Genomic DNA, 72,089 nt, shown 5'->3' with positions numbered 1-72,089 from the left:
ATTGTTTGAGTCGACGCACTCAATTAACTGTCTCGATATCCCCTTCTCCTAGATCGAAAGATTGGAAAAGGAGTAGTTCTGCAGTGTTTCATTAGGATTTATGCTAGCTAGGGCGTAAGCTAAACTAGTATTGCCTAGGGCGAACTAAGGACCGAAAGGTGACGTTTATTACCCACAGTTTGAATTTAGGGCATTTATGATTTGGTCCGGACTTTAGAAGCCATGGTGAACCGACAATCCTAGTACTTTTCTTTCTTGTTCATCTCTATTTTATTTCTCTCTCGTTCCTTTTATTCTCTCCTTTTCTCGTAGTTTTTAGAAAACAAACAAACAAACCCCCCATTTTGGCTACTTCCGACAGACCTAGTTGACTATAGGATTCCCATCTCCCTGTGGATTCGATACCCGACTGCCTCTGCTACATTCAGTTGAGATCCGTTGGTTTTATCTTTGACAGGGTTGCGACAGCCGTGTCAAATTTTGGCGCCGTTGCCGGGGAGACGGTGCAATTTTATAGTCCCTTTGTTTGTCTTTTGTCTCAGGGAATTTATTACTTGAGACAGTTCTCATTCTTGGCCCGGACGTTTTTGTGCCTACAGGTTATAGTTCAGCTATGGAGGCAATATGTGGAAGATGTGGCGAATGGGGACACAATCCCATTTCATGTATGGCTACATCCGAGAGAGTTCTAGCCTATCGGAAGTTTAGGCAAGGAGGCTCTTCCTTCGAGCTTTATGCTGACAATATTCAAGTCGAGTACAATCTTAAGGCCGCCATTCACACGCAACATCTTGAGCAGCAATCTGGTGCGGATGCCCTCCGTAAACTGCTCGAAAAGTGTGAGTCGATGTGTTTAAAGGAAGACCCGGTAAATACAATAAGTTTGAGGAGTGGTCTCACTTATGACGAACCAGAACCTACTCCAGGAAGTCCAAATGCCGAGGCAAGGATTACCGTCCAGCAAAATGACGAAGAACTGCTGAAAGGCGGTCGGTCGAGTGAACTTACCTCTCGATCGACCAGTGTTGAGGAAGAAATCCCTCGATCGAGAGCCGACACCTCTCGATCGAGTGAGCTACACAATGAAACCTCTCGATCGAGAGAGGTTAGTAAGAAAAGCTCTCGATCGAGCACTTCTGAGCCTCGATCGAGAGATACTGAGCGTACGGACACGCATTCCAATGCTGACCGTAGTGGGGTACCCTCCTGTGCTGCGAGGGTGTCAAGAACTGATAAAGGTAAAGAGAAAGAAGAGGACCCACTTCCTATGGTCAAGGTCCCTTATCCGAGTCGATTATGCGACACGAAGACGGAGAGACAATTCAGCAAATTCGCAGATATGGTAAGAAATATTCAGGTAACCATTCCTTTTGCTGAGTTAATTACCCAAATACCTCCTTACGCAAAATTTATGAAAGATATTATTACGCGTAAGAGGGAATTTGGAGAAACAGCTACTGTCGCTTTCATGGAAGAGTCTAGTAGTTTAATTTCGGGAAAGTCTCCCCCTAAATTGAAAGACCCGGGTAGTTTCTCTATTTCTTGTGTTATAGGAGATATGGTGATAAATAGGGCGCTGTGTGACCTTGGAGCTAATGTCAGTGTCATGCCCTATTCTATCTTTTCTAAGCTTAAATTGGGTCACCTAAAAATGACCAATATCACCCTACAGATGGCCGACAGATCTGTTAGACGGCCCTTAGGTATCTTAGAGGATGTGCCTGTCAAGGTGGGCAAATTCTTTATCCCAGTGGACTTTATTGTATTAGACATTGCTGAGGATACCCGTACCCAGATTATTTTGGGTAGACCGTTTTTGTGTACAGCTGGAGCTATTATTGATGTCAAACTCGGGCGTTTGACTCTAGAGGTAGGGGATGATGTGATTATATTTAGTCTGCCTGAGACCTTGTCTAGACCGATGATAGAAGATACTTGTTATTCTGTTGATATTATTGATGAGTCTGCTTACGAGTTTTGGTCGGATTCCTTAGTTAAGGATCCGCAGGAGTCTTTGATGTTTCTAGATGAGTGTGCAGATTTTTCAGATGACGAGGACGATGTCGAGGAGTTGCTTGGAATTACTACAGATGAGATAGAGCGTCGACGTTGGTGGAACAGGTAGAAAACTTGGCACACACTTTGTGCTCAGTCGAGGTAAAGGTCCCCGAGCGTAAAGCTCTTCCCTCTCACCTTAAGTATGCCTTTCTTGATGATACTGAGCAGTTCCCAGTGATTGTGAGCGCTAAGCTCAACGACGGACAGTTAACTGCTTTATTGACTGTTCTTAAGAGAAATAGGAAGGCGATGGGATATTCGTTGGATGACCTTAAGGGCATCAGCCCTGATGTCTGCATGCACATGATTGAGCTAGGGGATGATCACAAACCTTGCAGGCAGGGTCAGCGAAAGCTGAATCCGAAGATGGAGGAGGTTGTGACGGCTGAGGTTATGAAACTACTCGACGCAGGTATTGTTTATTCAGTTGGGAATTCTAAATGGGTAAGTCCCGTTCAGGTGGTACCTAAGAAAGGAGGTACTACAGTTGTCCGAAATGAAAATAATGAGCTAATACCTACTAGACTAGTGACCGGGTGGCGGATGTGTATAGATTATCGGCAATTAAATGCCGCCACTAAGAAAGATCATTTCCCCCTCCCTTTCATTGATCAGATGATAGAGAGATTGGCAATCTCATGAGTTTTTGTGTTATCTGGATGGGTACTCAGGGTTCTTTCAGATCCCTATTCATCCAGATGATCAAGAAAAGACTACTTTTACTTGTCCGAAGGGTGTTTTCGCTTATCGCAGGATGCCTTTTGGTTTGTGTAATGCCCCTGCTACCTTTCAGAGGTGTATGATGGGGATCTTTTCTGAGTATATAGAGTCTATCATGGAAGTCTTTATGGACGATTTCAGTGTCTATGGGAATGACTTTGATAATTGTTTAGCTAACCTTGATAAAGTTTTGCAGCGATGTATTGAGGTTAATCTGGTGCTAAACTGGGAGAAGTGCCATTTTATGGTAAATGAGGGCGTTGTCCTTGGGCACTTAGTCTCCAACAGGGGTATTGAGGTAGACAGAGCAAAGGTGCAAGTAATCGAGCAATTACCCCCTCCAGTTAATGTTAAGGGGGTGAGAAGTTTCCTTGGTCACGCTGTGTAGACACCTCGTTTCTGCACCCCTCGCAAACCACCCGGTGATGATTGGGCCGCATGTTTGATTCGCGGAACGATTTGTGACAGTTCGTAAGATTATCGTCAAGTGATTGCTCAAATATTAATGTCAACCTCTTAAATGTCATCTACGTGCCGACACGGTCATTTTGGCAGTAATTAGAGTACATTCGGAGTCCGGTCAAAAACCGTCTCCATTTTTCGATAATGTTAAATCCCGAGTCGAGAATGTTTGGAATGTTCCGGATATTTCTATTCCATATTTCTCAAATTTTATCTTTTGGCAAATAATATCTCGTAATATTCAAAAGATAATCGAATTATTTCCGTCCTACCATAACTTAAACGCGGAAATCTTTCTTAGCGGGAGGAAACCTCACGGGAATAGACGCAGCAGTGTCTTTGCGCCTCTTCCAAGAGACGCAGTGGCTGCGCCTCTTCCCAGGCCCTTCTTTGCATGGTTTACGTATCTTTTTCATATCTTTCCGAGATTCACTTCCAAAGAGTCTCCGAAACCCTATTTCTTCACGTGATTAGTATAAATAGGAGCTTTCGTTCCTCATATTTCTCACGCGAGTGTCCGCCCTTCTCTTCTCCCTTTGCATTCTAGACTTCGTTCTTACTAATTGGCGCCTACGTGCTTGGGCTTCCGACCACGTAAGCTCGGATCTTTCCGGTACCCGACCTCTCCGTTGCATGACCGACCAATTTGACCACTACACTCAATCAATCTAATTAATCAATCTGTTTAAATCGTTTTCCTCTTTCGAGGGCACTCTTTCCTTGCATTCGCGTCGAGCATCACTAATCGATCTTCTTAGTTCTTCTCGTTCCGTCAACATGTAAGTCTGAGGGTGTATAATTTCCTTTTATTTATTGTATTTTATTTATTGTACAACAATTGTAAGGTTTATGTCGAATACACCGTTAAAACCGATTTCTAAAAACCGTCTTTAAAACCTTTTTGCGGATTTCCAGTAGACAGACGTCGAGAAAAGACGCAGCAACCGCTGCGCCTCTTCGAAGGAGCGCAGCACCTGCTGCGCCTCTTCGTGAGGGCCGCAGATTCGCTTCTTTTCTTCTTCCTCCGTCCTCTGTAATTCGTATCAAATTTATTTCTTTTGTTTTGTTCGTCTGTTAATTCTCTCACATGATAGTTTAATAATTCATATGTATATTAACCATCATCGTTAACATGTTTAAATCGTCATAAATCCGACTCTAATCCCACATAATCAATATTTGCGGGTTTCCGTCATTAATATTCAATTCGGGTTTTAGAGATTCAATTCGTTCATGTTGAGTTTCTGGGATTCATTGTTGATATATTTTCACCTGTTTTGTTCATTAATTCGTCGTCGTTCATCATGTTTAGTTTAATTCGTTCAGTTAGTTTAATTAATCATTCATTAACATCGACCCTTCACATAATTAATCCGTTTATTTCCGTCTCATCCATGTTTTACTGTTTTTATGACCTCAATCATATGTAAATAATTCATTAATCACTTTCATCCGAGTAAATATTATCAATCAATCCATTAATTTACCAATTAACCTTAACGATTTGCGATTCCGCTTACGGCCCAGAACTCACCCTTGAACAGACGCAAAGAATCGCGCGCCTCTTCCAAAGGGCGCTTGCGCTGTTCTGTGGTGAATTCTGTCCCCGAACCCTTTTTTCGCCTTGACCTAGTTTAATTAGCTACGTATTAATCAACTAATAATTGTATTATCACCTTCGATCGTCGTGTTTTATTTTCTTTTATTTCTTTTTCTCAAGTCATCCGTTTTAGCGGTATTTTCGACATAAATCGCCTATTCCCATGTAATTATTGTAGTTTATATTTCATATTATTGTTATTTTGTACCATTTGTATGTTCTCACATGTAAATGAACATTAATTCCAACTTCGACCCAATTGTTTGCTAATTAATTGTCAACCGACTTAGTCTAATTCTCACATGCTAGGATTAATCTATGGATGTTGCATTGCATGCATTACAACCGACGATATATCGAGTACGAATAACTTCCCTAATCATTAGTAGAGGCCGCTATCGAGGCGGGCGGGATTAGGTGTTCGATCAAAAGAGCTTTCTAATACGTACCCTCACCCCTTACTCCAGATCTCCGTGAGCACCCGTGTTCATTGGCATCCACGAGAGTCATTCTAGACATAGAATGCTAAGGGTAACGATTGCTTAGTGTTCATGTCACTACTTTGTGTCTTGACATGACACGAGGTATTCGAACGGTTCCAATTTCCCATAAAAATTGGTGGCGACTCCATACAAAATGCAAACGTTTGTTTTCGCTCCTCACCAAGCGCCCCCGTGGGCGGCCCGTCGTCCGCACAGTTTGGCGACTCTGGGATATACACTTACGTGTAGCTAAGGGTGAAACTTGAACAAGGTTAGGGAATAAGTTTGTACAAGACAATTGTCGGTTTTCATAACTCGGTCTTGCTTCCTAGACCGTTTAAATCGGCCTTCCTAGGCCCAACCCAACCCATTCGACCAATCGTCCCGTCTAAACGGTCCTAATTCTTATTTGGGCCTAAAGATGGATAGCGATTGACGTCATCCATACCATGATGCTTACTCTTGTTTGTATCAAGGGCCTTCACTACTTGAGGAAATGGACTAGAATCGGCCTTACTCTTGTTTGGCACGAGCCTCTCCATGACTTCGGGTTTGATGGTTCGGTATGGCAACCCACCCTTTAAACCAAAACCCTTCTAAATGCACTCAGCATCCTGTTATAATGCTTGTATAAATGTGTAAACCTTATGTGATCACCATTTCTAAACAAAACCATGACGAATTTTCAAAAAAAAATCAAAACCCGTTTTCAATCAAGAATTTCGAAATAGGGCCTTTAATTAGCACAAAATCCGGTCAAAACTCTGTCCGTTTGTCATGTCAAAATTCGGGCCACAAGCCCATTTCAAACCTCACTTCGAGTCCACTCCTACAACTACACTACAGTTGGCTAGGACACACATTTTCAAAGACCTTGTCTTTCTTCAAAACTCACTCAACACAAGTGGCACACACCCACTTCACGAGTCAAGTCTTTTCCTCTTTTAGCAAGTGTGATGGAATGGTCGATCGTGTTTTGATTCGTCGCCGATCTCTTATCCAGTTTCCAAGATGCCTGGGTCAAGTGATGAAACGAACCTCCAGCAAATTCAAGAGAGTAATGATCGAATCCTAGCCGCGATAGCCCAAATGCAAATCACTCAAGAACAACCTATGACCACCTTGAGCTTATCGAAGGCCGTATCTTTGATGTAGAGGGAAAGCTACCTCCCCCTAAAGGTGGAGTGCTACAATTTTCCGATGACGAGTCTAAAGATGAGAATCCTGTCCTAGGAACAACCGCAGCCGAGAAAAGACTCCAATACCTAGAGGAGCAATTGATGTACCTTAAGGGGGATGACATTTACAGGGAGAACAATCGTAAGTATGAAGCCGTCAATTCCAAATTGCCCACTAACTTTAGCATGACGGATATCCCTAAGTTTAAAGGACATGAGAACCCTTTGAACCACATCCGAGCTTTCAAGGACTACATGTCTATCAAAGGCATCAAACCCGAGATGTTCTTAAGGATCTTTCCTTCATCTCTTGACACCATCCCAAAGCAATGGTTCTACACTTTAGATCACAAAAAGGTCGCTACTTGGGAGGACGCCGCCATCGAGTTCTCGAAACAATACGCGGATAATGCCGAGATCCAAGTCAACATGCGTACTCTAGAGGTTCTTACCCAAAACGACAAGGAAGGATTCACCGACTTTCTAAGTAGGTGGAGGAAGACTAGTACTCAACTAGTTGAACGCCCGGATGAGGCCACTCTTGTGGAGAAATTCGTGGACAATCTCAAGCCCATATATGCCAACCATTTGAGATATCAAAACATCAAGACCTTCAAAGACTTAACCGTGTTAGGGACACGAATTGAAGACGACATCCGTAAAGGACTCTTGTCCAAAACGGTAGGTCGAGGATATCAAGGGTCCACGAGTCGTTCATACGGCTCTACTAGCAAGACCGACGAAGTTAGCCTTCTCGAGCCTTCCAAGAAAACTAGCCCACCAAGGAAGTTCACAAACCTTGGAGATACGTACTCCAACGCTCTAAAAAGACTAATGAAGCAAGGTAAACTCCAACCCATTGGGCCTACTCCCGAACCTGAAAGGAAATCCAAATTCCGGGATGAAAATTCCTCTGTGAATACCATAGGGGCAAGGGGCATGACACGAGAAAAATGCTACAAATTGAAACATGTGCTACAAGATATGATTGAGGATGGCCGACTTCCAATCCCGCCAGGAGGTAAGCCCAACAACACTCAGAATCCTCTTGGAGTTCTAGTGATTACAAGTGACGAATCTACCTTAGATTGCTCACACCTCATTTCTCCCACCGAAAGTGAAATTCATGCAATTGAGAAAGAAAGACTCTACTCTACCATCTCCCCTACCATTTCCGACTTCATCGCATGGGCAAGGAGCGTAGATAGACAAGTGTGGGAACTAGAAAACATGGTAATGATCTTGCGCAATCCCAATGCAACACCTAAGGAGCGCACGCCATTGACCTTCTCTCAAAATGCCACTATGCAAGAAGTAGTCGCCGTGGTCGACAAGCTAGTCGATCAAATCATACAACTAGAAAGTGACATCATGAGAATGAGGGAACTAGCCGCAATTAATGGGGTTTGGGCCGATAATGATGAAGACGAATATCTCATTGAAAACTCCTTAGTCAAAGAAATAGTCCAAAATGGTGAAGACCAAGATGTGGATCACCTAACTCGCTCGGGTCGTCCATACCAAAGCACTACTCAAAACGGTCCAACCAACGTCATCACACCAAATGACAACGAAGATGACCCCACTGATCATTTGCTCAAGCAATTACAAAGAACCAAGGCTGATCTTTCGGTCTGGCAACTAGTGGCAAGCTCCTTTCCACACCGCCAAGCTTTACTGCAAGCTTTGGCCAAATTAAATGTAGCACATAACTCTACTCCGGAAGATGTAGTCAACTTGGTCTTCCAAGAATCACCCAAGCTAAGTAATCCTATTACTTTCTCGGACGAAGATTTGCCACCTTTTGGCGCCAGTCACAACCTTGCTCTATACATCATCGTCATCCTGTCTAAAGAAAAATGTGCCAATGACCTTGGTAGATGATGGCTCCGCGGTCAACGTCATACCCCTCAAAACGGCATACAAACTAGGCATGAAAGAGTCGGACTGGACCCCTACAAATCAAGGTGTACGTGCATATGACGGTACACACATTTAAAAGTGGTAGGACTTGCTAACCTAACCATAGCAACGGGACCAATCGAACGAAAGGTTAACTTCCAAATAGTGGACATCGAAGCTTCATTCAATATACTTCTGGGAAGGCCTTGGATTCATGCTTCCAAAGCGGTAACATCCACCCTTCATCAAAAGATCAAGATCCCACTAAATGGCAAAGTTGTGACGATCACTTCGTCACCCATCAAGGCCATAATCGAGAAGCAATCAAATAATCAAGTCCTTGCGGATCCCGTCTACGAACTTGGGGGCTTCCAAAGTGTAAATGTCATAGAAAGTGAGTTGGCACCCTTGTACTATAATCCCTATTCCAACTTGGTGGTCAACCACATGCTCAAAAATCAGGGATACTTCCCTGGAATGCCTTTGAACCCGATTCGGAAGAACGCCTTCGCACCATACAAGAAAGGCAACTCATCGAGAATACCACTTGGACTAGGGTACAAGCCCACAACAGAAGAAGTTCTCAAAATGCTTGCCCAAGTCCAAAATCGCAAGTATGTAGGAATCCAAATGAGGCCATATCTCCCCACCTTAAATGGATACTTCGTTCAAGAAGGAAGTTCGGAACTCTTTCACGGATTTCCCGAACCTTGGCATTACCTCGAGAGGAAGTTAGCCGGAATCGAGATCTTTCACGATTGCTACTTCATCCCTCCAGAAACGGTTCCTACCGTCAAAACCCGTCAAGCACCTTGCTTAGACGAGCAAGCTGTGAGCCTCCTGTTTGGAGAGGACCGATTTGTTAAGGCCGCGCAGGATGAGATCATTACTACGATACTTCAAGACGATCGCTTCAACCCCACCGCATTGATCACAGAAATCGACACAAAGCAGCAGAAAGGATGGAGAAAATCAATCAAATGGACCAACAATCAAGGAAGACTCTTCAAGCTCACCACTGGAGAAGGAGAGATGTTCAAAGAAGAACCAGAAGACGACGAGTTCGAATCGAATCGAGTCGGAGTGAGTCGAGTCAAAGTCTAGAGAAGTCATTAGAGAGTCTACTCCTGTCGTCATCCCCACTCCCTTCGTTTCTCCTAGCTTATTTTCAAGTAGCCACAGTAGTTCGGGAAATGCCCCAATTATCGTCCTTTACCGCCACCGACCATGGATCGGTTGGCTTCTTTGTTTCAACTTTACTCGAATCTTAATATGAATAAATCAGGTTCTGCTTACTCTTTGCGTTATCTTGAGTGCAATTCTGTTTATGATGATACTGAGGATGACCAAGACCCAGACTTGACCGAAATACCTCCCTACGTAGCCAAAGAAATACTACAGGAAGGGGAAGGGGGACCTGTAATTGAGGACACCGAACCCATCAATGTAGGAACCGAACTAGAACCCAAAGAACTTAGGATAGGGACTACCTTGAGCTCTACCGAACGGGCCGACCTCATAGACCTCCTAAATGAATTCAAAGACGTCTTCGCTTGGTCCTACAAAGACATGCCAGGGATCGACAGGGATATCGCCGAACATAGGATTCCGATTAAGCCAGGTTTCAAACCCGTGAAATGAAGCTTCGACGAATGAGAACAGAGTGGGCTCTAAAGATTAAGGAAGAAGTTGACAAACAATTCAAAGCCGGGTTCATCAAAGTTTCCGAGTATTCGATGGGTAGCTAACATAGTACCCGTACCCAAAAAGGATGGGAGAATCCGAGTTTGTGTTGACTTTAGGGATTTGAACAAAGCAAGCCCAAAAGATGACTTCCCTCTACCTCACATCGACATATTAGTGGACAACATTTGCGGACCACGCATTACTATCCTTCATGGATGGATATGCGAGTTATAACCAAATCAAGATGGCCATGGAAGATATGCACAAGACCGCGTTCGTCACCCGGTGGGGAACCTATTGCTATACAAGAATGCCGTTCGGATTGATCAACGCCGGAGCTACATACCAACGCACCGCGACTACACTCCTACATGACATGATGCATAAAGAAGTCGAGGTATATGTAGATGACATGATCATCAAATCCAAGGAAAGAGAGGGACATATTGCGAACCTTCGCAAGTTCTTCGCAAGGCTACTAAAGTACAACATGAGACTCAACCCTCGTAAATGCACATTTGGGGTGACCTCGGCAAACTCCTAGGATACGTCGTTAGCCAACGAGGCATAGAAATAGATCCTTCCAAAATCAAAGCTCTGATCGAAATGCCACAACCTCAAAGAAAAGGAAGTCGGGGATTTCCTGGGAAAAGTGCAATACATAAGTCGATTCATATCGAAACTTACGATGATTTGCGAGCCTATCTTCAAGAAACTCAAGAAAACAGACCACACCATGTGGGACGATGATTGTCAAAAGGCGTTCGACAGAATCAAGGAGATATTGGCTAAACCACCAAAGCTGCTCATGCCACCACAACAAGATCAACCTCTTGGTTTATATCTCACGGAATCGAAACCGCCATGGGTGCCATGCTAGCTCAAACCGTAGGAAGTGAAGAAAGAGCTATTTACTACCTAAGTAAGAAGTTCTTGGAATACGAGTGCAAATACTCGCAACTCGAAAAGACATGCCTCGCTCTTGTGTGGGCAACAAAGAAGCTACGTCACTACATGCTTAGCTACTCCGTCAAGATATTCTCCAAAATGGATCCAGTCAAATACCTCTTCGAGAAACCCGTCCTCAACGGACGCCTGGCAAGATGGACCATGATGCTCTCAGAATTTGACCTCAAATATGTGCCATCGAAAGTAATGAAGGGTCGCGCCGTCCGAATTCTTCGCAGAAAATCCCATCAACGACGCACAAACCATAGATACTTGGTCATTTCCCGACGAGGATATACTTCAAAAGAGATATAGACTCTCGGGATCTATACTTCGATGGAGCATCAAACCTAAGAGGATTTGGGATAGGAGTGTTGCTCATTTCTCCTGAAGGGGAGCATACACCGATCGCTGTCAAACTCGACTTCGAGGTGACAAATAACGCCGCAGAGTATGAGGCTTGTCTAATTGGACTACAGGCGGCAGTAAGCTTAGGCATCAAAAACCTCCGAGTGCATGGAGATTCATCACTGATCATCAACCAAGTTACAGGATCCGGAAAATCCAAGTGAAAGCCTAGCACCCTATCAGGCTAGGATAGACCAAGTCGCTCAATTCTTTGATCACGTAACTTAAATACACCTACCTCGAGAAGAAAATCAATTTGCAGACGCTCTTGCGAAACTTGCATCTTTGATAAACATGCCAGATTACATGATGGAAATGCCTTTGTGTATCGAACGACGGTCGGAGCCGGCTTATGTCCATCAAATTACCGATGAAGAAGAAATCGCACAGGAACCCTGGTTCCAAGCAATCCTGAACTTCAAGCTTAATGGTACCTATCCACCAGATATGGACAAGAGGGGACAACGAGCCATACGCCTATTGTCTTCACAATACGTTCTCATGCAAGGAGAATTATACAAAAGAACACCTCTTGGTGTAGTCCTACGTTGCCTTGATCATTCACAGGCACGAAAGGTGATGGAAGAAGTCCACGACGGTGAATGCGGTCCTCACATGAGTGGACCTATGATGGCAAAGAAAATCACACGTCTAGGGTACTATTGGACCACAATGGAATCCGATTGCATCAAATATGTGAGACATTGCCACAATCACAAATCTTCGGGAACGTACAACATGTCCCTCCTTCGTTGCTCTATACGATGACATCTCCTTGGCCATTCTCCGCATGGGGAATTGACATAATTGGGAAAATAACCCCAGCCGGAACAGGAGGTCACTGTTTCATCCTAGTGGCAATTGACTACTTCACCAAGTGGGTAGAAGCGGCTTCCTACACCGCTCTTACGGCCAAAAACGTAGCCAAATTCATACAGAACAACATCATCTGCCGATATGGTTGCCCACATGAGATCATCAGCGATAATGGGTCCCACTTCCAAGCCGAAACCGAACAATTGCTAGCCAAGTACAAGATCAAGCATCATCACTCATCGCCCTATAGACCACAGACTAACGGCGCGGTAGAAGCGGCTAACAAAAATGTCGTCACAATCCTCAAGAAAATGACTGACAATTACAGAGATTGGCCAAGCAAAATACCCTTCGCTTTGTGGGGGTATCGTACATCAGTTAGGACGCCCACTGGGGCTACTCCTTTCTATTTGACTTACGGCATGGAAGCCGTACAACCAGTCGAGCTAGAAATACCATCCCTGCGTATTCTGCTAGAAAGTCAAATCCCGGAGGCCGATTGGAAAAGGGATAGATACGAAGAACTCATCCTCCTGGATGAACGTAGGCTACGTGCCTTACATAATGTCCAAACATATCAAGCACGTATCAAATGAGCTTTCAACAAAAGGGTTAGGCCAAGAAACATCAAAGAAGGAGACTTAGTACTCAAATCGGTTAGAGCTCTTTTACCTGTCGACCCAAGGGGAAAATTCAAACCTAATTGGGCCGGACCATATCTAGTCAAATCCATACTCCCAGGGGGTGCGGTTAGAATCACAGACCTAGATGGGAATGAGTTTTCAAACCCCACAAATCTCGACCAACTGAAACGATACTATGCCTAGAATAGGATAAAAACGCGCCTCGCGTAAACCTAAGTGTCGCTCTTGTGGCACTAAATAAACGGCCCCTGGCCCATTTGAATGTCACTATGCTCTTGCATCTTGGCAAACTTGTCATCCTCATATCGTCAAACAAACTAAATTCGCACCTCCCGAGTAAGCAAAAGCTCATGCTTATTTTCTATGTTCATTACAAGCTCTTGCTTCGAACAATTATTCTTTTACATTTACTCGAACTACGCGCAAGGGTTTGATTTCGCTTTCTCTAAGTGAATACGTAGGCAATCCTTCACGGGATTCAACCCACCATTATATTTAAAATGTAAATAGAAGGACATTTGCATTGCATATGAAATTCGACAAGAATAATTAAAGAAAATCAGAACGGTTTCATAACCATTTAACCTTTTTATTTCATTCAATTTCTAATAATAAATAGTACGACAAATAATAGATTAGGCTAGGATTCTAAAAATCCCTCCTTTCATATTACAACAATAAATAATAATAATCAAATAATAAACAAGACTTGGGCTATTCCTCCATCTTTCCCTTGCCCTTGTCGTTCTTGTCATATTTCTTGTCACGACCTCGAGCCGGGCGCTCTTGCACCACTTCAGACCTAATCACCAACGGTCTTTCTCGAGGCCTGACTCTTCCATTCTTGCCAACCACCATCTCTCGCCAGAGTAGTCTTCGATTTCTTCGAAGGATGAATGACTTGGAACCCGGCTTCTTCTTCTCCTTCGCCGATGCTTCTCTTTCTCTTTCTCTCCCTCGCGCACCTTGTAGTCAACGGGCTCGCGCTTCCTCAGTTTTTCGCGCTCACCGAAGTTGCGGCCTTCCTCCACCTCGAGATAAGAGTCCGACACCCACAAGGCATTGGAGGAGAAACTCAAGAACCACATGTTTCTTTGGGCCCACTTCATAGCCCACTCTTCGGCTCTCGTAGTAAGCGCCATAGCAGTTTGCGGAACGGTGTCAAGCCTAGGAATCATCTGCTTCAACCCAACTTGCCTCATCAATCTCTCGGGGAAGATGCATACCATAAACTCCAATCCAGGAATGCGCACGGACCTAGTAGGATCCAAAGAAGACACTCCAAAGTGATGACTTGAGGTGCCACCACGGAACGACCCACCCGATCGCCGGCCATCATCATTCTTGACTTGTTCTTCCAATAGTCGCAGATCCGGCGAAGTCCACCATGTACACCGTGTCCTCATCGAAATCATACGGGCATGATAGGAAAGTGCATGAACCGGGGGCTCGAGCAATCGGAGCCGTTCCATAAGCCAAACCTACCAAAAAAAAAGGTATTAGACACCCGCAAAAAAAAAAAAAAAAAAAAAAAAAAAAAAAAAAAGAAAGAAGGGTGTCTTTACCTGTAGGATAACGGGACTTCCCAAGAACGGCAGATCACGGTTGGATTTCCTATTATCCAAGCCCAAAATGATCTCCCCTAGGCATAGACAAGCTGGGCTCCTGCGCAGCTCCATTTGCTCAATAAGACCCAATAGACGGGGATCACTCGCAGCTTCTTCGTCAACATGTCCCCGAAAGACATACACATGCAAAAAAACAAGCCAAATGCTCTCCTCCTAGCAACATAAGAAACAGTAGGGTCGGCCCTGTTGATGAATCGGTCTATAAAATCTAGCATCCTCACGCCCTTCGGAGTAACGAGACGATCCACCTCAAGTCTAGTAAGTCCAAGCAAATCTCTAAACTTACTCTTATACCCTTGAGCAGTAGAAGGGATGGCAGGTAAATGTTCAGGGTCCCACCCGCCAATAGCAGCAATTTCCTCCGGAAAAGGACAAATATCACCTCCTGGGAACGCAAAAACATGATAATTTGGGTCCCAATAATCAAGGCAAGCATCCAAGAACGGTTTTACAACCTTAATGAGTTTCAAACTCAACAAAGACCCAAGGTTATAAGCACCCATATCGTGTTTCTCAATGTTCGAAAACTCATTAGTCCATTCCTTCAAGCGAATCTCCAAAGTATTCATGATGATAATTTTCTCTTGGAAATTTATTGGGAGTTTTTATGTATGAATCGACGAAGAAGAGACGGAAGAATTATATGATTTAAAGCTTCGTCGACGCTCCTATTTATACTAATTGCTGTTTCCAAAAATCCGTCAGAACCGACCTGCTTGGGAACAAAGGCGCGGCGCACTGCGCCTCTTCAAAGGGACGCACTCATGTCGCGCCTCTTCCCCACCTCACTTCGTGATTTCCGTGTTTGGATCTTTCCTAATTCTATAAACAAATAATTTCCTATTCCTACGGGATTTTATTTTGGTAAATCCGAGAAATTTACCATGCTTCAGGTTTCCTTAATCCGCGGACACGCATTTCGAGGCGACATCGACATTTTCCGCCATTTTTCTCACACTTTTATATTTAGTTTTCATTTTAATTCTTTTTTATTTCAACATTTTACTTAGTCATTTCATTTTCTTAATTTTTTCCATTTTCTAACTTATAGATCTCTCTTTTTCTTTTTTTTCTTTTCGGGGGTAACCCTCCCTACCGTCCGGTCATGTCCGGCAAAATTTTTGCATTTTCACGTCCTTTTGAGTCTCATTTTGCACTAATTAAAGGCCCTATGTGTATATAAAAATGTATGTGTCGCGTGATTTTCTATGTAAATTTCGCAAAGATGACGGCATAAACCGTTGTCTACCAAACTCGTTCAAAAGCTAACTGCGCAGTACAAACAACACCACCAAAGCAAAGAAAAGGCACTCAGGCCGTCGTATATACAACAAAAAAGCAAATATACAAGCAAACTGGGGGCTTCGCCCCAAACAAGTCCAAATCCAAGTAAACTGGGGGCTTGCGCCCCAAAACAAGTCCAAAAATGTTTCAAAAACAGATGTCCAAATGTACACAAAAGCTACTGCTGGACACCCTCCAGCTCGGCAACCCTAGCCGCAAGAGCGGCAATCTCGGCGTCCCGAAACTCGAGCTCCCTCGACAAACGAGCCGTCTCCTCCCGAGACTGGGTCAACTCTCGCTCCAGCTCACGATCGGCCTATGGACAACAATAAATTGACTCATGTCAATCAATTCAAACAAAACTAAAAAAAAAAAAAAACCAAAGATCAAAAGAAGTCAAGTGAGGTTCATACCTGACGACCCCGACCACCGATGAGTGCCTCGATGGCGGTAGCTCGCAGCCGGTTGGCCACCCTCCATAATGCCACGAACCGAGATGGCGCGACCTGCATTTCAAAAAAAAATTTTTCAGCAAAATTGAACAAATTCAATCAAATGTGTTCTTACACGAAAACTATGCAAAACGGGAACTCACCCTCCGAATCAGATGCTGCCAGTCATCTAGGCCAGCATCCGTCACAGCCACGTCAAAGTTACGCAGCTCGGAGATCGTCGTCCTCCCAGTAGCGTCAGTGTACTCAAGGGCCTCGGGGTACTCTGGGGGCTCGATGCCCGCCGCCTCAACCTCCTGAAAAGACAAATGGCTCTCGTTAATCGATGATCTTTCGTCGCAATTCTAGAAAATCAAAATCCAACAAGAAAACAAAAGATACTCACCACTACCGGCCAATACGCCAACCTCCCGTAAAGGAACGCCGAGTAATCCTCGTCAGGGAGAAGAAGGTCGTCGCCACTAGCACCGCCCAAGTCCGCTCCCTCTCGGCCTCGAAGGCTCCTAAACATCGTCCTAGGAGGATCGACGGAACCGTCAACGCGCCCGAAGCACCGACGAGCTAACCGCCGCCCGGATACCACACAGACCCATCGACGTCCACAACAACAGCCGACTCGAGCTCCTAGGTCGAAGGACCTCAGCGACAAAAGGAGGCGCTCCAGCGTACTCCGCCCAAGGTCTGGGCACCCACTGCGACAATATAAAGGCAAAGGTCATTCCTATGATCAATTTAAAACAAAGTATAAGAAGGTGTGAATGAATACAAATGGGATACTCACGCTCGCCACCAAGAGCGTTCACATCCCGCCGGTAGACATTGTGAGAAGAACGCTTGCTCTTCGTCCGGCACATGACCCAATCCCTCACCACGGGATAGGCCCTCTCCAACGGCTCCGTCCTCTTGGGCGCGAGGCCCGGAAAGTAAGAGTACACCCACGCCTGCAAAACAGAATAGTCAATGACGATCTTTCGATCTTTGATAAAAGAAAGGAATTTACTTTGGTCTAAAGGAAGGTTCATACTCCAACAAGAGTCCTGTCCGACGGCGCCGGGGAGAAGTCCCCTTCTCCATCAACTCCGGACGAACCATGGCCCTCATGAAGCGGATGAGGACCGCAAAACCAGCAGTGACCCAGTCCCAACGCCCTAGGGAACTCAGGTCAGAAAGAAAGGGGAGAAGCTTCGTCGACAGCCTCTCACCCTTGTCTCCGAGGTAAATCGAAGACAAGAACCACCAAAGCCACAGACGAGCCCTCTGCTCAGCTGTACAAGGAGGAGGAGCCGTCTCCCTCCCATCGATCACCACCGATGCCGGGTCTTCCCGCAAAGTAATCTCGAACGTAGGTACGGGTACCAAACCCGGCACCGCAACAGCCTTCGGCGATGTGTTCCCGGCCGATCAACCTCCTCGCCTCGGCCGAATCCGCCCTCATGCCGGTCTCCGGCCACACCATCTCCTCGATCCCGCACGGGCACTGTAAATCATGCCGTAGTCCTCCAAAGTGACTCCCACCTCACCAAAAGGCAGGTGAAACGTGGAAGTCGTATCCCAAAATCGATCCAAGAAAGCGCGGACCAGGCTAAGGTTGGCCCGCAACTTCCTCTTCACGATATCCCTCCAGACCTGAACCAGAGGACCGAACGCTCCACGCTCGATCATGGCCCTCTCCTCCTCCGACAGCCGCTCGTAATGCTCCATCGCTGTCGTGTACCCCGAGAACGACCGGATGTTCCCGGCCTCCTATTATGATTTGGAACAAAGCTATCTTTAGTTTTGAGTGAATTTGAAAGAAATTTGAACAAAAATAGAAAAGGATAGGTAATGAGTTAGGGAATTCCTATTTACCAAGCTCTTCACCGTCCTGTAGGACAAGTGACCCCTCGCAGCCCACACAAGGTGCCTACTCTCCCTGTGTCTCGGCCCACGCGGAGCTCCTCTCACCGACAACCCCTCGTCCGAGGTGGGCCCGTCTCGAATCTCCTCCTCCTCAGCCTCCTCCTCGGGAACCTCGTCCGCAGCAGCCCATCACCGCAGCGGTGAAGGCCTCGCTCTAGCGCCTCCTCAACAACAGCGGCGTCTATGTCCATGGGATCTCTCCCAGAAGTAGAAGCATCGTCACCTACATACATTAAAGCAAATTCAGGCCGCGTCCCATGACGACAAGCCTTTGTTAAGAAATTTTCGAGCCTTCAAGGCCCGGGAGTTCCCCATTTCTGGCCATCCTTGGCCATGTTCCCACCAATTCAATCACTCATGTGATGAGTTGAGTCAAGTCAAGTCAAAGTCAAGGCCTAGTCTCGGGTTCGAGTCGAAAATTCGGCAGCATTTCGCTATGATGGCGGTTATGCCCTAGAAAAGTGTCCTGAAAAAGTTGTCACAAACCAAAATTCCAAGATGGTAGAAAGTTTACCCATCACCCAAGGATCCCAAATATCAAGTTTCATCACAAATGGGCAATCCTAAGGCCATTTTCGAAGCAATTTACGATCTAGCTGTGAAACCGTCTCAAAATTCGCTCAAGGGCTCAAAACTCGATGAAAATTCAAAGTAAATACATGGTTATGTTCCTAACATTACCTATTATCCATTTCTAGCATCAATTTGGCAAGACAAATCCATTTGGGGGAAAAGCCCCAAATTTTCGATCAAAAGGGTCGAAAACCCTAATGTTCGCGGCTCAAAATTCGACAAATATGGAAGATTAATGCAAGATTAAAGCACATACCTCGATTAGTCATATTTAAAGCAAGCTTTTGAATCAAACCTTGGCGGAAATGGTGAAGATTTGAGAGAGAATAGAGTGATTTGTGTTTCGAAATAATAAAATGAATCTCTTCTGATTTCGCGTTTTTACGCAGAATTGCTGAATTGGGGAAAAGACGCAGCAGGTGCTGCGCCTCTTCCAAGAGACGCAGCTCTTGCTGCGCCTCTTCCTTTTGTTCCCTCCTTGTGGATTTTCAAAAATCCGTTATGAGTTCGTTATTCGTGGGCCCGTCTTTGGTGCGCCTCTTCCTCGACGACATTTTGTCATTTTGGTCCGTTTCGACGATTTTCTTTCATTCCGGCCCACGTTTTATCCAGTAGCGACAAAGATTTCGCAAGTATTGTCCAAGATCATTTTATCCCGCGTTGATATTTCGTGAGATTGCTCAATTTTTATCCAGTAGCAGAGTATTTTGCAAGATCGCTCACTCAAGACTTTCTTTCTACGACGATCAAGATGTTCCTGGTCGTCTATCCCCAGCGCAGTAGTATTTTGCAGTACTGCTCACTCAAGGTTTCCCCTACGACGATCAAGATGTTCCTAGTCGTCGACATGTTCCCCAACCCGAGTTCGCTTGAGACCGACGCAAGCGGATCCCCCCAGCCTTCTACCGACGTCCCGCTTTGTTCTCAATATCTCTTGTTCCCCGCGAAGTTCGATTAAATCTCAGGTATGATCTCTTCTTATGGCTGGCGAGCCTCCTTACGTAGTCTAATGGACTTTAAACGACCCTCCCGATAGTCGACGGACTCTAAAATGTTCCCGACGACAGTCCTTGGTTCGACCCCTTGAGCCGCCTCGCGTCGCCATAGTCGTCAGGTTGTAATCTTCGATTGACCTGATGGCTATACTTTGACTTTCGCCTTGTCCAAGCCTCGGTCAAAGTGGGGGCTGTGTAGACACCTCGTTTCGCACCCTCGCAAACCACCCGGTGATGATTGGGCCGCATGTTTGATTCGCGGAACGATTTGTGACAGTTCGTAAGATTATCGTCAAGTGATTGCTCAAATAATAATGTCAACCTCTTAAATGTCATCTACGTGCCGACACGGTCATTTTGGCAGTAATTAGAGTACATTCGAGTCCGGTCAAAAACCGTCTCCATTTTTCGATAATCGTTAAATCCCGAGTCGAATGTTCGGAATGTTCCGGATATTTCTATTCCATATTTCTCAAATTTTATCTTTTGGCAAATAATATCTCGTAATATTCAAAAGATAATCGAATTATTTCCGTCCTACCATAACTTAAACGCGGAAATCTTTCTTAAGCAGGAGGAAACCTCCTGGGAATAGACGCAGCAGGTGCTGCGCCTCTTCCAAGAGACGCGATGGCTCGCGCGCCTCTTCCCGTGCCCTTCTTTGCATGGTTTACGTATCTTTTTCATATCTTTCCGAGATTCACTTCCAAAGAGTCTCCGAAACCCTATTTCTTCACGTGATTAGTATAAATAGGAGCTTTCGTTCCTCATATTTCTCACGCGAGTGTCCGCCCTTCTCTTCTCCCTTTGCATTCTAGACTTCGTTCTTACTAATTGGCGCCTACGTGCTTGGACTTCCGACCACGTAAGCTCGGATCTTTCCGGGTACCAGCCTCTCCGTTGCATGACCGACCAATTTGACCACTACACTCAATCAATCTAATTAATCAATCTGTTTAAATCGTTTTCCTCTTTCGAGGGCACTCTTTCCTTGCATTCGCGTCGAGATCACTAATCGATCTTCTTAGTTCTTCTCGTTCCGTCAACATGTAAGTCTGAGGGTGTATAATTTCCTTTTATTTATTGTATTTTATTTATTGTACAACAATTGTAAGGTTTATGTCGAATACACCGTTAAAACCGATTTCTAAAAACCGTCTTTAAAACCTTTTTGCGGATTTCCAGAGATGACGTCGAGAAAAGACGCAGCAACCGCTGCGCCTCTTCGAAGGAGCGCAGCACCTGCTGCGCCTCTTCGTGAGGCTGCCGCAGTTCCTGCTTCTTTTCTTCTTCCTCCGTCCTCTGTAATTCGTATCAAATTTATTTCTTTTGTTTTGTTCGTCTGTTAATTCTCTCACATGATAGTTTAATAATTCATATGTATATTAACCATCATCGTTAACATGTTTAAATCGTCATAAATCCGACTCTAATCCCACATAATCAATATTTGCGGGTTTCCGTCATTAATATTCAATTCGGGTTTTAGAGATTCAATTCGTTCATGTTGAGTTTCTGGGATTCATTTTTGATATATTTTCACCTGTTTTGTTCATTAATTCGTCGTCGTTCATCATGTTTAGTTTAATTCGTTCAGTTAGTTTAATTAATCATTCATTAACATCGACCCTTCACATAATTAATCCGTTTATTTCCGTCTCATCCATGTTTTACTGTTTTTATGACCTCAATCATATGTAAATAATTCATTAATCACTTTCATCCGAGTAAATATTATCAATCAATCCATTAATTTACCAATTAACCTTAACGATTTGCGTTCCTCACAAGCCAGAACTCACCCTTGAACAGACGCAAGAATCGCCGCGCCTCTTCCAAAGGGCGCGATTTCTCTTTGCTACTGTTCAGGGTGAATTCTGTCCCTGAACCCCTTTTCTGCCTTGACCTAGTTTAATTAGCTACGTATTAATCAACTAATAATTGTATTATCACCTTCTGATCTGTCGTGTTTTATTTTCTTTTATTTCTTTTTCTCAAGTCATTCGTTTTAGCGGTATTTTCGACATAAATCGCCTATTCCCATGTAATTATTGTAGTTTATATTTCATATTATTGTTATTTTGTACCATTTGTATGTTCTCACATGTAAATGAACATTAATTCCAACTTCGACCCAATTGTTTGCTAATTAATTGTCAACCGACTTAGTCTAATTCTCACATGCTAGGATTAATCTATGGATGTTGCATTGCATGCATTACAACCGACGATATATCGAGTACGAATAACTTCCCTAATCATTAGTAGAGGCCGCTATCGAGGCGGGCGGGATTAGGTGTTCGATCAAAAGAGCTTCCTAATACGTACCCTCACCCCTTACTCCAGATCTCCGTGAGCACCCGTGTTCATTGGCATCCACGAGAGTCATTCTAGACATAGAATGCTAAGGGTAACGATTGCTTAGTGTTCATGTCACTAATTTGTGTCTTGACATGACACGAGGTATTCGAACGGTTCCAATTTCCCATAAAAATTGGTGGCGACTCCATACAAAATGCAAACGCTTGTTTTCGCTCCTCACCAAGCGCCCCCGTGGGCGGCCCGCTGTCCACACGCTGGCTTTTATCGTCGGTTTATCAAGGACTTCTCAAAGATTGCTCGACCGCTTACACAGTTGCTTTTAAAGGATGCTCCTTTTGATTTTAATGATGAATGTCTTTCTGCTTTTAACACTTTGAAGCAGGCTTTGGTCTCTGCACCCATTATCCAGCCTCCGGATTGGAAGCTGCCTTTTGAGATTATGTGCGATGCCAGTGATTATGCACTAGGAGCGGTGCTAGGCCAACGGAAAGACAAAGCGCTGAGTGCGATCTATTATGCGAGCCGAACTCTGGATGAAGCTCAAGTGAAATATGCTACCACGGAGAAGGAGCTGTTAGATGTTGTTTATGCGTTAGACAAGTTTAGATCGTATTTGTTGGGTTCTAAAGTTATTATTTTTACAGATCATGCTGCGCTGAAACACCTTCTGAACAAGAAGGAAGCTAAGCCCAGATTGCTGAGATGTATACTCCTCTTACAGGAGTTTGACTTGGAAATTAAGGATAAGAAGGGAGCAGAAAATGTCGTGGCCGACCATCTGTCGCGTCTGACGCAGCAGGAAGGGGAGGATTCTCTTCCTATTAATGATTCATTTGCTGATGACTCTTTATTTTCTGTTGATGTTTTTTCTGTGACTTCTGTGAATTCTAAGGATGGTCTTGAACCTTGGTTTGCAGACTATGCTAACTTTGCTATCGATCGAGCATCGCCACCGGATTTATCTCATCAGCAGCGCAAGAGATTCTTACACGATGCACGGCAATATTTCTGGGATGACCCTTATTTATTTAAGGAGTGCGCAGACGGACTCTACAGACGGTGTATTCCGCAGTGGGAGACCAAAGCTATCCTAGAAGGCTGTCATTCGGCCCCTTGTGGAGGACACCACGGTCCATCACGTACCGTGGCTAAGGTAATGCAGTCAGGTTTTTATTGGCCAACTCTTTTCGCTGACACTAAAGGTTTTGTTGCTAGCTGTGATGCTTGTCAGAGAACGGGAAACATTTCCAAGAGACATGAGATGCCTCAGAACGGCATCTTAAAGGTTGAGATTTTCGATGTATGGGGCATTGATTATCAAGGGCCATTCCCGTCTAGCCAGGGTAACAAGTATATTCTGGTAGCTGTAGACTATGTGTCTAAGTGGGTGGAGGCGATTGCCACTCCCAATTGTGATGCCAGGACCGTGATTAAGCTGTTTCGTAAGATTATTTTTCCCCGTTTTGGTGTCCCTAGGGTCGTCATTAGCGATAGGGGTATGCATTTTAGAGAACAACAGTTGACTGCTTTGCTGTCTAAATATGGTGTCAAACACCGTAGGGGTTTGGGGTATCACCCTCAGACTAGCGGACAGGTTGAGGTCTCTAATAGGGAACTAAAGGAGATATTGAGCAAAGTAGTGTCTAAATCACGGAAAGACTGGAGTGCTAAACTAGAGGACACGTTGTGGGCTTATAGGACGGCTTTTAAGACACCAATCGGTGCTTCACCGTATCGTTTAGTGTATGGGAAGTCTTGTCATTTACCTGTTGAGCTAGAACATAAAGCTTGGTGGGCTATCCGCCAGCTTAATTATGATGCTGACTTGTGTGGTGAGAAGCGTTTATTGCAGCTAGATGCGCTGGAGGAGTATCGGCTGAACGCTTATGATAGCTCCCGAATCTATAAGGAGAAGACCAAGCGCTGGCACGATAAGAGGATTGTACCCCGCGAGTTCCATGTTGGGCAAAAGGTGTTACTGTTTAATGCCCGGTTGAGATTGTTTCCTGGTAAGCTGAAGTCTAGGTGGAGTGGTCCGTACACGGTGACTGGCGTCACAAAATTTGGATCAGTTGAGTTAGAGGACTCCGAGGGGAATCGCTTCAAAGTTAATGGTCATCTTGTGAAGCACTATTATGGGGCTGATGCTGTTATTGGCCGCGTCGAAGTTCTCTTTTTCGACGCGATGGCGGAGAGTGATGTTTGACGCTTATAGGTCGTGCGGGACCTCATAAACCTGCGCTTATCGGGAGGCAACCCGATTTTAATTTGTTGTGTTTGTTTTTGGAACTTTTGACACTCTTTATTTCTGTTTGGTGTGCGTTCGAACAATTTTAATAGCGTTTATGCGTAATTTGTACAGCACAGGTACCGTACTGTTGCTTACTGATGCAACAGCCCTCGATCGAGTAACTCTCTTGCTCGATCGAGTGGTCCTTCCCCTTCAAAGCTCTCGATCGAGCTCCCACCTGTTCGATCGAGTTTATGCGCCGCTAAAAGCCTCGATCGAGTGTTACTTGTCTCGATCGAGTACCGTGTTCTTATCGATCGACCTGATCCTTTGTCGATCGAGAGCCCTACTAACCTCTCTATCTGGTTCGGTTTGGGGAGGTCCGTGGTCTGCGCGCTTTTGTAAGTTTTCGGCTCTCCCTCTCTTTAGTTTGCATCTCTTTTCCTTTACTTTGTACAATGGGGACATTGTACAGTTTGGTTTGGGGAGGGTTTGCATCCATATCGTGTCTGCATGTTGTTTTTTATTGCATTTCTGTTACCACGTTTACTTACGTTTGCATTGTATTTTATTTCATAAAAATCAAAAATCTCATAAAAATTGAAAAATTTCAAAATTCAAGAAAAATCATGTTTATTTATGCATTTTAGGTTGAGTCTGATTGGAGTTTTTTATTGCTAATAACTGTCTTTTTGCTTAAGCCTTACATTGTTTTACATCTTTTAGCAAAAGTCTTTGCAATTTCTCGAATTTCGTTTCAAAATTCGTTGAACAAGTAGACTTGACTTGAAATTTTGGCAAACTACAATATCTTTCTGAGGTTTAGAGCTTTACAACTGGTGTCATCCATGACCAGTTCATGTAAGAAGTGAGTAGTTACTCCTTATAAGGCATGTAACATCAAATTGCATAAACATGAGTTTAGTCTACTTAGTACCTGTATGCATTCGGGTCTGTGGTTGGTGACACGTGTTTGGAGAGGCAACCCCCTTTATTTCATTTTACCCATGAGCTCCACATAGCTAAATTGCCTATTTTGTCCCTATTTAGCTACAATCCATATTTTTCTTACCCTAGCCGAGCTAGTAATGGTAGCAATGTTGGGAATGTATTGATTTGCAGTTGGTTATTATATCTTTTCATGAGATGGATGGGTAAAGGAAATGAAGGAGGAATATTGAAAAAGAATTGAAGAAAAATGAAAAAGAAAAGGGAAATCCGAAAAGAAAATTGAAAAAGAAAAAAATCATATGCGGAAAATGAAAGACTGTATGTTGTGAATTATACTCCCATATTTAATCTATGTCTTATGGGGAGTTGATAATTTTATGGTGATTAGTGAGTTGTGTGCATCCAATTTGCACTGTTTCGTATTGATTTGTATGGAGTTTGAAGTAGGGAAGTTGTATAATTTGGATCCGTTGTTGCTAGCCTGGCTATTAACCCCACATATCCAAATTCATTTTAGCCCCTTCTTACCTATTATCTCACTTACCCATATGTAAGTCCTCGGCATGTGTCTTGGTCATCAGTTTGGTTGGAATGCATATGTACGGTTGTAGAGACTTTATTCACGTTAGATTGCATGCATGTTCTTATAGGTCGCAGTTAGGTGAGTGTTCTTTATCCCTTCTATCTTATATTATATATCACCTTATGCTTAATTGTGTGATTGAGCGACCCGTGAGAGTCCATTTTTAAAAGTCTTGCAAGGTCAAAAGTTCAACCTCTCTTTGAAATATGCATAAATTCGTTTGCCTTGATGTCGAGCTACTAGTAGTTGATTCTTATGCATTAAACGGTTTAAGCCAACGGTCTTCAGCTTGTCTATGTTCTACTCCTATCCATTTCGTCCTCGCTAGTTGCATTAGTTTGCTTGAGGACAAGCAAAGGTTTGGTTTGGGGAAGTTTGATGCGTGCATATTATATAGACTTTTACGGTCCCTTTTGGCACGCATTTCTATGTATTTGAGTGATATTATGTCACTTTATACCCCGAATAGTCTACTTTGGTCTATTTTGCATTTCTTGCAGGTACGAACCGGAATGACTGGAATTCAGCCTATTTGCGGTCCTCCAAGCTTGCTTAAGAGAGTCGGCGTGAAACCTTACCGTCTTGAGACGCGTGAAGGCATCCAAAGGATTAGGAGAACACACAAGAAGTCAAGAACCCCTCGATTGAGATGTCCTGTTCTCGATCGAGTGAATGCAAAGGTGAAGGCCTCGATCGAGATGTCCTGTTCTCGATCGAGGGATATACTTAGGAAAGCTCTCGATCGAGCAACTGTGGAGCTCGATCGAGAGGCCACGCGCTGATGGGCTTTAGTTCGGTTGTGTAGTTATTTTATACATTTTGTTTCTTTGCTATTTTTTCTTATAAATAGGCAAGGAATACTAGAGACCTAATTATCAGATTCTAGACGTAGAACGGAGACTGTTGCTTTAGTTTTTGGATCGAAAATACTTTTCATCGCCATTTCTCAATTCTTCTTTTGTTGAATTCGGTATTATCATTAGCATAATTTCAGTTCAGTTTCATTTATTATGTTATCTATTGTCATTTGCTTTGCTATTATTGTTCCTCATTTCGATCATGAATAGCTAATCGCTTTGCTAGGATTTAGGGTAGCCATGGCGAAGGAAGGACGATTAAATTAGAATACCCGTAGTCTAGTTGTATGCATCTGCTGCTTTAATATCTTTTAATTGTTTGAGTCGACGCACTCAATTAACTGTCTCGATATCCCCTTCTCCTAGATCGAAAGATTGGAAAAGGAGTAGTTCTGCAGCGTTTCATTAGGATTTATGCTAGCTAGGGCGTAAGCTAAACTAGTATTGCCTAGGGCGAACTAAGGACCGAAAGGTGACGTTTATTACCCACAGTTTGAATTTAGGGCATTTATGATTTGGTCCGGACTTTAGAAGCCATGGTGAACCGACAATCCTAGTACTTTTCTTTCTTGTTCATCTCTATTTTATTTCTCTCTCGTTCCTTTTATTCTCTCCTTTTCTCGTAGTTTTTAGAAAACAAACAAACAAACCCCCCATTTTGGCTACTTCCGACAGACCTAGTTGACTATAGGATTCCCATCTCCCTGTGGATTCGATACCCGACTGCGTTTTCTACATTCAGTTGAGATCCGTTGGTTTTATCTTTGACAGGGTTGCGACAGCCGTGTCAGACACAATTCGGGTTTTGAAAACAATTGCAATTTTGAAACAACAAAATTCGAAATATACTTAGGGATTTTGCAAAGGTTTCTCTCAATTAAAAATGTAAATAAGTGTCTTGCTTTTCTAATGAAATACTTTGGTATTTATAGGAGTAGAAAAACCTAAAACTAGGTAAAAAATCAAAACCCTAGCCGTCCCACTTTGGTTCGAAATCTCCTTAAGTGGGCTAGGTTAAATTTCTTATCTCTATCTACAAAATACCTTTTATTCAAAAACCGTAAATACTACTAGGATATTTTCGACTAGAAGGTGATATGGCCATAATCCATTTCACTCTAATTGAAACCCTAATAATAATTAGTTTTTAAATCATAAAGCTATGATAATATGATTAGAAACCCTAGATTACATAACAACCCATAAGTTGTATGATAAATCAGTAGGATTAACCTAATCTATATTACTAATTTCAACTAAAAAAGATATTGTATAAATATCACTTTAATTTTCGAAATAATAAGTAAATCTAAAGCATAGATTGTGCTCTCTTATAAGTCGTTCATGGTTATAGGTCAAATGGCTATAACCAAGAACTTTGATAGGTAAGGTTAGAGATGAAATAGCTATAACCATAGTTTCTCAAAAACCATTTTGTTCATACCATTTATAGAATGAAATCCTATATCCCTAATCTTCACGAGATCTTCAAATATAGGTTCCTTTCTTCATCTTGATCTAGAAACTCTTCATCTTGAGCTCCCATCAAATAATATATTGTTTTGCTTGATTTAGTCTTCTATGGTTATAGGCAAAACAACCATAACCAAACTTGATTACCAAGCTCCAATTTCGTCATGAGAATTCCATCATATGCTATAGCCATAATCATGCTTCCCAGGTAATTGTTAACTAAGATATACACCATTCAACAAACAATTACAAGCACAAGTGTATAACATATTACAAATCATAATACTTGTCATTATCAAAACTTATATAAATATGATCCAACAGCCTATATGTTGATGACATGTTAATACTTGGTAATAATTTGGAGGTGATAATTAGAACCAAAGAATTTTTGTCATCACAATTTGAGATGAAGGACTTAGGAGAAGCTGATGTTATCCTAGGAGTTAAGGTCATCTGAAACCCCAATGGTATCTGTCTAAGTCAATCTCATTATGTTGAAAAGTGTTGAGAAAGTTTAACTGCTTTGATGATGTGCCTGCTAGAACACCCTATGATCCTAGTGTACCATTGTGTAAAAACTTGGGCAAGAGTGTTTCCCAAGAAGTGTATGCTAAAATCCTAGGTAGTGTGATGTTCTTAATGAACTGTACTCGACCAGATATTGCTTATGCAGTTAGTAGACTGAGTCGTTATACACATAACCTTAGTAATGAACACTGGAATGCTCTTCGTCGTTTACTAAAATACCTAAAAGGAACAGTTGACTTATGTTTGCATTATGGTAAATTTCCTGCTGTGTTAGAGGGATATTGTGATGCGAACTGGGTTGCAGGTAACGATGAGATCTGTTCTACTAAAGGTTATGTCTTTACCATGGGTGGAGGTGCTATATCGTGGAAGTCCTCTAAACAGACTTGTATCGCACGCTCTACCATGGAATCTGAGTTCATAACTCTTGAGTTGGCAACCTTTTAGCTGATATACCAGTATGGGGCGGACGGCTAACACCGGTCTCCCTGTATTGTGACTCGCAGGCTGCTATTGGTGTTGCAAAGAATAGTGTCTACATTTCGAAAAAGAGACACATTCGAATAGGGCACGCTGCAGTTAGACAACTCCAAGACAATGGAGTGATTGCTTTGGACTGTGTGAAGTCCGAAAACAATCTTGCTGATCCCTTTACTAAAGGGCTGGCTAGGAGACTAGTCGTTGATACGTCGAGGGGAATGGGCTTAAGTCCTTAGGTCAAGAGTGAGACTTGACTAGGTCTAAAGCTTCTATTCCTATGGCGTTGTATGATTCATAGCCTTTATGATGGTGCTTTTGAGACGCACTTGATGGATCATACACCAGGTTGGACTTAGGTCCTTAATGACTCATGTGAGAAGTGCTATTGAGAAGCACTTGAGTCACCTACGTAGGTGTAATGATCATTAGACTATGAGAAGTCTTCTGAACACATCTATTAGTACTGAGGTAAACGCATAGCTCTTAAGAGCGCGTTGCACTTTGAAATCGCGGAACGATCAAGATCTGAAGGTATGATATGTGTTGTGGGGGGTATCGACCGAAGCTTAGCTAGGAATTCAAATCGCAAGATATTATCTCGCTGTAAGTAAGTTGTTTCCTCATTTCACTAAAGTGTCAATTCAAATCGAAAGATATTGATACCTAAGTATCCAAACCTTCCTTTACCCAGAAATTCTTTTAGTTCTTTTCTTCGCCATCAGTGGGGGATTGTTGGAAATGATGCCTTGAAAAGGCAATATAAACAAAATGGTTTTTTGTGTTTGTCCCACATTGGTGGGAAACACATTCAATCACCACTTTATATTAGTCCCTCCACTTGGTTGGTTAACTGAATGGACCAAAGGGACTTTTGTTGAGAGACTTGGATTTTTGGGTTTGGGTCCAAACACACACACGCGCGTCGACCCGGCTCGGGCTCGGGTTTGGGTTTGGGTAGAGCACCTGCGATGCGGGCCAAAAGCCCCCCTTTTACCTTTTTGCTCTTGTGTGTATATGGACTGTCCAAGTGCATTGTATGTGTGTAACAGTCAGTCAAATGACTGTTAGTGGGAGATAGTCATGCTCCCATTTATTCGGGTTAGGGGGCACGGTTTTTGGCTCCTCTAACAGCTCTTATTTGCTATAAATAGAGCATCAGTTCTACACTCAAAAACATACATTCACTCTCTTCTCTCAAATGTTTCCTCTCTTCTAAATACGTTTCTGGGTACTGTTCTTATACTCGTTCCAAAGCTACCAGTCTTGAGTGGGCAAGTTTGGTTACTGCAGTGTCAAACCTTGGGGAACTATCGGCGCCTGCTGATCGCCATCACGGTCGTGCCGAAATAGTTTTCAAGGCAGAGGCCTTCTTACCTCGTCACTGCAAATCGGTTCTATTTCTGTTCTTTATTTTTCTTTGTTACTGAAAATTCAGAACAACAGATATTTTTCACACCATTGTTGAGCATTGATTCACGCCATTCTTGAGCATTAGACAATACTTTCAAAAATCAAGCTATTAAAACTCATTTCTTTGCAAATCAATGAGTGAGATATGCATAATCATTTATGAGGCAAATTTGAATTAGTAAGCAAATTTCTGTCTCCTTGAGTTTTGATTATTTTGATTATTAGAAAGAACGATGCTGCCATAAATCCATAACCTTTGAAATCAAACAAAATGATTAACTATGTGATTATAAAGCTGATGAATAGTTCGATCCAACAAAAAAAAATCAGTGTTCTTATGTTACCAAATACCGAATCTTCTTCGCCATCGCTCATCCCCTTAAGCATTGAATTGAATTAAAAAAACTTTTATGTGTTTTTATGCAAATTTGGTCGATTATCGTTGAATTGACTTGACTCTTCATAATGGAAAATCTATCTTCAAAATGGAAAATTCCAGGGAAAAAATAATGGAGGATTATGGGAGATTGACAGTAGGGAGGTTGAAGGTTAAACAATGGAGAATAAAGGATTGGAGAGAAGAAAGATGTACTGTATAAATTAAAAAAGTGGGCCCTAAGTCAAACTTGACCGGAAATAACAGCTAACAATTTAGCCAAGTTTAGTCAGAAATAAGGGGAGGTAAAGTTGGGTTTATTGTGGATTATTCTTAAGTTGAGATTGAAGACGGTCTATAGTATGGATTATTCCTGTTAATTTTTCCTAAGCCATATCCAATCCCGACTAGTCTCCTAAGAGCATCCGCAAAGGAGAGAAATCACCTCCCCATTTGCCTTCTCTTTCCTCAAATGAGAAATCCCATTGTTGCACCAACCTCCCCATAAAATGGGTCTCCACTGTTTTTAGGGAAGGTCCCCCAAAAAAAATTAAAGCAATTTGTGTTACTTTTGGGAAGGTTTTCAAATTTTTGTGTGTGAATTGGGGAACCCCATTGTTGCAGAGATATAGTTATGAAATGAGGAGGATAAATGGAAAAGTTAGTGGAAACTGAGGTGGACAAATAAGAAAAGAAAAGAGAAAATATGGGGAGTCTCACCTTTGTGGATGCTCTAAGAGACGGCTCTCAATTAATTTAAATTTAATGAAAAAGTGGTACTATGGGCAATTACATAGATACAAATCATGATTAATGATAAATACTAATATCATTTAAATAAGTACGAAGTCAAAGAGTTATTATAAATCACGATCAACAATATAGGGGTCACGAAAGACTCGGAAAGAGTGTCTCAATAACTTAATGAGAGACCATCTCTCCCAAGTTTTAGTTATTTGTTTATTTTTGATTTGGCACAAGGACTAACGAGAAGTTATGAGATCATTTGTGGGTATTGTTATTGAGGGATAACTGGACAAAAGATTGTGTGGATGATCAAATTATCTTTTAAAAATATTCCTAATATAGAAAGGTAAACAATTCATTGAGACGCCCATAAATGAAATGGTGTTATGAATATTATTATAATATGGAGGTCCATATCTTATAGGATTATATAATATATGTTAGGTTCATATACCTATCTTTTAATAGTGAACTAATTAACTTTTTAATATGTGTTATTTAGATCTAGTGCATGCATAACAAAATAAGAGATTAATAAGGAAAAACAATGTCCCTTACATTGTTGAGTGGCTCGAAAATAAGGGCACAAATAAGGTCACCTTTATAACACCCCCATACTCCAAGTGCCTTACCAGGACCACCCAGGTATAAGGATGCTACCATCTCGGTTACCCGAGGCTAGACCTGGCAAAATCAACCCGACCCGATTGACCCGACCCGAAAAGGATGAGCCGAGACCCGAAATCAACCCGAATTGCTGAACCCGAATGACACCCGAAGCTCGAAGTGACCTGACCCGACCCGAAAATGACCCGAGCTTTCATGGACCCGTAACAGACCCGACCCGAAATTACCAATCCGAAACCACTCAACCCGAAAATGACCCGACAAAATATAACTTTAATTGACCCTAATAGACTTGAAATGCCTCTATTCTCTTAATCTTTGACTCGAAAATGGCCTGACCCGAATTAACCCGACCCGCTTGACCCGAAACACACCCGACCAACAAACCCGAAATAGATCCGTAACCCGAAATAAACTGACCCGATCCGAACTAACCCGAAAAGTTAAGAAACCCGAAATGACCCGACCTAAACTGGCCCGACCCGAACCCGACCCGGTTGACCCGTTTGCCAGGTCTACCCGAGGCAATGATAATCAAATAAACAATAATGAAACAACATTTAAATAGAAATACTTTAGCGAAAGGTTACAATCCAAAACCAAAACCAAAATACGAATACATGTTCTCAAACCATCTGTCTAATCGCCTAATCGAAATGTTTATTAAACTACTAGCTACAGACGGAAGACTTCTATCATCGACCGTGGCACATCCCAAGTATCCCAAAGAACTCGACTCATACCGCCCAATAATCGCTCACCATCCCGAATGGATCACCACGATTTTAAAACATTAAACGGGTCAAGACTAATCACACAATTTATATAAACCAACAATACGGAAAAACAAACAGCTCAATCATCACAGATATTCTCTGAACTCCGAACCCAACTCCACAATCCTGACTATACACTAAAGTGTGTAGCCCTGCCAGAGTGCCCATCGCAACAGTCACTCCTCGCCGCCGATGGGGACCGCGGCCGTTCCCACCTAAGCCCCGCTCATCTCCATCGAGCGATAAACCCAAATCCATTAATGTGCACATCCCTTCGTGGCGGGTTCCATGAAGGTGAATCATGGGCGTGAAGCCACTCCCGCAAGTGACTCCACTCACCAGGGACGCACCCCAAGAACACAGAGGCATGATACAATCAATCACAACTACTATCAGCAACCAAGTCCAGCAATCGTCACAATACGAGTATGATAATATTCAATAACCACAAACACCAATCAATACATCATGGGACTAATACTGAGTAGGGAAACCCTACCTGGAAAGCACAACACAATCAGACGATCTCACAGCTGATATCAAAACGCTTCCTCTACGAATCCTCCTCCTAACATACAAACATATAATCACTACCAATCATAAAGTACAACAAAACCCCAAATTCCCAACATTAGGGTTTAACCAACTTTAATGAAATACTATAAAAACGGTATATAGGTCTTACCCTCGACGCAAGGATCACAACGGTATAAAGAAAGGTAAAATCCGACCTTCCAAGCTCCGAGATTTGCCAACAATGCGATTGATGCGAAGAACGTACTTTGATTTCTCTTTTTGAAAGTGATTAGGTTTTAAAAGTGTTTAAAGAACAATGACGGAAGATATTATATATTTAATCGCATTATTAACAAAACCCGAGAAATCATCCCCCGTAAACCGGCTACTCGATCGAGTAGCCAAGGTACTCGATCGAGTGCCCCCTTACTCGATCGAGTATCTACGTTACTCGATCGAGTACCCAACAGGTCAGAAACTATTTTAAACTGCAACTCGCCCTTACTCGACAGAGTAAGACCTACTCGATAGAGTACCCAGAGACTCATAAATCCGTAGTATTACAACCTTCCTTATTTGTTCTTGAGCTATAATGTGTTGGATGATCCTCCAAAATCCCAATGTAGAGATCCTCCTTTGATTGCACCCAAGACTAATCCCTTAAACTAGTATATTAATTAACTAGATTAATATAGTAGTATCCTTAAAATAGATTCTAATAATATCACTATTAGTACAATAGTAATCTAATATTGTGATTAAAATTGATGAACAATTTTTTGTTTTCTAAAAACTTGTTTTAGAGAGAAGTGGGAGAGTTAAGCAAAATGTGCATGTAAGATGATTGAATGAATGTAAAAATGAGAATAAATTCTCATATGGAGGAGGAAGTGGTCGGGTAGCTTATTGCCAAAAGAGCATCTTGCTTTTTCTTTTTGCTCTTATCAAAATATAGACTTGTAAGGCTATGTGTAGATTAGGCATCATTAACTTATTTTATCTCATAAAATAATTCACCCACTACCATTTTATTTTGTCAATTTGTTACTTATCACACAATATGTCACATGTAGTATGTTACATGTTATTAATTAATTTAATGCATATTTATCAAATAAATATCATTATAGAAATTAATTAAATTACATACAATAAATTGACTAGTGATTCTTGATCACATAAATAAAATGGGTCATATAATTATAATTCACAACGTATTGTAATTATAATTAACCATTCATTCTTATCTCAATTGTTTCACAAACAATAATCAATTTTAGTAATAAAGTATTTCAATTACTAAAATAAATCTTATTTAATCCAATTACAATAAGATATAAATATTCTCTCTCACAATTGATTGTTCAATTTTGAGGAATTGATTAACTTGTATCGTCATACAATTAATCAATTTGTCTATTAAGGGAATTGTCCTTTAGGTGTGACCTTAAGGGATCAACTGATCACCACCGTCAAACGATAGTAATGTCTAACTCTAGTTAGCTGATCATTACTGATTAATGTTGATCAGTAGACTATTTAAATGAACCATCCCTTACGTATTCTTAATATGAGATTTAAACATGTGATCGCACTATTGTTGAGGACACATACTCCAACAATATCCCACTTGTCCGAGACAAGTGTGTGTCACCAATTCTCTTGTCCTAGTACAATCTCCCACTCAATGCAAGGTGTCTCGCAGGTCGTACTTACATTTGATCATATCTTGAGTGGTTTCCTCGATCTGGAGAATAACTGTCTGACCGGAATTATCTACCGTAGATAGCTTCCGAGCGTGGCCACGCATTTTCAGTTCACTACTCCCCGAGTGGCCTTGAGATTTCAAATAACCCTGACAAGGGGGTGGACAATTTATATCGCACTATTCCCTTTGTTTAGCCACAATTAATCATAACCTAAAATATACTCATTTGACCTCAGTTACGATAGTCGTAGAGCATAAATCATAGTCAATCAGAAATTTGTGCCAACTTGGGCGAATAATCTCTAGTCAAAAGAATTGACTCATAAGAATACTATAGCAGCTCTTGCCACGACCAGGCTTTATGAATTACCAGAACTCTATAAGCGGTCACTGCCCGACAAAGTGTCCCATACAGTCTGCCTTTGTGATCGACTAGTCATCTCATATGACTCTATGGCACTTGAACTTGCCATCAATCGCATCACACTCTAGTCACTTCGAGACGTCACATCTTCTAAGTAACTAGGGGCGAATACTATGTCAATCCAGTTCACTTTAATGGGGTTCAATTTGTCTCTACAACCCATTTGGATATAACAAAGTAAAGGGTGAGTTTAAAGAAACTCAAACGATAAATGCGATTATCATATATGAATAGTCAATACACTATTACTACTTCATATCTTATAATCTTTAGTTTACCTTTTACACTAGTTGAAATGCAATAAAAGGTTGGCAAGTGGATATACCATATATCCATATATTCCAACTTTATTAATTGTTATTTCCTTCTTTTCAATGTTATTTATAATAACATGAATTTATCTAAGTATATGTCTAGTCTTCTTACCAGACTTGGGCTCTTTAACTTGAAAGATGCTCCCACTGTTATCACATAACTTGTGATAAAGTCTTTGGTAGAGGAATCTACTCTTATTCCCTACGTTGACCACTTTATCACAATTTACTTAGATTCCTTTTGTAGAATTTGCAATGTACAAAATTAAAACACTTTTCTAGTCTTTTACTCTTAAGTCAATAAAATCAGCTTAGGATTTCAACAAATCCTAATTGGCCTGGTTTGGAAACTAAAGTTTGTGCAACCCTTCAACACACAACGTAGTTTATCATCCAAACATATGAACGAATCCTTAATTCTTCTCAAGAATCTCAAAGATGTTCTTTAAGGCTTTCACAAGCCCATCATTGGAATTAACTTGTTATTGACTTATTATACTCTAAGCATATGTTACATCATGGCATGTGCGTCTGTTGGCATACATGATCGTTCTAATGGTGGAAACATTAGCAAACGATTTCATGTGATCGACAACTTAATAGGTTTAGTGAATGACTATGACTCCAACATAGCAATTCCACTTTCATCAACATGAATAACCTACTCAACCTTGTTGATGTTAAACAGATATGAAAGATCTTATCATCATAAGACTCTCAACTCTATGCCAATATTCTCTCACATAGATTCAGAATTCTAGAATACATCTCACCTTTTCCTAGTCTCCCAATCACTCTTTCACAGAAGAGAGCATTGGTACATTATTCTCAGTAAGTAATATGTTATCAACATATAAGACATGGGAAAATAATTCTCGCTCCTACTTAACTTCATGTATAATCATGATTCTTCAATCATGTGAATAAAACCATTCTCAATTATCACATGAACGAAAAGTATAATCCTTTGATGCTTGCTTAAGACCATTCTAGGATCACTTAAGAAAGCTTTGCATAATATGTTAGGATTCTTAGATCTTTATCCAAGATTTTGTGTTCCATACACATTCCTTTTCTAAATTCCTATTTTAGAAAAGCGAATTTTTAATATAATTTGCCATTCTTCATTAAAATGAAATGCGGCAATTCCTAACATAATTTATCTTGATTAACATCTTCTATGTACTTAGGTACTCTAAAGCTCTCTTTACTTTTAAAGAGACCCTCGCCTTAAAGTAAATCTACTCTTGAGTAACAATCTTTGGATTTGTAATGCTATGGCTCATTTTTAACAAGGTTGATTTGGGACAAGGTCATAATACCATTACTTTCGAAAAGCAACATTTTAACAATTAAGACATGTGTGCTATACTCCCACTCTATCTTTATAGATTATAGTTCCATTACTTTCAAAAAGTAACACAATAACTATAAGTCATGTTTGTGACGATCTCATCTACTCCCACTCTATCTCTTAGAAATACATCTATCTTCTTAAGAGATAGCTTTGTGAGTTACAAACATATATGGTGAAGTAATTGGAAGTTTGTCTAGACTGACGTGTTAGCACATAAAAGACCAGCTCTATCATGGCAGTTTGATTCATGTAATATGCGAGCCTGATCCATGTCATATGTTAAATAGACTCTCTATTTCAGGTATCTCCTGGGTTGACCATTCGTTTTTAATAACGTGTCCGTTTTGGATTGCAAATTCCCAAAATTGAGTTCGATAACTCAAACTGACTCATATTAGTTTGATATTATGGGTAGTGACACAAGGTCATAATCCACATTTAATAAATCAAATTTATTACTTAGATCTTTGCCACTACGGTCGGATCGTAATGCTTTAGTACTTTGTTCAATTAGTTCCCTACGTCATTTAACAATTCTTTAAATTTCTCAAATGCTTCACTTTATTTTTGATTAAGTAAACATACCCATGTTTACTTAAATCATTGGTAAAAGTGACGAAGTAGTCATAAATTCCCTTTGCGGTGATGCTCATTGGAACACATACATCTGCATGTATTAGTCCCAACAAATCACTTGCTCGTGTCCCCTTACCACTAAAGGGAGTACGAATCATTTTGCGAGGAGACAAGATTCGCATATTCCATATGATTGAAAATCAAATGGTTCAATAAATCTAGTCAACACTAGCCCTTTAATGCGTTTCTCATTTATGTGACCTAATCGAAAAAAGCCAAATGTATAAATCATCTGGATTACTTGTTTGAGTCTTTTGGATCGTATTATGTAGATATCTTTGCTTGAGTTGGAAGTGTCTAAAACATGAATATCATTAAGAGAAGTGACATGGCTCCCAGCCATGTCAATTTTCAAACAAAAACAACGATTGTTTTTTATGGCGAAAGAAAAATCCTTCCATGTCTAACATAGAAATGGAAATAATGTTTTAGACAAAATGGGTACATAATCACCATTATGTAGATGCAATTTAAAATCACTTAGCTAAGGCAATCACAAGGGTTCCCTTTGAAATGGCGGCTACTCTAGTTCCATTTGCGAATTGGAGATCCATGTTGTCCTTACTAAGTGCTTCCACACTCCTTAACCCTAACTGGAATGACAAGTCCAGCTTTGATATCTCCTAAATACTTCGGGCAATTTCGCTTCCAATGGTCCATGACATTACAATAATGACATTCTTCGTAAGATTGGGCACCCTTCTTGGTTTTGGTTGTGGTAGTCTCACTATCCATTTCCAATTCATTATCAGGTTTGGGTTTCTTACCCATCTTTGCCTTTCCTTTAATAATACCAGTACTCCTTTCGGTTTGCAAGAACATTCTTGCTAGAACTCCCACTGAATTTAATATTTCTCCTTGTTTAACAAGGATGCCTTAGGATTAGTGAGATTTTCTTCACAAGATTTTCTTACCAAAGAGGCGGGCATAAATATTGGAGTGGGAGGTGTGGAAGTGGTAAAGTAGCAAAGATTTCCATCCTGACCAATGCCAAAGCGTAATTCTCTAATCGTATCATTGTCATACTCGGAGCACTTTTCATCGAATGATTGGAGCCATGAATTAATGGTGATTGCTGTAAGAGTATTAGATGAATTCATTGCGTATAAATAACTACAAAAACGGAAATGAAGAAAATAATAAACATCTATCGTTTTAATAATACTTGTAAACATTTTAAACAAGTTTTAACATTTTTATAGTGACCTCTACCCAACTGTTATAAATGATCCCGAGATCCAAATTCATATAAATTCGGGCACGGTGAGCCGATTCATCCCTTATCAATATAATTCGGTGGATTAACTCTTTAAGGGGGTGTTTGGTTCACGCGTGGGTATGGGTTTGGAATCGGGAGTCATACCTGGGTGGTATCGGGTTGGAACTTGATACCTCATACCTTGTGTTTGGTTCAATTTTGGGGGTATGGGTTAGAAATCAATCAAGCTAAAAAATCTTCAAAATACAATATTTTTAATAATAATTTGGTATACTATTAAATCATGTAGATAAAATTTAATCAAATAAATATATAAAAAGATTTTTTTATAATTGTTTTTATCACTTTTTAATATTTCTAATTTGATACCATGGGTATCAATCTCATACCCACCCCCCTCCCTGGGTATGAGAAACCCATACCTCATGGGTTTGAGGTATGGGTATGAAACCTTCATTTTCGTCAAACAAACACATGGTATGGGTTTAGTTCATTCCAAACCCATACCTCATACCTATATTGGGTGAACCAAACACCCCCTAATCGATTCTACTTCTAGAACTCTCGGTCGATAAAATTACTTTAATATTTATCTTTAGCCCAGAACACATGCGACTACGGTCACGAATACTTCCGTTGAGCTCAATCCAAATTTCGATGTAATAACATTTTATTACCCACTTACCCAACGTAACAAGTTTAGCACTCCGGTGAGCCGAGCCTACTTCCTTATGAAATTGGGACTCATGGTTTCTACTATTTGGTAAGGCTAATTCTCAATTATTATTTAGTGAGAGGTCTTGTCAATTCATTATCTATCACGTTTTAAGTGAACTAAAGCTATGAACTACGATAATTATAATTGACATGGTCGATGACTCGATATGAAATGCATGTGTTGTTATGGCGATTTGGCAATGCATGTAACATATTAAAATAAATGCAAAGCAATAATAATAAATTCCTAGTATGGCCTTTCTAAAATAGAAAATCAAATAATCTATTACATATTCGGAAACCAACTCCTTTTTGGTCCCTTGAATCTTCAAGTGGCACGCCTCCCAAGAGCACCCTCTTTGTCGGAACGCCTTTCCGAATGGCACCGTCTTGAAGAAATTCCATAATTACAAATAAAAATAAAAATACAAAGCTATTCCTATTATACATTTGTAATATGAAAAACTAGTAAAAATAAAAGTGATACGAGATCACATTAAATTACAACCGAATTAATATTCCCTTTCATTACGGGTAATATCGATTAAAACTAAGGCCATACTAAGATAAAATTACATAATTCAAAATTGTATAAATAAAAAGACATTCAACAATTGAAAGATACAACATTATAATATGTGTCTATCATGCCAAATTATGTGCCAAATCGCCCTATTTAACTTATATCGATTATATAACCCGGTTTTATGGAAATGCGTGATAATAACTTATTAAAATCATAAATCAATACTTAAATTAAATTTAAGCTCAAGTTAATTATCCTAACACTCTTAGGACTCAAAAATTAGTTTTATGCTCATATTTGACCTTAAAATTATAACATTTATGAAATAAATCCAAATTAAATTACAATAATTTCAAAATTTGAATTTTAAATTTTTGAACATTATAGAATAATTCCATGACACTCATAATGTCAAAAATTATGGTTAAAATTTTCGAATTAATTTTGAGAAAAATATAGTTGCAATATATCAGTTTTATCAAATAAAACATCTAAAGTATACAAAAATTAATCCAATCAATTTTAAAAATTTAGATATGATAAGTGGGATATTTATGCAACCTAAAATAATTTTCTCATGCCATTTAATTCGTTTTAGCTATTTATGCTAAAATAGTCACTATTTATGCCATTTTTACACTAAAAATTCATAAATCATGCTAAATAAAACCATTTCATTTCAAAATTTACATACAGTGTGTAAATCAGCATGTGACAACATACTAAAATCTCATGGCCCATTTCGAAGTTCAACTATATTTAACCATTTTACCTCCTTTTAATCCATTTTTATCTCATAAAAATCATATATCATGCAATATTAATCAAATTAATACGAGATTTTACATAAAATAAGTAAAATATGCATGTGAGGTCATATAAAAATTTCAAGGTCAGAAACTAAGTTTAACCATTTTTAGTAATTTAACCTCCATTTATACCATTTTTATCACATAAAAATCATAATCATGAAATGTTATATCACATTAATATAAAATTTTACATACAATACATAAAATATTCATGTGAGATCATACTAAAAAATCACGGCCCATAGTGAAGGTTAACTTATTTTAGTGAATAAAAGTTCATTTTACTCATAAAAATGTAATTATTTCACTAAAAATCATTAAAATGAGCAATAAAATACCATAAATCATAAAAATGACCTAAAAACATTTTAGGACCTGAATATATAACATGCATCATGGTTTTGTGACATACTCCTATAAATCACAAATTTTTAGTTTTATATGTCAACATTTTAACTAGGAAAAACAATAACCGATTATGCATGCAACATCCTATGCTCTGATACCAATTGTTAGGTTCATATACCTATTATTAGACTTTTCTAATAGTGAACTAATTAACTTCTTAATATGTGTTCTTTAGATCTAGTGCATGCATAACAAAATAAGAGATAAATAAGGAAAAATAATGTCCCTTACATTGTTGAGTGGCTCAAAAATAAGGGCACAAATAAGGTCACCTTCCTTATTTATTCTTGAGCAATAATGTGTTGGATGATCCTCCAAAATCTCAATATAGAGATCCTCCTTTGATTGCACCCAAGACTAATCCCTTAAACTAGTATATTAATTAACTAGATTAATATAGTAGTACCCTTAAAATAGATTCTAATATTATCACTATTACTACAATAGTAATCTAATATTGTGATTAAAATTGGTGAACAATTTCTTGTTTTCTAAAAACTTGTTTTAGAGAGAAGTGGGAGAGTTAAGCAAAATGTGCATGTAAGATGATTGAATGAATGTAAAAATGAGAACAAATTCTCATATGGATGAGGAAGTGGCCGGGTAGCTTATGGCCAAAAGAGCATCTTGCTTTTTCTTTTTGCTCTTATCAAAATATAGACTTGTAAGGTTATGTGTAGATTAGGCATCATTAACTTATTTTATCTCATAAAATAATTCATCCACTAACACCCATCATCCTCATTATTTCGGTCCATATACATAAAATGGACTACCATTTTATTTTGTCAATTTGTCACTTGTCACACAATATGTCACATGTAGTATGTTACATGTTATTAATTAATTTAATGCATATTTATCAAATAAATATCATTATATAAATTAATTAAATTACATACAACAAATTGACTAGTAATTCTTGGTCACATAAATAAAATGGGTCATATAATTATAATTCACAACGTATTGTAATTATAATTAACCATTCATTCTTATCTCAATTGTTTCACAAACAATAATCAATTTTAGTAATAAAGTATTTCAATTACTAAAATAAATCTTATTTAATCCAATTACAATAAGATATAAATATTCTCTCTCACAATTGAATTGTTCAATTTTAAGGAATTGATTAACTTGTATCGTCATACAATTAATCAATTTGTCTATTAAGGAATTGTCCTTTAGGTGTGACCTTAAGGGATCAACCGATCACCACCGTCAAACGACAATAATGTCTAACTCTAGTTAGTGATCATTCCGATTAATGTTGATCAGTTGACTATTTAAATGAATTATCCCTTACGTATTCTTAATATGAGATTTAAACATGTGATCGCACTATTGTTGAGGACACATACTCCAACAATATATTATCTTATGGAAACTCTACCCATTGTATATGTATATATATACCCTTATAATGGAATAAGAATACAGTTTTGTCTCCTTTACTTTCTCTCTATCTTCTCTCCATAATTCTCTCTACTCTATATTTCACAACACGTTATCAGCACGAGTCTCTAAGCATTCTTATTATTATTTCTACATTGGATACAACTCGTTATCAACCTACTTATTATTATCTCGTACAATTTATTGGATCTGATAATCAGGAGGTTCATATCAGATCTTATTATATTCATTATTCGCTTGATCAGGTATGTTTCATATAATTCTGATAGGCTATCGCACACTTATGCAAAGATAATTACCCTAGACGCAAATTAATGTAGTAATAGGGGTCGAACACAAAGAGACGGGAATTGCGTTATGAAATGCTATGGAAAGATTTCTATCAAGGTCGATCACGTTTGGTTTGGTTTGTTGGTTGGTTTGATGATTAGCAAATATAAAGATGTAAACTATATGATAAAAGGAGTCTAGGGGAGTCGGGTCACGCATGCAAATGTAAATATATGTTCATGCTAAACTCGGTAATAGTAACACTGTCAATTGTTTAGGCTTAACGACACCCACCTCACGATATTAGTGTCAACCATAGACCGGGTTCTAGAGAAACTCTCGTTAATGACTAGGTCGTCCTACTACACATGCTTAGTCTAATCCGATTCCGTGCCTCTCGACTTATAGAATGAATTAACAAACTTAATCTACGATTACGGCCAATAATCAAAGATTAAACGTTGTGGCGCAAACATGTGATAGAAACAATTAGACAATATTAAATCAACCTAATTTATCATTTTACATATTTGATTTTGCATGGCTTCCCTAGCCCCTAGACTAAGGGAATTTAGCTACTCATATTAAATTGTAAACTATAAACTATGTTGTATGAAATGCTAAACATGATTGTAGAAATGATATAAACTAAATGATAAAACATAAAAAATAAGATTAAACTATGTGATATAATTGAAATGCTAGTGACGAAACTATGAGAACGTAAATAGAAATGTAAACTAAATAAACAAGAATTAAAAATACCGAAATAAGGAATTAGAACTTGAATTGCAAAGAAGAATGAAGGAGAACCAAATGCTTGAATAAATTAGAACCAAATGTTTAACATCAACTAAAAGCTTAACAAAGTTAAAACTAAAATGAAAACTTTAAGAGAATTTTGTGTGCTAAAGCTAAGGAAGAACAAAATTATGCAAGAAAAGTATGTGTAAGAGATGTCCTCCAATGACGGATTAAGGCCCCTATTTATAATAAAATAGGGGCATAACGTAAAATCCAAAGGAGGGGTCAACCCCGATCGGGGTTGCCAGCCCCGATCGGGGGCGTGGTTATCCGGCTAATTTCCTTCACTTCTTATTTTAATGCTCCAAGGAATCCCTTGCAACGTAATTAAGCCTCCTTAATCGACCAGTTAAATGTGGTATTTAGCATCTTGAGACCTTCCAAAGAGCATCCTAAGTTGAGCATCTTATGTAGAATTTTTTGGACTTGTAATGTGGGCTCATTTTGTGATCATTCTACATTTCACATTTCTTCATGCTTGGCCTTGTAATTTCTTCCATGGTCCATTTAGCTTTCATACTTAGCCATATGTTCTAGTGCTTGCAAATGTGAAAGGAAAAAGCCTCTAATTGCTTAGATTCCTACAAAATGTAACAAATACAAACAATACACCTAGAACACAAGATTAGCTCACAAATATATTAATTAAAGTATGATATGTAATCATAACCGAGCTAAAATGAGGGGTAAAAGTATATATAAAATGAACACATCAAATGCATACAGAGTATAATTTAATTTCAACGAATTAAATTGATTGATATTGTTTTTATACCGTGAAATTTAAATATATACTCGTAGATTCATGGAGTACTTGATTGCTTCGAATTTTCTTATGCTTGATTCGTCACATGTTTGATTGCAATAAGACAAAAATTAGTAGTGAGAGCATTCAAGAAGCATGTATGAGTTTTCACCACTTAGCATACACGTCGTTAAGCAAATTATTTTAAAGACCAGTTCATCGGAAAATTTGTCCCAACGCCATTATGCAGTTAAATGTAGATGTGGCAAACAATGGAGATGCATGCTCACACCTTGATTAATTCTGTTAGATGACTATTAAGCTTGTTCGCGCATGTTTAATTGTTCATTGACGGGTACGTACATGAAGAAACAATAATCCCGAATTTATACAAAATAGCTGTTTGTATTCATGTATTATTATGTGCGTTAAATCCAATTGCTCATGAAGGTACTTTCAATATTCATGTTTTGATTGTGTTATTCTATGCAATGCCTTAGCAAGTACGGATCGACGGAGTAACTAATATGCAAATATCGTCTTATATGCTTTTAAAATTTTCAATCAAAGAAAAAAAACATATATCCACTACCACAAAACCCTTACTTTAATGACGCTTTGACATTGACACATTTCCTAAGCGTCGAACCATCTTAGTGGGTAAAATGAATTTCAAGTATTTTGTGCCTTAAATTTTTGAGAGACGCGCCCAACTTAGCTTTCCTAGTTGAAAATTTATTTTTGAGCGCAATTATTAAAAATGAAACCGCCTAACATTCGCTTCATCTTCACAGTAAGAAAACCCTATCAGATCTAGAAATTGATACCTCCCGTATTCACTGGATAGATGAAAATCTACTTTATTTCTTCAATTCACTATCATGCCCTTATTCCTCTCATGAGTTGTTGATTCCTATTAACTATTATGTGAAGTATTTCTGTCTTTTGCGTTGATTTCGTGAATTTTTTAAATTTAATTAAAGTTCTTGGTTTGAAAGTTTTATGTTCGATTTTAATTATGTTCAGATTCCATATTACATGATTTTCATTCTAATTTCCGGTATGAAATTCATTGATTTCTCTCAGTTAGGGTTTTTCTTCATTTTTATTATCTTGCAATTATTGTTACTTTGTACCATATAATTCTCTTTATTCTATATTTAATTTGTGGGTTTTGTTTCAGGTTGAGGATTTTTTGAATGGTCGTGAAGTAAATTTAACCACAAAGATGAACTAGTTAATTCTTTTAATTTTGTCCTACATCTATTTTAATTTAATCATACAAGATTTGTATATTGAATAATTTTACTTTCATTTTGGGTTTGATATGCTGGTAGATCACTCATTTGTCGGTGCTGCTCAAGTTTCTCTAGGTCCTTCTTGTATCTTAGTTTTTGTAGTATTTATGTACTAGAACTGGATCTAAAGTGCTTTGAATGTTTTTTTTCTCAATTAATTTGAGGACAATACAGAACTGCCGCTATGCATTAAGAGTTCCAAAAACAGTGGGCAGTGATCCAAGGACGATATTTGTATGATTTAACAAAGGTCTCTCTGTTTTTATGGTACTTTTTAATGTATTTCCTGTTCATGAATCATATATTGATCTCTTCCTTAATTTTGTTTGGTTATACGTTACAAACCTTGTCCTAGTTTTCCAAGTCATGATAGGGCTAATGTTAAGCTCTTTTTACATTTAAGTATTTTTGATGTATCGCTTTCACTACTTTACTCTCATTGTCTTTCGGTATAACTATGTTGTTTAACATTTTTATTTTTTCTACCATTGTATTTGAGATGGCCGATATTGAATAACCTCCTTTTGCAGGAAGTTTCATGTTTGTAAAATGCTTTTAATCTGAACTGGTCTATTTTAGAGTTTGTCATCTTCTATTCCACTCCCTCCGGCCAAATTATTATTTATCTTTTATTCTTTTTAAAGGTATATTGATCTAAGGTAAACAAATGATTGAAATGGAGTTATGTTCTATTTTAATCAATCTGGTTTGATGCGACCATATTTTGTTTCACTACTGTGACATTATGGGTTAATTATATTGAAATGGTTGCTTAATTTTTATTCAGTTCAATGTCTAACAGGTGTTTGATAATGTTCTAAGTCATTTGTGAATCCAGGTTGATGTTTATAAGAGGTTTTTTAAGAATAGGTAATTGCAATGCGTAAAAAGAGTATTGAATTCATGCTTTATCTTTCCTGTGCAGTAAAATCAGTGGCAAATGCTGAATATACTCTTTACTGAGAAGGTTTTAGAAATTACTTCCTTTATCCTAATCATTTGTTTATGTTTGATTAAAATACCCTCATAAAAAATAAAAAGGTAAACAAATTATTGTGAGGAGGGAGTATTTATCTTTGCTATATGGGCAGTATATGGATTTCTATGTTAATCCCCCTTTCTTTTTAATCTCGTCACATAGTATCAAGTGGCTTATGTTTCCTATATGTGTTTTTACTTGAAATTGAGTGTTAATCATGCTCCAAGATATGTGTTAGGACTAAAATTGAAGATCTGTATCTGATCATCCCAAAGTTTGTTTGTATAATGGATCCTATTACGTTAGTCCAAAGGATAGCTAATGTAAATATGGTATCCAATAGATGGGTAAATGGTTTGATTTGGATCTGGTTACAAACTAACTCCGTGTAAATATCGTCTTTTACAGATTATAGTATGATATATTACTGGCAAACTTTGAGGTATGGCAAAATCTGCAAGTCATTGACACAAGGGTTATTTTGATATAGCTGCTTATCGTAATAGCTTATGTTAGCTTTGACTCTTTTGATTGTATATTTTGTTTGACATCTCTTATAGCTTGTTGATTGTGTTCCTAGGCAATTTGTTAGCTTTCATTCGTTTGTTTGATCAAACTTTCTTGATTATTTGATCTTCACCTAGCTTTTATTCGATTTAGCCTGCCTGAAATTTAAAGAATATAGACTCGGTGTCCTCTCAATGATAGTTTGATGGTTATGTGTTAGTTACAATTTGAAATACTTATCCTTCCTTTCCCTGGTGTTGATGGAGAAGTTTTTTCATGATCACTTATGTTTTAGACGTTATAAACTCTATTAGGAAGAGCCCGATCAATGCTATTTGTAATTGGTTGAGCAGTTCTTGTGCTATATAAGGGAGTATTTTGAGTAGTAAACTCCGGAAAATTTTAATTTTTTCTTCTTTTTTTTTTTAGTTAGTGATGAGTATTTTTTAAACCCTTGTCCCATCAGTTTGAGTCCTAATCGTTAGTCTGTAGAAGCAATGTCATTTTGAGCGTTAGTTAAACACCAGCTTGCTCTTATAATGACATTTTATGAGATATAGGTCACAAAACTAATAATTATGAGAGGGGTCTTAATATCAAACTTATGTTAGCAAATCTTATGATATAGTATTGTAACTGTTAAGATATGAATTAGACAACAGATTAACATCCAAAATATATGTTTGAATGTTTCCAAATTGAGTTGATACCTGTAACTCTGCACCTTTGTGAGCAGTAGAGGGGTCTATTTGGTATATGTTTGAATGTTTTTAAGTTAGAGTTGTTAAATTGCGGGTAAGTGTAATGCTTTGATTTCATTATGAATTATTATCATGCTTTTGACACTATATTTAATTTAGAGAGGCCAAGTTGTCTAAGGTGACTTGCTAATTAACACACCTTCCTGGTAAAAAATGGAAGTAGTATGTGATTATTTGTGTCTAATTCTAACTTCTTGTTCTATGTATAGTAGTTGATTTAGATAAAGATGGAAGCTATGCTATGAATGGACTTGTTGCTAGAGGCATATATATGACCCTTTGACGGCCTACCCTTCAGTATTTTAGAGTGCATCACCAGATTAACCACTATTGTCACATGACTAGCAAACAAACAACATCTGGTACAAGAGAAGTACAGGAGAACTCCTTGTCTAGAATGTCAAAGTTGGGAATGTAATTAAATAATTGTTACTGTCACTTGTAGAGAGTCCAATTTAGAATTCAATCCTCATAGGTTTGTTCATCCAAAATCACCTCATTCCTCAACAACGGAGCAACAACGGAGCAACAACGGTAACAAGGGACAGAGGTGGATAGGCCAAACATCCCTTGCCGAGGATCAGTTTTGTAAGAGATGGAGCAGAAACAGACAGCTGGTCAAGTTCATCCCAATGACATGGCGTCAAAACAAGTTCATGGACCAAAGGACATCCTGACAAAATCCGACTAATAACGTCTGCGTCTGAAAACATAAATTTCTTCAGGTGGAGGATCTTAAGACATGGCAAACACACGGTATCAGGGATATTTAATATAACATAACATTCAGTCAACTTGAGAATACACAACGTTTTGCAAGTGAACATAGAATCTGGAAGCCTTAAAGGCATCTGAATGCGGAGATCGATTTCCTGAATTCTGTGACACAAGATGACATCTAACCAACGATCGACACTAGTAAAGAGGCATCGTTCATTATTGATACGAAATCTTATCATGTTTGACAATTTCGCAGAGTACAGCATTTTGCAGGTAAAAGCTATAAAGGCATTATAGCTGTTGCATAGAAATGAATCATCGATATCCAGATGAGTAACCTCTTTAAAAAGATTGATCCACCTCCTCGACAAAATACTGGTAATGACGGCGTACTTGATAGGCAGGAAATTGATTATATTTATTAACAACTCGTCAGGGAGACTGCTAATTCTGTCAACAGGAACTTTGCGGTTCGACTCCTTCATTCGCCTCAAATGTTCAAACACGAAGGCCATTGCAGTATGCCACAGATTGTATCTTCCGGTCGACATAAAGCAAGCTGCTTGAATAAACGAACGAGTTCACTGATTAATCAATCATCCACTTCCTAATAATTGGATCAACATCGTATGCATACAAGTATTTTAATGTATTTTACAAATTACCAAGATGCGATTTTACAAATACTTATATGAGACCGTCGTATGCATACAAGTAATGAATAAATTCCGTCTCAAACGTTTGCCACTATGTGCAAATTAGCCCCATAACATTTTATACGTTTAAATTAACCTCATTAGTTATATCCGATGTGCAATTCGCCCCAATTAGAGATTTCCGAGTAAATTTCTCGCCGGAAAATATTGACGTGTGTTAAATTCAACAACGGGCTTGGGCCGCACCCAAACGGAGGAGAAAGAGTCCACAACGTAGGCCCAAGAGGGTTCCACTCTAAAACCAATTGGCTATAGAGGGAGTAACCCCTTACCTTATAAAGTGGTAATTCTTCTCCTCTTTTATCAATGTGGGACAACCCTCACATGTGGAACTTGGGTTTCTTCACACTCCCCCGCACATGTGAGGCCCACTTTTCACACAGTTTGGACAAATTCAACTGAGCAACTTTGCTCGTCCAGCTGTAAACTTGGCTCAGTATCAACTCAGACCGGACAAATTCAACTGAGCAAACTTTGCTCGTCCGTCTGCAAACTTTGGCCCATGAAACCCAGGTCTTTAGCCATGGGCTCTGATACCATGTTAAATTCAACAACGGGCTTGGGCCGCACCCAAACGGAGGAGAAAGAGTCCACAACGTAGGCCCAAGAGGGTTCCACTCTAAAACCAATTGGCTATAGAGGGAGTAACCCCTTACCTTATAAAGTGGTAATTCTTCTCCTCTTTTATCAATGTGGGACAACCCTCACATGTGGAACTTGGGTTTCTTCACAACGTGCCACCGGCAAGATGACTAGAATAGATTAAATTAAATTATAATTTTTTTTAAAAAAAAAACATGATTCTAAATATTGGCAGATTTCAATTTATTGCTTCCTATCTTCTTCATCGCCATTGTTAATTTTTAGTTCTTAGGTCTGTTTATTGCTTCCTATCTTCTTTCGCCTTTAGATAATAAATTAACCCCATTATTTTTATTTCTTACGTCTGTTTATTGCTTCCTATCTTCTTCATCGCCATTGTTAATTTTCGAGCTCAAACTGTGTAAAAATGGCGGTATATAAGTGTATTGTGCATAAACTCAATTTTCCCCAAATTTCAATTTTTTTTTTCAGTTTTTGTGATACTTGCTAAACTTTAATTACAAAAATGGTGGATGATATATGAGAATTAATGTAGGCTACAACAAACAACAAAATTGTGATGAAAAAAATAGAAAAAATGGATCGGATGGAAAGAGCTTAAAATATAAGAGAGTGGGAGAGAAAAGGGAGGAAGTAACGAGTGATAAAAGTGACGGTGATAATTCTTGTTTTTTTTTAATTTATTATTTATTTAATCTATCCTAGACGTCTTTCCGGTGCCATGTCAATATTTTCCGGCGAGAAATTTACTCGGATATCTCTAATTGGGGCAAATTGCACATCGAGTATAACTAATGGGGTTAATTTGCACGTATAAAATGTTATGGGGCTAATTTGCACGTAGTGGCAAACGTTTGGGGCTTATTTGCCACTTCCCCGTTTAAATATATATTCATTGTGAGGGTGTTTTAATCAAAGAGAAACAGAACGGGACGGAGGGAACATTATTACGAGTTCTGGTGCACTATTTGGCCGAATACACTATTAATCATATCATACTCACCGTTTACATGAATTCCATACGTTTGTTCAATATTTGCGAGATTTATTTGAACGGAGAGTCTATAAGTACAGAATTCAAGGAAATTGGCTACGAATTACTGAAATTCAGATTTTCTACGAGTAAAAACTTGGCAATTAAAGTATCCGTCTTCAATGAGAATTTGTGAACAATCAACAAAATCGAGATACGTAAGGTCGTAAAGATAATAAGAATAAATAAATCAAAACGTAAAAGATGAACGAATAATGAACATACCTGAAGAACTGAAATTAGTTTGGGAATTAGGGTTTTTTCTTTTTACTGTTTTACTAACTTGAAATTGCAGTATACAAAAAAAAGGGTCATAGTAGTAATTTTAAAGTTTGTTTTAGGTGATTAAATTTTAATTTTTTATTTAGTAGGTTTTGTCAAAGTTTCTTTTTTTTTTTTTTAATACAACAACAACAACATCAAGCCTTAATCCCAAAAAAAGTTTCTTTTTTTTTAATAAAAAAAAAAAATCAAACCAAAATAAAATTAAAATCTACGGATGAAAATTAAATTAAATTGAACGACTTAAAATAAATAAATACGGAGTAAATAAATAAGACTAAAATGGAATAACATTTATACTTACAAAATACAGAGTAATTTTTACTCTATTTACGAATCTAAGAAATATCCGTATGAATACATTTGTCCTTGAATTTATGAAGTAGACTATTTACATGCCAAGAATTCAAGAACAAATATCAAAGAAATTGCTCATTAAATTTCACACATTTTTTCGAGAACTTTGCCATTCTCTTCAACTGCTTCCTCGCTTTAAAGTTCGCTACGCTTCCCAAACATTTGTTTATGATCAGCTGATCTAGAGCATGGCCTTTTCTAAGGAGAAAATCGATGATTCTTAGTTCCTCTTTCAAGCCTAGAAAATGGTCTATCTCAATGACCTTGAGGTGAGTTTTCAAACACGAAGGAGCAGGTTGACCTCCCCAATAATCTTGCTGCACCGTGTCTTTATCCTCGAAGCCAACAGGAAAGAGACCCTACCGACAATACAAACACTGTTATACATATATTCAGTAGAAACAAGAAAGCACCATGATCCAGGGTGTAGTAACTGACCTCTGAAAATGTAAGCACTTCGAGATTAGGTGTGCTTCTGAGCAATCTCGGCAAAGTTAAATGTGGATTTCTAGAGCAGCCTATCTCCAACTTAGTTAAATTAAGTAATATAGGAAAGTCATCTTTAAGTAAAGCCAGCGCCTTCATGAAACAAAAAAGCCAACTCCGAGTGAGAATAAAAGTTTGAACATGAACATAGATGCAAACAAGCTCATTGACAAAACAGATACCTCGATGCAATAAGCTGACAAGAACAAGCGCTTGACGTTTGAGACCCCTTGAACTAGATCACGTGCAGAATTAGATACAGCTGACAGATCCACATGATCGTCAAAGTCTCCGGAAGTGTCTAAATGGGCTTCCACCAAATAATTTGATGTCTTAATGGAGTAATGTTCGGCTAATTTGTCAGTATAATGGAAACACTGCAACAATGGAGCAACAACAGCAACAAAGGCCATAGGACGACACCCATACGGATATCCTTTGCCTAGCTTCAGTTTTCTAAGGGATGGCCCGGAAATGGAAAGCGGATCAGCTTCATACCATCTAAGTGGCCTCATATAAAACTCTTGGAGTGAAGGACATCCTGAGAAAATCCGATTAATACTATGCGCATCTAAAACCTTAATAAATCCAGGTGCAAGATCTTTAGACATGGCAAACACACTGTGTCAGGAATAGCAGAAAGAGTTACACTAATAGTCAACTTGAGAATACACAATGTTTGGCAAGTGAAGATAGAACGTGGCAACACCACATGAGAGTTAATGTCGAGATCAATTTCCTGGATTCCGTAACTTAATATGGCGTCCAACCAAAGATGGGCACTTCTTTTAAAACATTCACACCCCACGGAAAATTTGATGCGAAAGCTTATCAGGTTTGACCGTTTGACAACTTCAAAGAGTTCAGAGTTTTGCAGATAAAATCTCTAAACGCGACACATCTCTTCCCATGATCATAATTCATAAGCACTAAGGCTGTTAAATAGAAGTGAATCATCAAAATCAAGATGAGTAACCTCTTTAAAGAGAGTGTTCCACCTCCTCGACAAAATACTGGTAATGAAGGCATACTTGGTGGGCAGGAAATTTATTATATATATTAACAACTCATCAGGGAGACTATCGATGGATTTCACATTGTCAATAGGCATGCTGCTGTTCAACTCCTGCAATTGTATCGAATGATCTGACACGAAGGTCATGGCAGTAAAGCACAGGTTATATCTTCTACTCCACAGAAAGCAACCTCCTAGTGCAAATAGACGAGTTCACAAATTAATCAATCTGTCATCAAATTCAACTTCGGTTACCCGAATGAGATTTCACAAACTCCCAATATCTTATAACAGAAGGTTGTATACATACAACTACATAACCAAATAACCAATGAATACCCAAACCATACAAATTGTTGTATTTCTCACTGATATAACTTACGATTTGTAACAATCTTACTCTAATTAGCTCTATAATGACGATAGCTCGAAAACTCACGGCAGGATTCCCTACTTAAAATTATGATATTTTCGCGACATATCAAGAACGATCCCCCATTACTAAATCTTAACCGCTACTCCTTGCAACGCATTCAATTATCCAGTAGACCAGTATGTCTTGTACTATGTACCTAAATGCTGAATTTTTCGTTATAATTTACAACCGTTATAAGCTAGACTAACTGTTTCTAAAATATTATTTGCATAACTCTTCATCAATTTCCAAATACATTCAACAATTCACCATTAACTATGAATTCAACTATATATTAATCATATAAGAGTACACTATTAACGACGAAATTAATTTTTTAGCTCAAACAATCAATAATCAATAAATTCAATTAAGAACATTAGATAAGAACTCCTCTATATATTTGTCCTCACCTTTGTGTGAGTTTTGTCTTCATCTTGTGTGAGATTCATCCCTCTATTTGAAAGGTTCAAGAATTATGTGGAAGATCAATGGTCTTAGTAGTCATATGGTGCTGCAATGGATATTGGATTATTGCTTACGATTTGTGAGATCGGATAAGATTTTCTCTTTCAAAACTTTATTACCAGATGTATGGATCCCCTAGCAGTTGGATGTATAAAGAAACAACAATATTTTAGAGAGTGTGTGCAGAAGCGCTTTTATCTAATAACGATCTTAGTTTTAAGAAGAGTTTGTCTTGTTCGTGTTTTAAAAAATTTGTATTCAGTTAATTTTAATTTTTGTTGCAATTCTTGTATGACATATTATTATTAATCAAATTGATATTTACTCAAAAAAAATTAGGATTATTTCACAGGAATAATCCAACATATGGTTGTCCCACCTATATTAATCCATCCTTTACAATAACCCACAATAATCCCACCTATTACACGACTTTCCCTGTTTGCACTTACCTACTTATGTTACCTGATAAAACCAGTAACCTCCTTTTAAGCTTATAACCTCCCTTTCCCCTTTCAAATTCAGTTCATCTTCTTCATCCCCTTTTTTCTCCATTCTCCTATTTTTTCATCCCCTTCTTCATACTGCATTTTTCTTCAACATTAATTTCATCCCCTTTTTTAATTTCAAAGAAACTTGCTTCACTTATACAATGAACTCCTCATACATACGTTCATCTAATTCCCAATCTGTCAAAGGCAAAAAAAAGGTTTTATGTAATCATAATTTGGAAGCAGTGGTGAAGATCGTGGGTAAGGGGCGAGTACACTCAGGGAAAAAGTTTTATGGGTGTCCCCTTTGGCCGGTAAGTAATTGAATTTGTTCCTTCTAATTAATTGGTGTAATTGAATGTGTTCCTTGTAATTTATGTTAAGAAATTGTTCTTTTTCGTTGTTTGTTTGTAGGATAATCCTTGCGGATTTTTTCAATTGGTGGAAGACGCTATGTTGGGAAGTTCAAGCATGTCCATGGGTTATTACATTGAAGACATAGAAAAAAAGAACTTGGTAGAGAAAGTGAAGAAACTGGAGATGAAGAAAGCGAGGTTGAAGAAGGATATCATGGAATTAACAATTGAAATATCAAAACATCGGAAAGGCGAGAAAAGAGCTCTAAATATGTTGTTAGTTTCTTGGATTTTATTAGGGTTGAGCATCGGTCCAAGACCGTACCAGACCGGACCGAAGACCGAAAATAAATTTTTTGTGGACCGAAGATCGGACCAAAAACTTTCGGTCTTGGACCGGACCAAAAACTTTCGGTCTTGGACCGGACCAAACCCGAAATATTCGGTCTGGTCCGGTCTTAGACCGAAATGGACCTAGAACTAATTCTTTCACTATTTCGTGTATGATAATTACATTTAAGTTTCACTAAATTAAATGTCGATGAATAATTAGACGATTGTTTTTGAGAAAAAAATACTCAATATTAATTTATAATGTTTTGTGAAGATAAAATGGTAATTTAGTTTATAATATTCTAATGATAGTCTTTAGAAACATAAAATTCGGTCTATTTGGTCCGGACCTAAAATATCCGGGTTTGGTCCGGACCGGACCGAATACCGAAAACTCAAAAAATGAGGACCGAGGACCGGACCTAAAAAATTCGGTCCGGGTTTGGTCCAGACCAAATGGTCCGGTCCGGACCATTTTTCCGGTCGAGACCTAAACTTGCTCACCCCTAGATTTTATTTGCATTATGTTGGGTGTGGAAAACCAGTGTTTGAATTAGCTTGTATTGTCATTCAATGTTGTATTTTGAAGAAAGAAAATTAATGAAAATGTTGGCATTGCTTCAAAAGATCTTGTCTTTGTATAAAATGAGTACTACATAACCTTGGCAAAATAAACTTGTCTGATACATGATACAAGAATTCTGAAGTTTACATAAACTGGGTACACAACACTCAGTCTTTGAATGCATCAAACCAAAATATTGCACAATTTTTTTTGCCACAACCAGGTTCCAAAATACATAGCACAACAGGTTCCAAAATACTACACTTCAGGACACTTCATGGCTGGTTCACTGAAGATTGTGTAGGCTGACTTCTTGAAGCTTGATCACCTGAGCTTAACCAGTTAAATATACCTCTTCCTCTGCCTCTCTGTCCTCTGCCTCTGCCTCTGCCTCTCTGAGTTCTTGGAGGATTGGTGAAAGGATTTCCTTGATCATCAAACAACACTCCCATCCCTTGTGGTGCCTGAAATTAGGAGAACAATTAATTAGAAACTTAAACAGCCAGTTAACATGACAATGGAACTGAAATTGAAACTTAAACATAAACTGAAGTACATGTCTTACCCTTCCTCTACCTAATCCTGACCTCCCAGCTCCGCCTCTACCTCTACCTGCTCCAGCACTGCCTGTTCCACCCCTACCACCACCTCTTCCTATTCTTATTGTCCTGCCACTTCTCCCCAGTCTAGTTAGTTATGCAGTAGCTTCATGATGAATGGTAGAGGCAGTTGCAACATCTTGCCTGACACAAGGATTTGTCCTAGGTCTTCCTCTACCTCTCTTAGGTGGTGGTGACATGACCTTGTCCTTGTCAGGACATTTTCTCTTGTTGTGAGTTGTGGACTTGCAAATTGAACAAGTCATTTGTAAACCATGTTTGGTCAACTTCCCACTTCTTTTGGGATTCTCATGTGGATCCCTCATTCTCTTTTTCCTTGGCCTACCTGACCCTACTTTAATTGGTGGAGGGTTCAGGGGGAGATCAACCTTAGTCCAATGTCTTTCACCTGGACATGGACTGATACAACCATTGTATGCAGCAAAATATGCATCTTTTTTGTACATATCATGGACAAAATCCTCTACTTGTCCATGTATGTAAGAGATGGCAGCCACGCCATGACTACAAGGGATACCTGTCAAGTCCCATTTCTTGCAAGTACATGTTCTATCAATAATATCAACACTTACCTCATCAATTCCAAGTTTCACTTGGAATTTTCTGTCAGATGTAGGCAGGACTTCATACATTGCAGATTTCTCCTTTTCTAATTCAAGCCTCTCTTGAACTCTAGGGCACACTGTCCCTGGCTTTTTTTGCATTTCTGTTTTCTTCAACACTAGTCTCTCCATCATGGAACACCTTATATCTTCAAACATGTAGATCAAGTGCTTTGCCCTAGCTTCTATGATGTATGCATTGAAAGTTTCAGCCATATTGTTTACAATCACATCAGTCTTTGTATCCGTACTGATAAATGCTCTGCAGAATAGGTTGGGATTACAGGCCATGAATGCATCAGCAACTTTGTGATCTACTTCTCTCATTTCATTTAAGGCATTATTGAAACCTGCCTTGTTGTATGCCTTTGCACAAGACCAGAATAACAGCTTCATTTCATCTCCCTTATAAGACTTGTGCCAGTTTGCAAAAATGTGCCTGACACAATGTCTATGTTCAGCTTTGGGGAGCTCCTTGGCAACCACAGTCAGTATACTCTGCATCATTAAAAACATAAAGATACCACCATTATACAAAGCAGAGGCAAACTGTTTTAAGTAAAAATAATTAGAACATTGAAGAACATTTGTAGGATGGAAATATACCTGGTGTTGATCTGAAATGATTGTCCACCCATTTCCATCTCTCTCTCCAAGTGTTTCCTTAAGTTGCTGAAAAAACCACTCATAGGAGTCATTGTTTTCTCCTTCAGCTACAGCCCATGCTAGAGGGTACATTTGTTCATTGGCATCTCTACCAATTGCCCCAATCAACTGCCCTCCCAAAAATGTTTTCAAAAAGCAAGCATCTATACATAAGATCTTCCTACATCCTTCAAGCCATCCTTTTTTGAGAGCATCAAAACAGATACACTCTCTGAAAAACAGGTATGCTACTTGTCAAATTAGGATTTGTTTCCAATTTGAAAACACTTTCTGGATTTCCTTCTGACAGAGCTTGCAAATAACTACCAAGCTTGCTATAATGCTCCTTCATTGAACCATGTAACATTTTATGAGCATGATACTTGACCTTGTAAGCAAATTTTTTTTTAATTAGAACCTTGTAAGCCCTTCTCACAGTTTCAATGATATCTTTAGCTGGCCAGTGAGGCCTTGCTTTAAATACTTCTAAGAATTGCTTAGCTACCCATGTGGACTTCAACTGCCTATTACTTTCCATATTTCTATGACAGGTGTGATTTGGATCTACAGTCTTCACCAGTATACAAGCTAGTGTGTTATCCCAGCTACCATATAACTTGAATGGGCAGCCTAGTAAACACCTCACCCCAAGTCTTTGGCCTCTTCCTTTGTCACTGACATCAAATGTGAGGTTTCTCCCTTGAGCTACTGCATATCTAGTAACACAGTCTCTGAACTGATCTCTATTTGGAAATTTTATCGTCCCCAGACACCACTTCAACTTACTAAAGTCTGTTTTCTCATTAACTTCTGGGAGAGTTGACCTTCTCCTCTTACCTGGCACAGGATCTTCTTCACTTTCTACAGGTGTGTGGATTTCATCACCACTATCATCATAGTCACTTACTCTTCCACTAGGTCCACTGTTTTTACCCTGCACCACTTTTTCTTTCACAACTTCTTTTTCTTGACCAGGTAAGAGTGTAGATCCAGCTTCAAGTTCTAGTTGTTTTGCTATTTTTTGAGCCTTAACATTCCAAGCCTTCACTTTCTCCCTTGCTTGGTTCAACTCTTCATCTGAGTTATCACTCAACAAAATATCCTCCTTCTCAATAAAGTTCTCAACTGCCTCATATAAATCCTCATGTTCAATTATGAGAACTTCCTCATCAACTAACTCAACCTCACTCAAATCATCCTCTTCATCACTTACACCTTCCTCAAAATCAGGTTCATAACCAGGATCCTCCCCCTCACGCAAGTCATCCCACTCCTCCTCATCAAAGTTATAAGACAAACCAGCTTTATCTGCATTTTCTTCATAAGAGTCAAAGAGATCTGATATTCTTATGTCATTGAAATCAAAAGAGTTTTCAGTGAAATCAGTATTAGGTTGAGTGAAATCTAAACCACTGTTTTTGCTTATTGAAGTGTCTTGGTGTAACACCCCGGTTTATAAAAGAAGTCCTCGTCAAGACATTCTCTAATAAAACGGACTGTTACCATCTCGGTTTCCCGAGGTAGTGAATAACAAATTAAACTCCAAGGCAATTTATATAATATTTTAACTTAATTATTACAAACCTCTTTTCAACTCAATTTACAAGAACTGACGTAAATAAAAGTGAAGTCTTCTAGATGATGGTCTAGCTACTAGGTCATCTGATCCAGTGTCTCACGCCCATCAAGCTCCCGTCCTATCTCTTAAACCTGTCAAGTCTGCTCCCCATAAAACGGATCATCACAGGTGTTCACGAATACACAGGGTCAACCACGAGGTTGAGTAGGGAAAACAGAATAAGTACGATAACAAAATGCATAACTCCATTTCCAATTCGTCACATACTCTACCTCTCCATATCGCAGATCCTGAATAATCTCCACACCGTATCACAGACCCTGAATAACTTCCACACCATATCAATAACTTCCACACCGTATCAATAACTTCCACACCATATCACAGACCCTGAATAATCTCCGTTTCATATCACAGACCCTGAATAATCTCCGTTTCATATCACAGGCCCTGAATAACTTCCACACCATATCAATAACTTCCACACCATATCAATAACTTCCACACCATATCACGGACCCGAATAATCTCCGTTTCATATCACGCTGACTCGAATAACTCCCACACCATATCACGGACCCCGAATAATCTCCACACCGTCTCATATCACCACATAATAGGATATGCATAACATAACAAAATTAATCAACATTATAAATAATATCACATGCCATTTACGAAGTGAAATATAAACCCAATCTCCTTATCCTCCGTCTCCAATGCATATGAACGCCCAAGAGATTTAATGCAATGTAATATGTAAATAAGTCACTGAACTGATAAATCATAAAGTCATGTCAGTTACCCGATGTTGTGATATCATACTCAATACGATCAAATCAGTCAATCACCTTTCCGAATATAAATGATAATGTAAATCGACAACCAGAAATCCAGTCAACACAATTCGATCAATAACGATAATAAGACAAGTGTAGTTCCCCTACCTCATAGTGCCAGCAAATCCAATTAAGCAGTCCAGAAATAAAGTAATGAATTTGATTATCGATCCTTCATTTAATCGCCACCTAAAACAATTATAATATTTATAATTACCAACTACTAAATACAGAGATCTCTCAAATAGAAGTCTTCCCGAAATACCATCCCGACACCAACTTATGCCCTACTGATAATTAAAATGATCGATTAGTATTTGACCCAACTTCCCGAAATAGAAAGTTATTAAAGTATAATCTTTTAAAATGGAACATTCCCGATATAGTAACCTTTTCATTTTAACACACCCGTCTCAAAATCCCGTTTCTAGTAAATAAATTATTATTTTATTTTAATTAACTCGGAACTTAAACCAACACGATTATTTAAACGAATTATACGATTTAAGGAGGCCCGAATCCAACATAGAACAACTCAAACAATCCCGACTCAAAACCCGTCTCCAATCATTTAACCATTATTAATTATTATTTTATTTTAGATACTCGGAACTAAAACCGAATGATAATTAAAGGATTAAACGAATTATAACAATTATTTAATAAATCCCGAATCAACATTTGAATAACTCAATATCCGTCTTTAATTATTTAAATACCCGGAAATTAAATTAATTAATTAAAAGTACGACCGATTAACGAATTATAATGATTAACTAATAAAAATCCGCTTCAAGACAAATCGAATAACCCAACTCTTACACCCACCATTCTCTCACGCCCACACCCTTCAAACACCACCGGAGCCACCCCGACAACCACCAGCCGCGACACCCACTTCATCCCAGCCGCCAACAAACACCCCCACTGGGGTCGACCCTCACCGGCGAGGTGAACCACGACCGTCTTTTGGCCTGGTTCACAGTCGTGCCTCCCCAAACACCTCCTTTTCTCTCCTTACTACCACCGCAACAGTCACCAACCTCCTGTCAACCTACCACGAACCTATTCGTCGTCAGCCCATGCACCCAGAAACCGTAGCACCACCGTGTCGACCTCCCCCTAGTCCACGGTGGTGCCACCTAACCCATACCTGTCTAAACACCATAAAAAACCCAGATTCCAAACTCATTTAACCACCCCAATCGTTGCCGCCTCTCCCTGCCCCTACAACCACCTAAGACCACCCTAACCACCACCACTATACTCGCCTCACACCCCACTACTCCCCTACCCTGCTAACCACCACTAACAACACCTCTATATTACACGAAACAACAACAAAAACCCGACATCAAATATGAAAAACAGAGGAAGAGTTGGTCTTACCATCTTTCTGCCACCACGACGGCCACCACAGCCACCCACGGACGTCGACACTAGCCTCTAGACCTTCCTTGTTGTGCCGTCAACAACCTTAGCCACCACTCTCTCTCTATAAAACCGTGAGGGTTGGAGTTTTAGCTGGAGAAAGGGAGGGAGGCGGCTGAGAGAGATTAGAGTGTATTAGGTTTAGGTTTAGGGTTAGTGTTAGGGTTAAATAGGATTAGGGCTAAATGGGCTGGTCGTGTATTGGGCCAGTTCAAATGGGCCGATGTTTAATTATTTAGTTCACCTTTCGAATCCTTATAAACCCGTCTTAATTAACTTAGCTCGATAACTTAACATAATTCTCGACTAACAATTAACCCGACATAATTAGTAATATAAATGTATAATAATTAATATATAATAATATTCATTTAATTAATTATATTATATAAAAATACGGGGTATTACAGTCTTCCCCCCTTAAAATGAACTTCGTCCCGAAGTTCGCTCCCATACTCAAACCTAAAAAGGGTATTGTATATCGTCCCTACGGACGTCACGCATTTCTAACAAATACGGAATGTTACATTCTGCCCTCCTAAAAATAAACTTCGTCCCGAAGTTTAACTCATCATTACTTAACCAACTAATTAAAATTAATAACTACCTGAGAACACAATTGTATAACCAACTAAATAATCACCTGAGAACACCGTCATCTTCCATCTAAATTCCGATCTCAAACTCAACATAAACTCATTAATCATGGTCGCACTGGACCGTAAACATAACTCGGCACAAAGGCCCCACAACTCATAACTCAATACCAGTAGTTTAATCACACTCTCCTTTTACACATCAACCAACTATCAGATGTAGGAACAACACATATAGAACTCATTTTCATAGGCACCCCACAACGAAACATCAACTTGATCAAACTACAATCTACAAACATGTGCAAATAATCATCAAGATTTTACAATCCTCCCCAACTAGAAATATGGTTACGTCCTCGTAACCTTCGTTATTATAACCAAAGTTCTCAAACTACCGCTAACAACTGAAAGAGGATAAAAGGTTCACAACTCACGCTCAAGTTAGCTAATCCTTACCAAGGACAATCAATATTCAAACTCTCTAACGGAAGCTACCGTTACCAGTAAAATCATTAGTAATTATCCATTTTACCAATCGTTGTAATCTCATACTTTAGAAACATAGGGGATCAATCAACATGTGAAAAGAATTATGGTCAACACTTTGATAACTCGATTTATGAAAATTTATAACCTAATAGGTCCAATCTGACTTTCCTTTGCTTAATTGTACGGATTTAGGTCAAGACACAGAATCACCAATAGAAATGAAGACAACCAGTTTCGCAGTACTTATCGTCCCAGAAATATTTTTAATTCTTATAACAAAGGGTTTAGGAATTATTCACGAATGACGAATGCGCCTTGATTGACAAATTCTACAAACATATTGGTCGAGTCAAACAAGCGAGTAAACCTCGATATTGGAAAGTTAACATACAAGACTATCATGCATAAAATTTCGTTATTGGTATTGAATATATTTAACTGCACCCAACACAATGCCATAACAGATTAAATGTATTTAACTATACCAACTTTACAATATTCGTTATATGTTATGCTAATATCAACCTACCATGTTAACACCTAACTCCTTTAAATCACCACATTCATTTCCTGTTCGGACATTCGTACTAACCACAACCCACCAATTCACTTCATGAACGAATAACATGACTAATTTATCCTGCTACTTATGACTCCGTTCTAGTTTCATTCCTCCAGACTAGCAATTATCATGGACACATACAACCAGACACTGGCTGGAAATCTCATTCCGAATTTATACTTACATGACAAAGTTTAACTTCATTTTCAAAATCTCTACTTTCATATTGGACGGTGATTAAATTCTTACTATAGTTCTTATAACAGAGCCGTCTATAGAATTCCTTTACAGCTTACTACGAAACTCAAAATCAGGTAACTTAATTCAATTCCTTCCAACAAAACAAGCTTAGGTGCCGACTCATATATCGTAATTTACAGGTTCATCTTATTCATTTCAATCCTATCTTTACTAATGAACGACTATTACCTCAACATCAGGGTTTTAGTTGTGCTTCTTTACTCAGTTATATTCATGGCTCAATTAAACGTAATTTTAACGACTATCCTTTAACCGACGCGTATCATGTGAATCATCAAAATGGTTATCCCATTATAATCGCTAACATAGTTATCATAAACAATCTTTATTATAATATAATTGATAGTAACGACTCGAGAATATTGGTATGTCACATGTCGTGTTACAATTGTAAGAATCACTTTAGCCTTTTATGACAATATAACAACGAACTTATTCAATTGAGGAATAACGACACTGTTTATTATCATGTTACAGGTTTTAGTTTCAATTGAGATGATTTAATGTAATGAAAGTGATAAGTATAACTTTAGGCACACAACTCACATGAAAGTCTTTAAAACTCAGATGACATCCTACACGTGTGAACATTTAGACACAATCATTACTACCATCCATGTGTAAACTGTTAAACATAACTATTATAATTTTCATGCGAGTATATTAGAACAATCAAATTAACTTTTAACGCCATCAACTTTACCCAGATACGACAATATAGTTTTATATTTATATATATCCGACCACTATGCAAATATGATGAACATACCAGAGATTTTACAACATGCCAAACATATATAAAACATGTAACAATTGGACTCGTATAAAATATTTCACCCTCGATTACGAATCAAATTAATTTATTCAATTTTTACTCATATCATCACGCTAACAATTTATCAACTACACTTCAATTTTTATCACTGGTTGAGATACGTAACTACTGAACATGCCTGCTACTATCATCATATAAGGACATTATAAATTCATATTATTAAAGCTCGTGAATTAATCACACACTCAACCTAGAACACACATTTTAAAAGTCGTGATTCACGTTGTAACTTTCAAAGATCTCGACTAAATAACCGTTCGATTAAAACTTGATTCATATTACTTTTACAAAACACGGAGAGTTAAAATCACAGGGAAAAGAATTAGGTTCAAAGCACAAGAATATCATTTTTAAAAGAATTTTGTAATTCAATTGGTCAAGACAAGCATGTGACAGTAATTGGTCTGAAACTTGGGTCAGTTTGCAAAACTTATTATTTAATATTGAGACATCATGATTTTTCGTGGCTTATCAATTTGAACACATGTGTGAATTTTACGATCGATGGAGTTGGAATTATGCGAAAATTATTAATACCATTTAAATGAGGATTTTCACAAAATCGTTGGTCAAAATATCACTGCACAGAACTTCCTAACCACAGCTCACTAAAATAATTTTTACTCCTAGTCTGTATATCTTATAAGCATGAATCCAACGCTAAATGAACACTAAGTGACGAGACTACCTCTCATAAAATTTTCATCGATAGGCAATAAACAGAAGGAAATGGTAGTAAGGTCAATTAAAGAGTAACATCAACCAAAACAAGTTTCATCACTAAGTCAATTCATTTTATATATGTTCCAACTCTTACAACCATACTATCGATACTAACCCATCCTAACTTAAATCTCACATTGTGCTTTCGTAAACATCTATCCCGTAGAATCCCTTCGCAACTCGACCTACTCTTTACATCTACATTACGATTGCTATGACTAAAAACAGGCAATTCAATAGCGTTTCTTATTACTATCACATTATTATACTAGCATGGCTTGGGATCACATAACCGCATATTACTAGACATATTGGTACTATCAGCACATCATTCAACATCCACCTAGGTAATTATCATCGACTCGCAATTATTTTCATGCTCACGACTAGCACAACACTTCATTGATTATTATCCTGAGCTCGAAAATTTATTTCTCATTTCCCAACATTATATGATCACGTCATCATTCATACAAAATACTTACCGTAGCGTTGTCCTGCGGAATGGTTAGAATATATGGGTTTCAAAGTATATATCAACTCGATTATGCAATAATCAATGCATCAATCAATTAACACTTAGGCAACGATATAGGCATTTCAGGTTCAACCTTAGGCAACTTTTCTACCCTTTCTCTCATATACCCTCAGGGCTTTCCGAGTCAAACTGAGAGGGCCACTGGTTCGGTGTGAGGGGGCCCCTAACTCAAACCTTACCTCAGTGTGCTCCTAACAGTTCTATCCCGGTGTTCATTTTAATTAGACACATCCTAGGTTCATTGGGTTCATTGGTTTAGGCCTGAGGATCGTTCGCTCTGATACCACTTTGTAACACCCCGGTTTATAAAAGAAGTCCTCGTCAAGACATTCTCTAATAAAACGGACTGTTACCATCTCGGTTTCCCGAGGTAGTGAATAACAAATTAAACTCCAAGGCAATTTATATAATATTTTAACTTAATTATTACAAACCTCTTTTCAACTCAATTTACAAGAACTGACGTAAATAAAAGTGAAGTCTTCTAGATGATGGTCTAGCTACTAGGTCGTCTGATCCAGTGTCTCACGCCCATCAAGCTCCCGTCCTATCTCTTAAACCTGTCAAGTCTGCTCCCCATAAAACGGATCATCACAGGTGTTCACGAATACACAGGGTCAACCACGAGGTTGAGTAGGGAAAAGAGAATAAGTACGATAACAAAATGCATAACTCCATTTCCAATTCGTCACATACTCTACCTCTCCATATCGCAGATCCTGAATAATCTCCACACCGTATCACAGACCCTGAATAACTTCCACACCATATCAATAACTTCCACACCGTATCAATAACTTCCACACCATATCACTGGACTCGAATAATCTCCGTTTCATATCACAGACCCTGAATAATCTCCGTTTCATATCACAGGCCCTGAATAACTTCCACACCATATCAATAACTTCCACACCATATCAATAACTTCCACACCATATCACAGACCCTGAATAATCTCCGTTTCATATCACAGACCCTGAATAACTCCCACACCATATCACAGACCCTGAATAATCTCCACACCGTCTCATATCACCACATAATAGGATATGCATAACATAACAAAATTAATCAACATTATAAATAATATCACATGCCATTTACGAAGTGAAATATAAACCCAATCTCCTTATCCTCCGTCTCCAATGCATATGAACGCCCAAGAGATTTAATGCAATGTAATATGTAAATAAGTCACTGAACTGATAAATCATAAAGTCATGTCAGTTACCCGATGTTGTGATATCATACTCAATACGATCAAATCAGTCAATCACCTTTCCGAATATAAATGATAATGTAAATCGACAACCAGAAATCCAGTCAACACAATTCGATCAATAACGATAATAAGACAAGTGTAGTTCCCCTACCTCATAGTGCCAGCAAATCCAATTAAGCAGTCCAGAAATAAAGTAATGAATTTGATTATCGATCCTTCACGAATCTGCCACCTAAAACAATTATAATATTTATAATTACCAACTACTAAATACAGAGATCTCTCAAATAGAAGTCTTCCCGAAATACCATCCCGACACCAACTTATGCCCGGCTGATAATTAAAATGATCTGATTAGTATTTGACCCAACTTCCCCGAAATAGAAAGTTATTAAAGTATAATCTTTTAAAATGGAACATTCCCGATATAGTAACCTTTTCATTTTAACACACCCGTCTCAAAATCCCGTTTCTAGTAAATAAATTATTATTTTATTTTAATTAACTCGGAACTTAAACCAACACGATTATTTAAACGAATTATACGATTTAAGGAGGCCCGAATCCAACATAGAACAACTCAAACAATCCCGACTCAAAACCCGTCTCCAATCATTTAACCATTATTAATTATTATTTTATTTTAGATACTCGGAACTAAAACCGAATGATAATTAAAGGATTAAACGAATTATAACAATTATTTAATAAATCCCGAATCAACATTTGAATAACTCAATATCCGTCTTTAATTATTTAAATACCCGGAAATTAAATTAATTAATTAAAAGTACGACCGATTAACGAATTATAATGATTAACTAATAAAAATCCGCTTCAAGACAAATCGAATAACCCAACTCTTACACCCACCATTCTCTCACGCCCACACCCTTCAAACACCACCGGAGCCACCCCGACAACCACCAGCCGCGACACCCACTTCATCCCAGCCGCCAACAAACACCCCCACTGGGGTCGACCCTCACCGGCGAGGTGAACCACGCCCGTCTTTTGGCCTGGTTCACAGTCGTGCCTCCCCAAACACCTCCTTTTCTCTCCTTACTACCACCGCAACAGTCACCAACCTCCTGTCAACCTACCACGAACCTATTCGTCGTCAGCCCATGCACCCAGAAACCGTAGCACCACCGTGTCGACCTCCCCCTAGTCCACGGTGGTGCCACCTAACCCATACCTGTCTAAACACCATAAAAACCCAGATTCCAAACTCATTTAACCACCCCAATCGTTGCCGCCTCTCCCTGCCCCTACAACCACCTAAGACCACCCTAACCACCACCACTATACTCGCCTCACACCCCACTACTCCCCTACCCTGCTAACCACCACTAACAACACCTCTATATTACACGAAACAACAACAAAAACCCGACATCAAATATGAAAAACAGAGGAAGAGTTGGTCTTACCATCTTTCTGCCACCACGACGGCCACCACAGCCACCCACGGACGTCGACACTAGCCTCTAGACCTTCCTTGCTGTGCCGTCAACAACCTTAGCCACCACTCTCTCTCTATAAAACCGTGAGGGTTGGAGTTTTAGCTGGAGAAAGGGAGGGAGGCGGCTGAGAGAGATTAGAGTGTATTAGGTTTAGGTTTAGGTTTAGGGTTAGTGTTAGGGTTAAATAGGATTAGGGCTAAATGGGCTGGTCGTGTATTGGGCCAGTTCAAATGGGCCGATGTTTAATTATTTAGTTCACCTTTCGAATCCTTATAAACCCGTCTTAATTAACTTAGCTCGATAACTTAACATAATTTTCGACTAACAATTAACCCGACATAATTAGTAATATAAATGTATAATAATTAATATATAATAATATTCATTTAATTAATTATATTATATAAAAATACGGGGTATTACACTTGGGTAGTATTGTGAGTGATTTTTGGAGGTGGTTCATTTACTGTCTCAGAAGTAAATGTATTCAAAGATGTGAGAGAAGGGGTGGTAGCTTTTTTTAAGGCTATTTCATTATGAGTGGTAGCTTTTTTGAGGCTATGGCATTAGATTCCCTTAGGGTTTCAGAATGGGAGAAGACTTAGGTGGTCCCTGTAATACTACGGATTTTCTTTGGTGACTACTCGACCGAGTAGAGCCTACTCGGCCGAGTAGTGCTGTTGTTGTGAGTTGTTTTGGTTCTGCCGATGAATACTCGGCCGAGTATAGTGAATACTCGACCGAGTAGCGGATACTCGGCCGAGTATAACTTTACTCGACCGAGTATTCGGTCTGGCGAGGATTATTTTGACGGTTTGCTTAGGGAGTGTTTAAGATTATTTTACATCCCGCGTCAGTTTTCAAAACATCATTTCAACTTCATCATTTCTACGTTAACCCTAATCTCTCCCTAATCACTCCCTAATCATCCCATAGCCTTGTTGTTTGTGAAATCTTTGGAGTCCTTGCGTATAATTCCTCATCCTACTGTTGGTAAGTTCTATTTCTATGTTATTCGTATTTGTTGGGGTTACTGTACATTTACGGAATTGGGAATATGGGGGTTGTGCAATGTGTAATTGTGTGATACGATTATAGTATAGGAGAAGACTTCGTAGAGGAGCCTTTCTGAGTGTTCAAGTTCATTCCACTGTTGATTTCTAAGGTAGGGTTTCCCTACTCAGTTTACTGTTCTTTGTAAGACATGTTTGATGTGATTATTGTTATCTGTTGATCATCGGAGTATGGAGATTGTTGTGACGATGTTGGTGTGAGGGGATTGAGATGTCATGTGATTGTGATTGTGGTGGAGTCACTTGCGGGAGTGACTTCACACCCTAATTCGCCCTTCGTGGAACCCGCCACGGGAGGGGATGTGTACATTAAGGGACAAGGATTGTTGTAGCTCGTTGAGGAGCTGGACTAGGTGGGATCGGCTGCGGTCACCCACTGGCGGCGAGGATTACCTGTTGCGATGGGTAATCTAGCAGGGCTACACACTTCAGTGTGTAGTCGGTTACTGTGTGAGAATGGAGGATTGGGAATTGGCGATGATCAGTTGATTTCTCCGTTTGTTTGTCTTAATATTTGAGTAATACTGACCCCGTTGTTGTTTGTGGAATCTGCGGTGATCCATTCGGGGATGGTGAACAGGCTTCACAGGTATTGCTAGTGTGAGCTTGGGGACTGTCTTGGGAGTATTGTCATCACCAGTCATAGCATCACCGTCTGAGTCTTAGTTGGATTTCTTTTATTGTTAGACTTTGGAGTTGTATTTTGTTAAACCAGTATTTGGATTTGGATGTGGTAAACTTTATACTTTACAGTACTTTAATAATGTGCTCAGTTCAGACGCTTTTGATATGTACTAACCTCGGGCAACCGAGATGGTAACACACTTTCATGGTAGGGTGGTCCTGGTAAGGCACCTTGGTATGAGGGGGTGTTACAGTCCCCCTTTATGAGAAGCATTTGCATTTTTTTTGTATGCCACTGTTTTCCTTCTAGGAGTCAATTTCTGGGGAGGGTTGACTATACTTGCAGGTGTCCCCTGTGACACTATTAAATTCATTACCTCTTCCACATCACTTTCAACAACTAACCAACACTCAGTCATCCTACTAATTGTTGCCAGTTTACAAATTATTCCAGCATCCTTATCATCTTGAGCTTTTTGCAAGCCAACACTCGGGTTTATATAGAAGATACCATCAACATTTCTCTTAAAATTCCCACATTTCTCAGCCTCCTCTAGTATAGTAAACCAACATAATTCATCCGGGTCTACACTAACAGTCTTAAAACTCCTACCCTTATAACTCAAACCCTTATCATTCTTAACAAAATAACTTCCATACCACAATTTCAAGGTTACAGTTTGCCAATGATTTACCTAAATTAAAACAGCATTATATACACATTAGGGTTTCTAATTTAATTCAATGTTAAACAAACAAATTGATTTGTCAAAATTAATTTCAATTGAAAATTAACATCAACATTAACAACATTAAAAATTTGATGGAAAAATTGCCCAATTAACATCAACATTATAGTTAATTTGGCGAGTTAATTTCAAATTAACCTAACACTTATTAAATTTGATGGAAAACTTACTTTGGGAGCCATTGAAGATGATCAATGGCGTATGCCGCAGATGAGGATGATCAATGTCGTCTTTCAGAAGCTTGACAGTGAAGAGATTAATGGCGTCAAAGAAGGGAAGTGAGAGAGACAGAGTGAAGTGTGTTGTGGAAGATTGAATGTAAAAAAAAAAAAAAAAAAAAGACAGGTTTAAGTCATTAGTATTAGGGTTTACCTGTTTAACAGGTAGCCCTTCACATTGGTGCAAAATGGGTAAGTCGTGTAATAGGTGGGATTATTGTGGGTTATTGTAAAGGATGGATTAATATAGGTGGGACAGCCATAGGTTGGATTATTCCTGTGAAATAATTAAGAACATTAGATACTTATAGGCCCTGTTCTTTTGGACTGAAACTTATCTGATCTGAACTGAACTTATAGGATCTGAACTTAACTTATAGGATCTGAACTGAACTTATTGGATCTGAACTGAACTGAACTTATAGGATCTGAACTGAACTAAACTTATAGAATCTGAACTGAATTTATAGGATCTCGAATCGAATCGGGTGAACTTATAGGATCTCGAATCGAACTTAAATTAAGTGAGGTATATGATCTCAATCTGAACTTATAGGATCTCGAATCGAACTTATAAGATTCGAATCGAATCGAACTTATAGGATCTCGAATCAATCGAACTTATAGAATCGAATCGAACTTATAGGATCTCG

The 72,089-nt window shown here is 39.0% G+C and overlaps 2 protein-coding genes and 1 long non-coding RNA gene across 3 annotated transcripts; all 3 read right to left on the bottom strand.

Moving 5' to 3' along the window:
- Positions 1-16,045: 16,045 nt before the first annotated feature.
- On the bottom strand, positions 16,046-16,463 carry LOC141657075 (uncharacterized). Its single transcript, XR_012548653.1, has 3 exons — positions 16,412-16,463; positions 16,230-16,322; positions 16,046-16,132 (listed from the first exon to the last, which is right to left on the bottom strand). It is a non-coding gene; the product is annotated as an uncharacterized LOC141657075 (long non-coding RNA).
- A 32,558-nt stretch (positions 16,464-49,021) lies between these two features.
- Positions 49,022-49,753, bottom strand: LOC141655082 (F-box/FBD/LRR-repeat protein At4g26340-like). The gene has a single exon (XM_074462181.1). The coding sequence runs from the start codon at positions 49,751-49,753 to the stop codon at positions 49,022-49,024; it is 732 nt and encodes a 243-aa protein (XP_074318282.1).
- Positions 49,754-52,255: 2,502 nt separating this feature from the next.
- Positions 52,256-54,538, bottom strand: LOC141656005 (putative F-box protein At1g58310). Its single transcript, XM_074462974.1, has 3 exons — positions 52,898-54,538; positions 52,668-52,808; positions 52,256-52,588 (listed from the first exon to the last, which is right to left on the bottom strand). The coding sequence occupies exons 1-3, from the start codon at positions 53,324-53,326 to the stop codon at positions 52,292-52,294; spliced, it is 867 nt and encodes a 288-aa protein (XP_074319075.1). The 5' UTR covers positions 53,327-54,538; the 3' UTR covers positions 52,256-52,291.
- Between the last annotated feature and the right edge of the window lie 17,551 nt (positions 54,539-72,089).

This window comes from Silene latifolia, chromosome 5, assembly GCF_048544455.1.
Source record: "Silene latifolia isolate original U9 population chromosome 5, ASM4854445v1, whole genome shotgun sequence".
NCBI classification, from domain to species: domain Eukaryota; kingdom Viridiplantae; phylum Streptophyta; class Magnoliopsida; order Caryophyllales; family Caryophyllaceae; genus Silene; species Silene latifolia.
The sequence above is the reverse complement of the archived record's forward strand: the minus strand, read 5'-3'. Positions and strand labels throughout refer to the sequence as shown.

Bases quoted from the DNA above. Each gene is read 5' to 3' on its own strand.
- LOC141655082 (XM_074462181.1), bottom strand. From the start codon at position 49,753: ATGGCCTTCGTGTTTGAACATTTGAGGCGAATGAAGGAGTCGAACCGC.
- LOC141656005 (XM_074462974.1), bottom strand. From the start codon at position 53,326: ATGTCTAAAGATCTTGCACCTGGATTTATTAAGGTTTTAGATGCGCAT. The intron at 52,809-52,897 runs GTATCTGTTTTG...TGTTTCATGAAG, and splicing joins TGTCAGCTTATTGCATCGAG to GCGCTGGCTTTACTTAAAGA. The intron at 52,589-52,667 runs GTCAGTTACTAC...TATTGTCGGTAG, and splicing joins AAGTGCTTACATTTTCAGAG to GGTCTCTTTCCTGTTGGCTT.